At 41.2% G+C, this 71,130-nt stretch overlaps 4 protein-coding genes and 1 pseudogene across 7 annotated transcripts in view; 3 read left to right on the top strand and 2 right to left on the bottom strand.

Moving 5' to 3' along the window:
* Positions 1–3,645, bottom strand: part of LOC120023379 (kelch domain-containing protein 1-like) — a 3,843-nt gene extending 198 nt beyond the window's left edge. Inside the window, exons 1-13 of the mRNA XM_038967381.1 lie at positions 3,538–3,645; positions 3,272–3,342; positions 2,535–2,652; positions 2,292–2,404; positions 2,030–2,114; positions 1,838–1,921; positions 1,601–1,681; positions 1,350–1,408; positions 1,116–1,225; positions 938–1,010; positions 635–719; positions 331–383; positions 1–54 (exon numbers count right to left, since the gene is read on the bottom strand). The exon at positions 1–54 is cut by the window's left edge and continues 198 nt beyond it. Of these exons, the coding sequence (XP_038823309.1) occupies positions 1–54; positions 331–383; positions 635–719; positions 938–1,010; positions 1,116–1,225; positions 1,350–1,408; positions 1,601–1,681; positions 1,838–1,921; positions 2,030–2,114; positions 2,292–2,404; positions 2,535–2,652; positions 3,272–3,342; positions 3,538–3,645 (1,094 nt within the window). The remainder of the gene's footprint in view (positions 55–330; positions 384–634; positions 720–937; positions 1,011–1,115; positions 1,226–1,349; positions 1,409–1,600; positions 1,682–1,837; positions 1,922–2,029; positions 2,115–2,291; positions 2,405–2,534; positions 2,653–3,271; positions 3,343–3,537) is intronic.
* Positions 3,646–4,663: 1,018 nt separating this feature from the next.
* On the top strand, positions 4,664–12,231 carry LOC120023378 (annotated as a pseudogene).
* Positions 12,232–17,560: 5,329 nt separating this feature from the next.
* Positions 17,561–29,268, top strand: LOC120023609 (kelch domain-containing protein 2-like). 2 transcript variants are annotated; one of them, XM_038967652.1, is made up of 14 exons: positions 17,561–17,648; positions 20,999–21,241; positions 21,550–21,629; positions 23,265–23,382; positions 25,090–25,202; positions 25,422–25,503; positions 25,767–25,850; positions 25,963–26,043; positions 26,196–26,254; positions 26,397–26,506; positions 26,597–26,669; positions 26,773–26,860; positions 26,993–27,045; positions 27,220–29,268. In XM_038967652.1, the coding sequence occupies exons 2-14, from the start codon at positions 21,005–21,007 to the stop codon at positions 27,341–27,343; spliced, it is 1,302 nt and encodes a 433-aa protein (XP_038823580.1). In that variant the 5' UTR covers positions 17,561–17,648; positions 20,999–21,004; the 3' UTR covers positions 27,344–29,268. The 2 variants fall into 2 exon arrangements, with proteins under 2 accessions (XP_038823580.1, XP_038823579.1); XM_038967651.1 differs by having other exon boundaries at positions 17,561–17,652.
* On the bottom strand, positions 27,655–54,862 carry LOC120023608 (nuclear export mediator factor Nemf-like). Its single transcript, XM_038967650.1, has 32 exons — positions 54,706–54,862; positions 54,218–54,286; positions 53,960–54,062; positions 53,742–53,867; positions 53,413–53,564; positions 48,950–49,017; positions 48,727–48,816; positions 48,524–48,597; positions 48,360–48,427; positions 48,121–48,196; positions 47,814–47,954; positions 44,337–44,545; positions 42,003–42,179; positions 41,784–41,847; positions 41,601–41,689; positions 41,238–41,341; positions 40,912–40,974; positions 39,025–39,137; positions 38,869–38,926; positions 38,711–38,769; positions 38,469–38,589; positions 38,117–38,378; positions 34,624–34,663; positions 32,844–32,899; positions 32,598–32,748; positions 32,344–32,421; positions 31,926–32,117; positions 30,406–30,444; positions 30,151–30,257; positions 29,892–29,935; positions 28,843–28,922; positions 27,655–28,042 (listed from the first exon to the last, which is right to left on the bottom strand). The coding sequence occupies exons 1-32, from the start codon at positions 54,762–54,764 to the stop codon at positions 27,965–27,967; spliced, it is 3,210 nt and encodes a 1,069-aa protein (XP_038823578.1). The 5' UTR covers positions 54,765–54,862; the 3' UTR covers positions 27,655–27,964.
* A 133-nt stretch (positions 54,863–54,995) lies between these two features.
* Positions 54,996–63,604, top strand: LOC120023695 (MAPK/MAK/MRK overlapping kinase-like). Of its 3 annotated transcripts, none has more exons than XM_038967750.1 (12): positions 54,996–55,300; positions 56,118–56,232; positions 56,567–56,656; positions 56,756–56,826; positions 56,953–57,031; positions 57,164–57,212; positions 57,330–57,508; positions 57,735–57,836; positions 57,958–58,131; positions 58,262–58,385; positions 58,608–58,799; positions 62,003–63,604. In XM_038967750.1, exons 1-12 carry the CDS (start codon positions 55,132–55,134, stop codon positions 62,078–62,080), a joined length of 1,422 nt encoding a protein of 473 aa, XP_038823678.1. In that variant the 5' UTR covers positions 54,996–55,131; the 3' UTR covers positions 62,081–63,604. The 3 variants fall into 3 exon arrangements, with proteins under 3 accessions (XP_038823678.1, XP_038823680.1, XP_038823679.1); XM_038967751.1 differs by lacking the exon at positions 54,996–55,300 and adding an exon at positions 55,670–55,956; XM_038967752.1 differs by lacking the exon at positions 56,118–56,232.
* Positions 63,605–71,130: the final 7,526 nt, after the last annotated feature.

Here is a 71,130-nt window from a genome sequence, read left to right as displayed (position 1 = left end):
TTTTCAAGCATCTTGCAGTTCTTCACATTCTTGGCTATGTAATCCTCACATATCCTGTGAGACATTTAAAAAAAAAACGTTTTAAGTATACGGTAGGCTAAGAGGGCATTGCATGCATTTGGTAGTTGTAGCTTACTATACTAAACTGTCACTGTGTTATAGCATCTATGTAATAGCAAAATAATACATTGCATTAACTATTTGTATGGGGACCATTCTGTATATAGAATATTTTTTTTTTTATTATCAGTCAACATGATTTCCAAAATATCAGTGTCTTCTAGCTGAGACAGATTCTCCCTCACTGAATTATCATAATTGATTAGTTACCGAAAGAGTGGGTAGGGCTGGATCTGGAAAACAAGTGCATCATTGCAGTGACCCTGAAGAAAGGTGATAACGAAACAGTACCATAACAGCTCATTGTAAACATGTCTTCCATAATTCATGATACGTGTTCCATAATTCATCAATGATCTGCTTATGAATTTTAATAATTTAACATTAACATAATACCAAGCAATTTCCTTCCTGTCACAACTGGTAAAATCATCCAATGTGAATGATTAGGGAAGTTCCTTGAGTGGTTTCCATAGAATCAGATTGATTCTAAGGTGGTTTCCATTATACTTACTGTGTCTACTAGAAGGATGTAGTTGCAACTACCCCCAAACACAATGACATCAGAGTCTTTCCCTTGGCATGCTGTGTGCCACAACCTGAGGGTGGAAAATAAATAAAGGGTCAGATCATAGAATTACATATAAAGTGAATTAAAGGATCTCTATGGGTCAGACAATGTGCTTACAGTTTTATCATTTGCACATTTTAGGTACATTCCTCAGACTTTTAGATTGGAACATGTAATGCTATCCAATACCAGTTTAGTAATTTAGCTTGATTTAAACATGACACAAACAACTTGAACATGCACTACCTTGGTTTGTTCATGTATGGATGCTCAAACTCTCTCCATGTCTTCGTCCCAACATCAAATACCCAGCCATCGCCTGGAGAGATATCATTTATTTTTTAGAAAAGCGAATGCCATGTTTCCGTGGACCTTATTAAGGTACAGAGGTAGGATTTTGAATCTGTACAGGTAAATGACTTACTCATTGGTTTGCAGTCTATACTCAGTCCTCCAAATAGAAACAAACTGCTGTCAGATATTGCAGTGAGGGTATGCCACGACCTTCCCACTGGCACATTGGATGCTGGTACTCTAGAAAAGCCATTTTGAAAGAACAGTTAAAAAAATTAAATCGAGCGTGTTGTGATAACAGTATAGAACAGGAAAGTAACCATTTTAAGTTGAGCATTTGAAAGAGTGAACAGGCAATGCGTACATTTCAGACCATGTCCATGATTCTAGATCTAGACAATAAATGTCACTTGTCCTGGTTTCCTGAAAGTGAAAGAAAAATGATGATCTTCTTTCAAACCAAATCAAAAAAACTTGAGTTAAGTAGGTATATTTAAACTTGTATGTACAATAAAAGATGTAATCCCACAAATCTTATTAGCAATACACTTTAGGGTTTTTGTGTCTGTGTTTCAATGCAACCATGGAGAGGAGTTAAAATTAATAATTTCTCACCCTTATTCTGCCCCCACATACATATCCTTTGTGGCAAAGTGTTACACTGGCATGGGCAGCTCTGGGGTCAGGTGCACAACCCTGTAGACAGTAGATATCCACAAATAAAGTATAATATGTGCCTTGTATGTTCCATTCCTCAAAACATGTGATGTCATAGCACATTCTTAAGTTTTTGTTTATTGTATATGATATGTCTTTTTTAAATAAATAAACACGTTCAATGTATTGTCTTACACTGGTATGTGGTTCACTCCAACTGGCCGATGTTGGGTCAAACATATGGACTTCATTGTTCCATCCCCAATAGATGTCATCCACCTACAGAGCACAGTATTACTAATTCATATAATAAAGTTAAAATAGTTAATAGTACTAGAAAATGTATTTATACCTTTGGCTATAATTGCACCCATAAGCCAAAATTACCCATGATGCCTCATCCATAAGGAAGCTTCTGTTGTTATTGATGTCATCAAGTTGCTTATGACCATATCCACCAAAGTAGATGAGCCTACAGAATAACCAAAACATATCCCAATCACAAGGGTTTCGTTTTACAGGGTAGCTGTGCACCCCCAACGATTTTTTAGATCACCACCAATAGTAAAGTGGCAAGGTTCGATTTATAAATCTTCCCAATTAGGGCAGTACTGTAATGGCATTGTTTTGTTTTTTAAAGAATGCTTGCCTGCCATTGAAAACCCAGCAAGAGAGCTTATCTCTGGGTGTGGGAGGGGAGCCACTCTTATGGTTAACTTTCCTCCAAGTATATTTTCCATCCAGAAGATTGACACAGTAAAGCTGAAAACAGACCATTTCAGCACGTAAATGTAAACAAAACAATGTAAGGCTTAGTAAGCTATTGAGGATTTTCACACATCCGTGCAAATGTACTGTACATTAGGGGGCTTTTTCTATTGATTGGGTTTACCTGGTTGGTCTGGCCATTGTCATCGCATCCCCCAAATATGTACATGTCTCCATTCAGAGAGCAGCCACAGGTGCCTGACATGGGGGGCGGGACCTCTCCTGACATCCTGCACATTTCCCTTCAGAATGGAGAAGAAACAAACAAAACAGGGAAATGTAAGTTGCAGGGCGCAAAATTCACAAAAAGCATAGAGTACAGATATAAACACAAACCACTGACCAATAAACTTCTAGCAACTATGTAACAACATTGTAAATAACATGTAACAACCTCTAATGCAGAGCTCCATAATTATGAAATGTAGTGTTTACATCTCTCAAATGTTTCCCACTTGGCACAGACGTCAGCTCAACATCTAGTTTTGATTTACATTTGGTTGATATGAATTCAACATGAAATAAATAAATAAATAACCCTGTCATTGGATTTAGACGTTGGGTGAAAAAATTACAAAATTCCCTGACGTCGATGCGTTTTTGCAAATCCAATCAGTTTTCCACATTGATTCAATGTCATCACATAGATTTTTTTTGTTGTTGAAATGAAATGATTCAACTTTTGCACTGAACCAACCCACTGGGCAAAAACAGGTTAAGTAAATTGTTGCGTGGTTGTTTTTTGATGGGTAGACTGTAGTAGAATATTCGAAATCAAGCTTAGTTCTCATAAGATATCAACTTCTCCATTCATGATCTTAGAAATGTGTTACGTTGTTAAAATTCCATTCATATTCTTACCATACACCTCTTTCTAAGTCATATAACCAGATTTCATCATTAGGTAGGAAAACTTCATCATCAGCAATTGACTGCAGAAAACAAGTAACATAGAATAGTAATTTGGCATCAATCAACATATTGCATAATCCTTGAATATTATTTCACGACCCAAATAGCATGTTGGTGAAATGCAAAACATAAATGAAAGATAACACTATCCACTGGCAATGCTTGTCAAGACAGTTGCAGCCAGGTAGGCTTTCTGTTTGACAGTTTCTGCTTACCACGTAGCCTCCCCACACGTACAGGACATTTCTCTCAATTAGAGCCGTATGACCGCTTCGCTCACGGGCTACAAGCTCTGAACAGTGCTTTTCAATTGCAGAATCCATGAATGCTAATAAGGAAAAATAAAATAGGATACGTTGCTACGTTGAAACAAATATCACTGTGTCAGGACATTATAGTATCGTTGAAGAAATCTGCTCAGAGATCCGGGTTGCTAATTTTTGTCAACACAGCGAAGAGAAGAGCATGGTAATTGAAAAATTACAATTGGTCGCGTCCTGTCGTCTCAAGATGTTTTTAATCAAGTGCAACAGCTTTGAGAGAAAACACGTTTTTCTTGCCCTGATAAGCTTCAGGCAGGTTGTCCCAAATCAACCTAATGGTTGTTTTATTCTGTATTCGTTCTACACTGATGTGTTGTAAATATGAGAATACTATTGAGATATGATGAATAAACACATGGAGGATAATAAATTAATACATTTTCAAGTAATAATTTATATACTTACATGTCTGTGAATACGGGGTGTTTTAACAACATCAGCTGACTTCAAACAGTAAATCTCGGCATAATCGTGATTTGTACTATCTGGGATCCTTGGGACGTCCCTACCTAAACCCTAACTTAATATCGGCAATCAGCATTAAAAACAATAAAGGCGTTCCCACCCATGGTTCGGTAAAAAGCCTAGGGATGGGGCTGGAGAAATGTAATCACTCTCAAATTAATAGACAGAGCTATGGGTGCAAGGATTGACCCTCCATGATATATAAACATTATAGTTTAATCATGTTTTGAGGCTATATAGTGTTTGCTTACATTTTCTTTGTTTAAAAACACATTTATAAGTTATCTTTTTCAAGAATCAATGGATACATATCATTAATATGGATGTAAATTCATGTAGCAACTGCTGACTGCCCCTTTAACCTTTACCCTACCAATTTACGTTTCAACTTCAATGGGGACGTCCCAAGGATTCCGGATTGCAAAGACTGCAGACTAAAAATAAACTTGTGTAGAATTTTTGCTTTGGAGGAAGTGACGAAACATGTAGCCTATAGGCGGAAGTTAAGATTTAGCACCAAGTGTTTGATAGTTGAAGGAAGATTGGATTGAAAATGAAGGTTCGCAAAGTCAAGACGAAAGTATCTGCTGGCTTCAAGATGCGGGGACTTATGCTTCGACCGTATGTTATTGTTTGTCAATCATGTTGTTCTTGACATTTGTTTACAGTAAATGTAATGGCTGCATTGCTAGTTAGTAGCCAAATTGGTCTGGTGTGTCAGTGTCATACCAAGAAGCTATGCTAGCCCAGACTCGACGGCAGGATAAAGTAACTAGGGTCAGTTGAACTCGCCAAGGGGGCTACATTTTTTTGTGTTCTTGCATTGCAATTATATCGAATTCTGCGCCTTTCATTTACAATAATACTAACTAAATGCTGAAAGTAGTACGCCTACTCATTCAATGTTTTTTTTCTTTTTTCTTTTTCCTACATTGTAGAATGAGAGTGAAGACATCTAAACAATGAAATAACACATATGGAATCATGTAATAAATCATAATAAACAACGTTCAAATGCTGAGACTCCGAGATCATTGAGTTATTTTGGAATCTGTAGTCTGTCTGTTGCGACGTATCAGAACAATGGACAGCCCCCTACAGCAGTGCGGTTTCGATGGGCAATTACCCTATCACAAGCAGCCTATGTGAATGCAGCCGTACACACAGCTGCCTTACCACAATAATGCTAACTAAATGCTGAAAGTAGTAGGCTAGTTATTTATGCATTCAAACAAAAACTGTATAGCAGTTTGGCTTAGAATACCGACAACTGCGAACAGAACAGCGGTACAAAGTAGTAAGCCTAGTAAACAAAATATCACCTCGATAAAGGCATGACACCATCTATATGAGCCATGCTAAGCTGTTTTGCCAAATAAAATGGGGCGTCGTTTGGGTTTTTGCGTTGGAATTAAATTGAATTCTGCTTATCACGCTATACCACAAACATAAAAGTTTTTAAAAAATGCATTTGACCAAGAAGTGACAAGTTCAATGGCAAACAATCTTGCGGCGCTCTATCAGCACAATGGACAGCGCTCTACACAATAAAGCAAGATTTTGATAAAACCAACCAGCTAGATTGTTTCAATCTTACCTTTTCAAAAGAGTTCCAGCTTCCTTGATGCTCTGTGGAATTTCCGGAATAAGTGATCATTCTATTCTCCCCGAATCTTGTAAGATCCCCCTCAAATGCCAGTTGTATTAGTTGAGCTTTCTTCTGGTGAAAATGAATGAATTCTCGCATGTAGCTGTGGACGCCCCAAAGTCAGTCCATGTTTCAGTGCAGAAAGTACAGTCGTTATAGTGGAGAGAGGCCCAGAGAATCGTTACAGGATAACAAGTGGGGTCCATTTGTTCTCATTGGAGCTAGAGTGGGCGATTTCAGGCTGCAAAAACTGCAGCTCGACACTAAACTCAGCTTCCATCAAATCTTTTTTTTTGCTTAGATCCAGGAGTTGCTTTACATCTAGAAAGTAATGGCTCTCTGGGTCAATGACACACAGGGCCTCCACCAGTTGGCAGTTGCCTTTGAATTGTTCTGACATTTCACCAATGACCGCATCCAACGTGCTGAGGAACAGTCTTTTACACTCAGTCTCTTTTCCTCTGTCCTGCTGTACTGTCCAGTGGATATATTTTCACATCCAGTAGGAACCTTGGTCCAGTATATCTTCAGTGTGTGCCAAGATTCTCAGATTTCTTTTAACTATTTCCCCAGTGACAATCTCACATGAGCGCTATGATTTAATTTTGAATATCGTGTTAAGTATGGTGCTAAACACCTTGGTAGGTTCCTCGTCTTTTTGGAGAGTATATTTCATCATAGACAGAAAAAGTCCACTGCTCCCCTCCCATCTTGATTCTTATCGCGTCCAATGTCCCCCTCAGTGGTTGCTGGTTTGAAACAAGGAACTCAATAATCACAATCGCCGACAAATACATGCGATTTCTTGCCAGCTGCCGATCATTAACAAGTGTTTAAAGTGACACCGATGGTCCCAATAGCACTTCAAACTATTTTTTATTTCCACAGTGCAGTGCATTTCAAATGCTCTTAGCTTGATGCGTGTCTAGCAAATCCTTTGGTACTATCAATATCATTCTTCCAGTTAGAATACCCAGCTTGTCTGCGTTAGCAAAACAGCACTTTCGACATGGGAAAACAAAATGCAGCATCTGCAGTAACCGAGTATAGCCACTCTCTTCCTATGAACCAGTTGTTATTAAAGGATTCTACGCTAACCTGGGCTGGCTTCTCTGTTCCAAGATCATCAGGAACAGTCGGGGGTGGAGGCGGCTGTGGAGCCATTATGGCAGCACTTGTGGAAGGGTGGGTAGGCTCTGTACATGGAGCTAGCTGCAGCTCGGGAGCATCATCGCTGTTGGGCTTGGCGGCGGCCTCGGTGGTTTGATGCAGCTGCTCATCGCTCTCTTTCTCCTTTGTTTGGGTACTTGGGCGAAGCCAAATTCTGATATCCATCGTGGCAGATTAGTTGGGTCGAGCTAGCTAAATACACTAACGCTAATAACGTTTTATACCTAAGAGTGAAGCAGCTTCAACGGAAAACGTTTAAATCAAATATTACAGGAGGAGGCGTATCACGTTATTCACTTAGTCAACGACAGAGATGAAAGGCATTTTTTCCCCGGCTTTTTATGTAAACCCAACGGAGTCACACTTTCCATAGCCCCCCAGCTGCAACCTGGTCTCAGAGCATTTTGTATTATTCTGTAAGTAAATCCGAGATACTCCATTTAGTATAATATGTTACGTTCGTATGGTATGTATTAATTTGAGAATGTCCATCATCCATTTTTGTATATGTTACGAATTACAATTTGTGTGATTTGTTACGAATTTGCAAAATGTACAATATGTGTTTGCCTTAACGCTGCAATATGTAACTTTTTGGGCGACCTGACCAAATTCACAAATAAATGTTGAGTTATAGATCTGGCATTCTCAATGAAAGCAAGTCTAATAAGCAGTAGATCTGTTCTATGTGCACTATTTCTATGAGTCCCGCTCTTAAATTTTGTTTTTGCTTCTTTTACTTTCGGTTTTGTACACCAGCTTCAAACAGCTGAAAATATATATTTTTGGTTATGGAAAATATGTTTCACAGCGGTTTAGATTGTGCAGAGAATCATTGTACTATAACTGTTTGTTTTTACAAACTGAAATTATGCGAGCTATTCTTATTTTAGCAACCAGGAAATGGCAGTAGCGATTTCTGCATATTTAGCACCTTTTAAGTAATTTTCTGTCTTATGTAACCAAACTTAACATATGATACTAATCTATATTGACTATGTTACGTCTAGTCTGTAAATAAAGGTTAAATAAATAAATAAAGACCAGGCTGCTTACACACACATCGTGCCCTGTCTATTGTGCTGACACAGAGGAGCGGAGATACAGATTTGTTTGGGGCGCCAAACTCTAACTCAATAATTTTTGAACTTTTTTGCTTTTTTTTATATAGGGACATAAAACTAAAACTGAGGCGGCTAAAGTTTTTAAACTGAGGGGGGCTAAGTCCCCTTTAGCCCCCTCGTGGCACAGGGCCCGAGCTAGCCTTTGATCATGACTCTCAGTTCCATTATATTACACATACAGTACCAGTCCAAAGTTTGGACACGCCTACTCATTTAAGGTTTTCTATTTATTTTTTATTTTCTACATTGTAGAATGAGAGTGAAGACATCTAAACTATGAAATAACACATATGGAATCATGTAGTAACCAAAACAGTGTTAAACAGATCTAAATATATTTGAGATTCAAAGTAGCCACCCTTTGCCTTGACAGCTTTACACACTCTTGGCATTCTCTCAACCAGCTTCATGAGGTAGTCACCTGGAATGCATTTCAATTAACAGGTGTGCCTTGTTAAATAGTGGAAATCTGTCCTTTGGTCTAGTGTGCAAATTTTAGATTTTTGGTTCCAACCGCCTTGTCTTTGTGAGATGCAAAGTAGGTGAGCGGATGATCTCCGCATGTATGGTTCCCACTGTGAAACATGAAGGAGGATGTGTGATGGTGCTTTGCTGGTGACACTGTCAGTGATTTATTTAGAATTCAAGGCACACTTAACTAGCATAAACACATAAATCACTGACACTGTCACCAGCAAAGCACCATCACGCGACCTCCTCCATGCTTCACGGTGGGAACCACACATGCGGAGATCATCCGTTCACCTACTCTGCGTCTCACAAAGACAAGGCGGTTGGAACCAAAAATCTCAAATTTGGACTCATCAGACCAAAGGACAGATTTCCACCGGTCTAATGTCCATTGATTGTGTTTCTTGGCCCAAGCAAGTCTCTTCTTCTTATTGGTGTCCTTTTAGTAGTGGTTTCTTTGCAGCAATTTGACCACAAAGGCCTGATTTCACGCAGTCTCCTCTGAACAGTTGATGTTGAGATGTGTCTGTTACTTGAACTCTGTGAAGTATTTATTTGGGATGCAATTTCTGAGGCTGGTAACTCTAATGAACTTATCCTCTGCAGCAGAGGTAACTCTGGATCTTATGTTCCTGTGGCACGATCTTACGTTCCTGTTACTCCAAAGCTTCCCACAGTTGTGTCAAGTTGGCTGGATATCCTTTGGGTGGTGGACCACTATGGTGTCATGAGGACTCATGACAGCCAGTTTCATCATAGTGCTTAATGGTTTTTGCGACTGCGCTTGAAGAAACTTTCAAAGTTCTTGACATTTTCCGGATTAACTGACCTTCAAGTCTAAAAGTAATGATGGACTGTCGTTTCTCTTTGCTTATTTGAGCTGTTCTTGCCATAATATGGACTTGGTCTTTTACCAAATAGGGGTATCTTCTGTATACCAACCCTACCTTGTCACAACGCAGCTGATTGGCTCAAACGCATTAAGAAGGAAAGAAATTCCACAAATTAACTTTTAACAAGGCACACCTGTTAATTGAAATGCATTGCAGGTGACTACCTCATGAAGCTGGTTGAGAGAATGCCAAGTGTGTGCAAAGCTGTCATCAAGGCAAAGGGTGGCTACTTTGATGAATCTCAAATGTAAAATATATTTTGATTTGTTTAACACTGTTTTGGTTACTAGATGATTCCATATGTGTTATTTCATAGTCTTGATGTCTTCACTATTATTCTACAATGTAGAAAATAGTACAAATAAATAAAAACCCTTGAATGAGTAGGTGTCAAATCTTTTGACTGGTACTGTATATGTGTGTGTACACACACACACACAGAGTGTACAAAACATTAAGGACACCTGCTCTTTCAATTAAATAGACTGACCAGGTGAATCCAGGTGAAAGCTATGATCCCTTATTGATGTCACTTGTTAAATCCAGTAGATCCGTGTAGATGAAGGGGAGGAGACAGGTTAAATAAGTATTTTTAAGCCTTGAGACAATTGAGACATGGATTGTGTATGTGTGCCATTTCGAGGGTGAATGGGCAAGACAAAATATTTAACTGCCTTTGAATGGGGTATGGTAGTAGGTGCCAGGTGCACTGGTTTGTGTCAAGAATTACAATGCTGCTGGGTTTTTCACACTCAACAGTTTCCCTCTTGTGTGTATCAAGAATGGTCCACCACCCAAAGGATATCCAGCCAACTTGACACAACTGTGGGAAGCTTTGGAGTCAACATGGGCCAGCATCCCTGTGGGACACCTTGTAAAGTCCATGCCCTGACAAATTGAGGCTGTTTTGAGGGAAAATTTTGCAACTCAATATTAGGAAGGTGTCCTTAATGTTTTGTACACCCAGTGTTTATGGGGGGAATGATGTATGGCAGTCAGATGTTTTAGTTACGATTACAGCTGTCTGATGGGTGTTAATGGCTAGATAGGTAATGTTAAGCGTGGCACACATAAACCTTTACTTTGCGATACTTCCTCAATTCCCGACATGGAAGACAAAACGTCTTCTAAACTTCCATGTCTAGTTGTTGGGGGTTTGTTGGAATGTAGAAGTAATCCAACAGTGTGTACGCGGTCATCTTGTCTATTTTAAATCTTCTCTCATTGATCGAGATGGGTGAGTGTCATGACATGTAGCACTTTGGGGTGGACATCCACCTGTCTCAATGAATGAGAGAAGATTTGAAATAGACAAGATGGCGGCATACACATTGTTGGATTACTTCATGCAGCAAAAAAGTATATATTTTTTAACAGAGCATCAAACGAACTCCCTGCATCTAGACATGGCAGTTTAGAAGAATTGTTGTCTTCCAAGTTGGAATTGAGGAAGGATCACCAAGTAAAGGTTGGTTGAAAATTCAATGTGCTACTCTTAACATTACCTACCTAATAACGCCGATCAGCCAGCTGGAACAGTAATAATGGTCTGACTAGGCATATATATGTGTTGTTGTCCTCCAATGAAGCCTGCAGGTACACGGTGGAGGTGTTAGAGTCTGTCAATGAGCTGGAACTGGATGTCATCATCGAGCGAGTCTTGGACGCTGTGGAGAAGCAGCCATGTAAGTCTTTGATCACAACCACTAACGTAATGTACACAATTCTCAATACAGTCAGTTGTGAATTATGTCAATGATGTACTCCTCTTTTCTCCTGGACGGTGACCTCCAGTATGATTGAGCTGGCTGTGGTGGAGACTGCTGTGCAGGACTCCAGCCAGTCGTGATGAAACCATGTAAGTTGAGCAAAGTGTCATTCTCACAAGAACCAATTTCACATACATTCACTTGTCATCCCCGCATATTTTCCTTGTCAATGTGAAATCTAATTATTTTCAGAGATAACGTCTTCAACATCATTGGCGCTTTTGATGTGCCAAGATATATCTACAGTACAGAGAGGAAGAAGTTTGTACCGTAAGTATAAATGTGTAGGTTGACTTCAAGTCTGCATGGGTCATGGTCCTATGGTCCAAATATTATACCAAATACACTCTAGAATAAATGTTCTTTCTAATGAAATCACCATATCAAGACATCCCTCAGTGAAGCTGTTGTTTGTTCTTCCCCCAGCCTTACCATGACCACCCACTCTGCTCCAAGTCTCTGTGGCTCAGCGAGGGACAAGGCAGAGCTCTTCAGGGAACGCTACACACTCCTACAGCAGGTCAGTTCACTCCATATTTTTGGCCTTTGAATGAATCCTATATTGCTGGTCTTGTATATTTCAGCTGTAAAAAAAAAAGTCCCCTGACACACTGCTCTCTGTGAAGTAGTTGTAAGAGAATGTGTTCCAAATCCACTTGCCAGATAAATGAAAAGTAAGTACATGATAATGACATGTGTACCATGATCCACATTGACACTTAGCCCATTTCTGTAGCGTACACATCGGCATGAGCTCTTCACCCCACCTGTAATAGGGACCGGGCCGCTGCAGAAGGAAGCAGGAACACATTTCAGGTAATGACTCTGTTATAACTTAAGACACACTTTACGTGTTAAATCGATTTTAAATAAGCTAGGAGGACATTTTCCAGACATTCCTCAAGTGTTGTGAATGGATTGCCCTGATCTTGATCTGTGCTTGTTTTCAGCTTAAGACTGTTGAAGCACTTTTAGGTAGTACGGCTAAGCTACGAGAGGTCATTGTCTTGGGGATGGTCACACAGCTTAAAGAGGTGAGCAGCTAAAATCATGTTAAGGACTTTGAATTGGAATCTTTTTCTTTTTCAGCGGCAGGGACTGGGAGACTAGTCAGGATCGAGGGAAAGATGAACGGAGCAAAGTACAGACAGATCCTTGATGAAAACCTGCTCCAGAGCGCTCAGGACCTCAGACTGAGTCGAAGATTCACCTTCCAACAGGACAACGACCCTAGGCACATAGCCAAGACAATGCAGGAGTGGCTTCGGGACATGTCTCTGAATGTCCTTGAGTGGCCCAGCCACAGCCTTGACTTGAACCCAATCGAACATCTCTGGAGAGATCTGAAAATAGCTGTGCAGCGACGCTCCCCATCCAACCTGACAGAGCTTGAGGATCTGCAGAGAAGAATGGGAGAAACTCCCCAAATATAGGTGTGCCATCGAACCAGGGACTGGAATCGAACCAAGGACTGTAGTGACGCCACTTGCAGTGCTTTTGACCGCTGTGCCACTCGGGAGCCAATTATGAGGTATTGTCTGTAGATGGATGAGGGGAAAAAATCTATTTACTCCATTTTAGAACAAGGCTGTAACGTAACAAAGTGTGTAAAAAGTCAAGGGGTCTGAATACTTTCCAAATGCACTCTAGACACACACACACACACACAATCAGAGCACGGCGTATGTTTGTTGTTGAAACCTGTCGAACGCTGAAACCTGAACTGAAGACCTCAGGTTTAAAAGCTGACAGTGTTTGTATATACTTTAATTTTATTTTGAATCCTGTGGCTCTGTTGGGCTAAATTGCTGTGAGTGCTGCTATCTGTCCCGGGATCCTGCCAGATTCCGTATAGGGGGAGAGACGCGAAAGCTCAGCTAGCCTAGCTGACTCGGCGGTCTCAAATGGAGGCCTCCATTGAACGTTTCCAACGTTGCAGGAGCTGCATTTACTTTGCTTTGTTCCGGGGAAATGTTGACTTTCAATGTAATAACTGCTTGCTTGCAGAGGACTACAAGAGTGAAGTAGCTACTCTTAGCAAGCAAGTAGCAAACCTACATAAGCTACTAGGGAACCCACGCCCACCTACTTTTTATTTTTCTTCCACACCAGTAGCTGGACACCGCTCTGGTCTGGTGGAAGTTTCACCGCCGTGTCCGCTCTCCACAGCCGACTGGCCGGTGCTAGGCAAGGTTCTATCCCTGAAGGGGTCTCCCCCTTCCCTGGAGAACGGAGCTGATCTCGACCCAACCAACCAGCCATGGAGGTATGTCACTCGCCGTGGAAGTCGAAGAAGGCGTCCTCTGGCAACGGGGGGTCTCCATGGAGATGTTGAGCCTGGAACTGACACAGACCAGAAACAGCTTTGTCGCCCTGGATCCAGAGGTTCCGGGTGCCTTCGTCCGTGGTGGCTTCCCAATCAAGATCGGATCCGGAGGTACCTGCGTCTTTGTCCTCGGCTCTGTCTCCCTCTCCGGTGGCTTCTACCTCGGGTTCACCAGACCGTGAGGCTGCCTGAGAGACCGGCCCATTCAACATTGGTGAGAAATGGTGAGAAACATCTCGGTCCCCATGCCAAAAACCCTGTGCTACCCTGGAGCACGAGTACAGGACATAACAAGGCTGCTTCCGACTGTTCTACCACAGATGCCGGGAGCTGACACTGTCGTAGTCCATGTGGGGTCAAACGACATCAGGAGGGCTAGCTCGGGAAACATTTGAAAATGGATTTTAAAGAACTGATTTTAGCATTAAAAGACTCCAAAAAACGGCCAATAATTTCAGGTCCAGTACCATCGTTGGGCCGCGGGTGTGAAACGCATTTCAAGTCTGCGTTGAAACAATGACTGGTAAATGATCCAAGACCAGCTCAGTTAATCCCTACCATTGTGACAATGAGTCGCCATAATGCTGCATCAAATGTACATGATCTTAGGGGCATTGGCAAACACAATGTAAGTAATTTAATTTATGTACCCCTAATTGCACCGAATACATCTGTTTATCCTACAGCTATTGTAAGCAGTAATCATGAGCCTATAAAGCAGAGTTACACTGTTAGCACTGAGGCGGTGTGCAATAGTAGGAAGACCACTTTATGCAGCTCACCCTGCACTATCAGCTCCAATGTAAATAACATGAGTAAGTCTACCTCTGATAAGCTTCCCAGTAAAGCATTAAAAACAATCAAGCAACCCAGAAAAGTGCTAAAGAATAGCCCATATTAACATATGTAGCCTAAGAAACAAGGTCCATGAAGTCAATAACGTGCTTGTAACAGATGACATTCATATTCTGACTATCTCTGAAACTCACTTAGATAATACCTTTAATGGTACAGTGGTAGCAATACATGGTTATAACATCTACCGAAAAGACAGAAATGCCAACAGAGGCGGTGTTGCTGTCTATATTCAGAACCACATTCCTGTAAAGCTTAGAGACGATCTAGTGTTAAATACTGTATATGGCTACAGGTTCATCTGCCTCACCTAAAGCCCATTCTTGTGGGAAGCTGCTATAGACCACCAAGTGCTAACAGTCAGTATCTGGATAATATGTGTGAAATGCTTGATAATGTATGTGATATCAACAGTGAAGAAGTATATTTTCTGGGGGATTTAAATATTGACTGGCCATCATCAAGCTGCCCACTCAGGAAAAAAAATTAGTTAGGTAACATAGATAAATATACTTTCGGCAGTTGCATTTTCCTTTCTCCTCTAGGGAAAAGTCACTTGGGGCCCAGAGAGGGGAGAGGTCAGGCTTGTCTTTTACATGTCTGGTAATAGGCAGAATATCAGAAAGGGAGAAGTCAGATTTGAACATTGTCTTCATAATGAATATATCTGTGAAACCATGTGAAGGGCTCCACTATGTCTGTATGCCAGTCATACCCTCCTTTTCCCATTGGGGGGAGGAGTATGGCAGTGTCTGGAACCATTATACCACCCCTCTGATGTTGAACTTATCTTTCATAGTATATGACCTAGAGGTTCACTCCCCTTAGTGAATTTCTCCAGGAGTGGGGAGAAGAGGGGGTGTATTTGAGATGGGAGTATCTAGAATTGACAATTGATATATGCCATTGGATGAGGTAATGTTTTGGTACTAAGAAGTACCAAGAACGAGATTAGAACCTCGTCTTAGAGAGCAAACTGAACGATAATGTATAGCTAATGCTATCTGGCTATGGGATACTCCTCTCTCTCAACTAAAAGTCTTTCTTTGTGAACTGTTCCTGAGATCTGTGGTTTGTCATGTAAGTTGAGAGGGGTGTATCTTGGCTATAAAAGATACTAAGAATTGTTTTGTAAGCACTCTCGGAGAATTCATTTATAGACACTGAATTGATCTGAGAGTCAAAGGGCTATGGTGAAGCTCATATAATTAAAGATGGACTTTAAAATATAACTCTGACTTGTGTGTGGTTTGTAAACATAACTCATTTAGTAATACAGGAAATTACCACGACAAGTCGTTGAAAGTTCTTGCAGATGCAATCTATGAATACCTCAGCATCCACAACAGGTAAACTCTGAGCGAGATAAACCACTTGGTTGGCATGAAAGTCGGATATTCCAGGGAATAGTTTTAACAGTACTACATTGTTATATGACTTGCATCCAAGGGTGACAAACTTTTGGAAATATTCACCATGCTGCATTGAGGTCTGGTCAGAAATTCTACAGGTAATAGTTTTTCTCAGTTGTTGGTTTACTTTCCTGATTTGAATCGATCCTTTCAACTGCAGTAGTCGCTTTGTGTTTGTCCCCGGTCCTGAAGATCCTGGTCCCAGCACAATCCTACCCAGGTGAGAGTGTAAAAACTGAGACAAGTTATTCCTCTGTTGTATTGCTCATGATTTGACTATAATCCTCTGATGTTTCAATGTTTCTCAATAGACACTTTCTATAGGTTTTTTTTCTGTTCTGTACTAACCATGAGGTACTCTACTTTATATAAATGCTTATGTCCTCAGGCCCCGTTGGCAGACCACATCACTGAGGAGTTCAGACAGAGGGTGCCATTCTCTGTGTTCACTACAAACCCATGCAGGTGACTGAAATATTATAGTTGCTTGATTTGTTAACTTTTCCATAATTTGTTTCTCGTCTTGAACTTTATTAGCAAAGATCTTATGATTTTTTTTTCACATAATAGCTAATATGTAGCATTGTCAAATACATTTGTCTGCATAAGGCTACATTTGCTCATTATAGCATTTTACCAATCTTGTTTTCACAGGTTACTAGATGGCTTGTTGTCTTTGTTTTGCCTCTGCAGTGGCATTTTGTAAATGTCATCTTTGACGTATAACAACATGTGAATCTACTTTTCCTGTGTCAGAATCCAGTACTGCAGCCAGGAGATTGTTGTCATTTGAGAAGACCTGGTGAACAAAATGTGTAGAAATTGTGTCCGGCTGCCTAGCAGCAATCTCCGCATTCCAAACCATGTGAGATTTAGCTCCTCAGTTATGACACAGTCAACCTCTACTACTACTGCCTATAGTATCTAACTTGGCTACTAACCATGGCCTGTATTCACAAAGCATTTCAGAGAAGGGGTGCTGATCTAGGATTGCCCCCCCCCCCCCCCGTCCATATAATTGGACAAACGTATTTTGTCCAGATTATTTCTAGGTTCACTGCTATCTTCCTCTGTTCTTCAGAAATACAATTAATCAAAATAAGACCACTCCTGGTCACTGACAGACCACTTTTCCCAGCGCATTCTTCAAAATTTGGCACCTCAAACAGGTCTCCCACATATGCATCCCAACAAGAAGAGATTCATTATCATTCATACATGTATCCTCCACTCCAATTCCAGTTTTCAATACTACTGTTGTCCATTCAGAACATTCGTCTTCACCAACGTTGCTCGACACGCTGCTTGATTCGAACTCATCATCCACTTCCATCTTTCCCTGACAGCATGTCCCAGCAGCCTTTGCCTTCCTCCATTTCTAAAAGGGACATGTCTTCTTAAAGGGATAGCCCACCAAAATGACAATGGCAGCCATCTTAGATTTGACAGTGAAAATAATGCAGTCAGAACTGGCAGATACATAATATAACAGCATTAAAATGAAAATACACAAAGGTTTAACCTTGCAAAGTTTTTAAAACTTTAAACCAGATGTCATTATATGTCTATCACCTCACACTACCTTTTGTATCATGGAGAATAAAGGTTCACATTCCTTGAATTGTCAACTTTGTTCTTTTTCACTTGACTGGTGAATGTTTGACAATAAAATCATATTTTTATTACGCTTCTATCCTGGCTACTATCCTTCTTGCACAAATGAAATTATATTGACCCCATAAAGATGGCGGAAATGAGATGTTCTTGGCTGCTTCCGGTCAGGCTTCAACTAAATGTTGCACAGTAATCACTGGACAAAAACAACGCATTACGCTGAAGTCTAAAGCAGACGTCGGTCATTTGAAGTCCTGTACGTAAGTGACATTTTTGCAAGGTTGAATCTGTCCCTTTTCAATGTTTTATGCATTAAACGCAGTTAAATTGGATGATATGGCAAACTAGCTAGCACGTTCATGTCAGCTGTTTCTGCAAGCTTTCTAATGCGTTAGCTAGCTAGGCTACGTTGATTATCAATCAATATGTTTAAAACGATGCTAACTGCAAACTAGTCTTACGAGCTACGTATTTATATTATGTTAATGATAGCATGAAAACTAACGTGTCTTGCGTTCCCATGTAAACAAACCATCCTCCACGGTGCAAAAAGTTGTCAGGTGTTTAAGTGTTTTTGTGATCTGGCACAGTACACAGTTGGTACACAGTACTTGCAGGTTCATACTAGTTAACAGGCAATAACAATCCAAGTATTACCCAGTAACAGCTATATATTACCAAAACAATTATGTATACACATTTATTTAACTAGGCAAGTCAGTTAAGAACACATTCTTATTTACAATGATGGCCAAACCCGGACGACGCTGGGCCAATTGTGCGCCTATCTATGGGACCCCCAATCATGGCCGGATGTGATACAGCCTGGATTTGTTGGCCAGTTTTAGGTACACCACACAGTTTACGAAAATAGTTCGCTCCCACAGACAGTGAGTCAGGTGGCCGTGGCTTGCTATATAGAGCAGGCATTGTTACTGTTCGATTAAACGTTGGAATAGGCAAAACGAGTGACCTAAGCAATGTATGATCGTTGGTACCAGGCACGACGGATCCAGTATCTCGGAAACAGCCGCCCTCCTGGGCTTTTCATGCAGGTCGAGGTCACTTTGAGTCAAAATGCAAGCAGATATCTACCTCTCAGATTTATTTAAACATGACTTAAAAAAGTAAGCCTATGCCACATTAACCAATTAAAACAATATATATGGGGGATTGGAAATGATGCCGACAATTACATTGTTGGAAGCTACAATTTATCTGCAATATTAAAGCTGAGCTACACCCTTAAAAAACAAAAAACGTTAACCAATTAAAAGTTCTGTAGCAATGTTTGTGCATATTGTCTATGCCTGAATTGCCCTGCCAATGTTCTTCTCAGACCATTTTCAAATTACATAAAAAAATGTAGGTATATGATCACACTGGTAATTATTTTTTTTTTGTATAACTTGTGAGGCACAGCTGAGTGTCTTTTTACTGGACTGATGGCCTGCATCTGATGGTCAGTCTGAGGGGAGGGAGCAGCGGTGTGGCTGCCACTCACCATCCCTGCGCACACCTTCTTCCACTGAGAAAAGGGGACACAGTCTTCCAGCTGATTGCGAAACTCAAGTCACGCATTATTTCTGCCTCATGCGCCAATTAACATTACTCATATGACCAGAGAAAGTTAAATATTCCTCTATTAAAATAGACAAGCTGCGAATAATAACAACGCAAGCTTATTGGAACACTTTGCTATACTCATTCATTGCAGCTGCAGTGCTGGTTGTAGCGTGAGCGGAAGTAGGGAGAATGCACATTTTATGGCTTTATAAAAGTGTTGAACAAAGTGTTGACAGTGCTGAATAACAACCTAAACATGAACTTACTCATAAAAACAGCTCTTTGCTGTATTCGTTGAGTTCTAGTAATGCTTTTGAAATCTCAGTATCAACTTTGCCAGGCGTTTGAGGCTTCTTTTTACAGTTTATGCCTCGAGGAAACTGCAGATGTGTTGATCTGAGCTATGATTGGCCAGCAGTAGGCCTATGGCTGCACTTGACTGGGCAGGCAGAGTTCTACCTTCAGACATGAAATGGTTCAAAATGGGAACACTTTGCCTTGTAGGGCTGCTGAATCAAGTGCGCCAACGGTACGAAATGTTTGGTGATCGACTAGGAATGCCTTGAAGATTGACCAGTTGGTGACCACAGGTCTAGGGTTTCCCAAGAATGGGCGACAAACAAAAAAACATCCAGTTAGCGGTAGTGCTGTGGGTGAAGGAGAATTGCAAAAATCGTGCAAGCTAACAGGCGGGCCACAAACAGACAAATAATGGCACAGTACAACAGTGGTGTGTAGAACAACATCTCAGAATGCACAACTTGTCGAGCATTGTCACGGTTTGGCTATTGCAGTAGCAGACCACGCTGGGTTCCACTCCTATCAGCTAAAAACAATAATAATTTGGGCTGTTCTGGAGGCAAATGGGGGTCCAACCCGGTACTATACTGAACAAAAATAAATGTAACATGCAACAATTTCATAGATTTTACTGAGTTAGTTCATATAAGGAATTCAGTCAATTGAAATCAATTAATTAGGCCCTATCTATGGATTTCACATGACTGGCAATACAAATATGCATCTGTTGGTCACAGATACCAGAAAAAAAGTCAGTATCTGGTGTGATACTGACTATGGGGGCCTCATTCAGCTCGACACACATCTCCTTTGCATAGAGTTGATCAGGCTGTTGATTGTGGCCTGTGGAATGTTGTCCCACTCCTCCTCAATGGCTGTGCGAAGTTGCTGGATATTGGCAGGAATTGAAACACGCTGTCGGACATGTCTATCCAGAGCATTCCAAACATGCTCATTGGGGGACAGGTCTGAGTATGCAGGCTGTGGAAGCATTGGGACATTTTCAGCTTCCAGGAATTGTGTACAGATCCTTGAGATATCATGCTGAAAAAATTAGGTGATGGAGGCGAATGAATGGCACGACAATGGGCCTCAGAATCTTGTCACGTTATCTCTGTGCATTCAAATTGACATAGATAAAAAGCGAATTGTGTTCATAGTCCGTAGCTTATGCCTTCCCATACCATAACCCCACCACCACCATGGGGCACACTGTTCACAACATTTACATCAGCAAACCACTCGCCCACACAATTCCATACACGTGGTCTGCGGTTGTGAGGCCGGTTGGATGTATTGCCAAATTCTCTAAACCAAAGTTTGAGTGAAATTAATGTAACGATTGAGAAATGGTGCACTTGTGTAATGATCTTGCTGTTTTAATCAGCTTCTTGATATGCCATCCCTATCAGGTGGATGGATTATCTTGGCAAAGGAGAAATGCTCACTAACAGGGATGTAAACACATTTGTGCACACAATTTGAGGGAAATACGCTTTTTGTGCATATGGGACATTTCTGGGATGTCGTATTTCAGCTCATGAAACCAACCCCTAACGTGTTCATATTTTTGTTCAGTGTAGATGAGTGTACCTAATAAACTGGTGTGTGTAGTTGAGCTAGCTGCTTATAGCCCCATGTTGGGGATGGGAATTCTTAACTACAGTAAATGTCTATCGCTCCAATAACCCTCAAAATCCTTGTGCATGCAAAACTATGTAGCCCTCTTCTCCCATCCAGGTGATCATGGCAGAAATGGAGGACAATGCTGACCGCTTGCCTGTTGAGGAGGAAGACGAGGAGTCCGAGAGAGATGAAGAGGAGAGAGAATTTGACTGGGTGGGGGATGAGGCTGATGAACTCGATGAGGATGCAGTTCTTCTGGACACTGAAGAGCCCTTTGAGTTGGACCAGCCAGCTGAGCGCAGTGGCCACATAGCAGTGGTGGATGGCCACTGCATGTATGTTTGGGGAGGATATAAGGTAAGCAAGTATGACTGACAGACAGACATTTGGAATTTGCTGTCAGATGAACAGTAATATTTATTAAGACCTTTGTTTAGATGTTAGTTTATAGTGTATCTAAATAATAGAATTCTGAACTATACCATTCCAATCAGTCTTTAACCATAATTTTTACTGGGAGATTTGGCATCAACTTTGACCTTCCTAAACATTTTGTATGGAGTTTTACTGTGTTATCTATTACCAGGGAAAGTGTGACATGGGTCAAGTGGACTAAAACAGTGTCAAGATTCCATTGACTTCCCTCTTGTTTGTCTTCTAACTAGAATTCCCAGACCACTGGCTTCATTGACTTATACTTGCCAAGGAATGAAATCTGGATATACAACATGGAGACAGAACAATGGTAATAAGGATTTTAACTTAATTTTGTTTGTAGTTGTGTCTAGCTGTGAAATCTAGGTTGTCACAAATCAAATGGCACCCTATTCCCTATATAGTGCACAACTTTTGACCAGACCTTATACAGTGCCTTCAGAAAGTATTCATATCACTTGACTTATTCAACATTTTGTTGTTACAGCCTGAATACAAAATGGATTCGACTAAAACTCAATACCCAATAATGACAAAGCGAACACGTTTTTAGAAACTTTAGCAAATTTATTGAAAATTAAATACAGATATCTAATTTATATAAGTATTCACACCCCTGAGTCAATGCATGTTAGAATCACCTTTGACAGCGACTACAGCTATGAGTCTTTCTGGGTAAGTCTTAAGAGCTTTGCACACCTGGATTGTACAATATTTGCCAACTATTATTTAACAAATTCTTCAAGCTTTGTGAAGTTGGTTGTTGATCATTACTAGACAGCCATTTAAGTCTTGCCATAGATTTCCCAGCCAATTTTAAATCAAAGCTATAACTAAGCCACTCAGGAACATTCAATGTCGTCTTGGTAAGTGACTCCAGAGAATATTTGGCCTTGTGTTTTAGGGTATAGTCCTGCTGAAAGGTGAATTTGTCTCCCAGTATCGGTTGGAAGACAGACTGAACCAGGTTTTCCTCAAGGATTTTGCCTGTGCTATTCTGTTTATTTTTATCTTAAATTCTGGAATCCTTGCCGATGACAAGCATACCCATAACATGATGCAGCCACCACGCTTGAAAATGAAGCGTGGTACTCAGTGATGTTGTGTAGGATTTGCCACAAACATATCTTTGTATTCAGGACTTTCATTTCGGGCTGTTTTACTTTAGTGCCTTATTGCAAACATGATGCATATTTTTGGAATATTTATATTCTGTACAGGCTTCCTTCTTTTCACTCAGTCAATTAGGTTATAGTATTGTGGAGTAGCTACAATGTTGTTGATCCATCCTCCGTTTTCTCCTATCACAGCTATTGAAGTCACCATTGACCTCATAGTGAAATCCCTAGTTTCCTTCATCTCCGGCAGGAAGGACGCCAGTATCTTTGTAGTGACTGGGTGTATTGATACACCATCAAAAGTGTAATTAATAATTTCACCATGCTCAAAGGGATATTCAATATCTGTTATTTTTTTACCCATCTACCTATAGGTTGCCGTCTTTGTGAGGTATTGGAAAACCTCCCAGGTCTTTTGTGTTTGAAATGTACTGCTCAACTGAGGGACCTTACAGATAATTGTATGTGTGGGGTAGCAATGAGGTAGTCATTAAAAAAAATAATGTTAAACACTATTATTGTACACAGTGTCCATGCAACTTATGACTTGTTAAGCACATTTTTACTCCTGAACTTATTTAGGCTTGCAATAACAAACAAGTTGACTACTTATTGACTCAAGGCAATTCAGCTTTATTTTTTTTAAATTAATTTGTAATTTTTTTTGAAAAACATTCCACTTTGACATTATGGGGTATTGTGTGTAGGCCAATGCCACAAAAACTAAATGTAATCCATTTTAAATTCAGGCTACAACACAACAAAATGTGGTAAAAGTCAAGGGGTGTGAATACTTTGAAGGCACTGTATCTACTGTCTATTTGCAGGAAGAAGCAGATGGCGGGGGGTAACCTTCATGCCGCCATGTCTGGCAGCTGTGGAGTGTGTGTGGACGGCGTCCTCTATCTGTTTGGAGGCCACCATGCCAGAGGAAATACTAACCGGGTGTGTGTGTGTGTGCGTGTTGTCTTGTATAATTTCGGCACACAGAACCAAATTTCTCGTGCACGCTGGCCAACTGCTGTGTTTGCAGTAGTATTCTAGGGGCAAAGGATTTGAAGTCTACACCCCTCCCTTTCTGCCAAAGCCGTTCCCAGCCCCCCCCCTTTCCAGAAACTGGAAATATTTTGTGCTGCATGCTACCAACATGGAGGTATCTTTCGATGCAACTATTTCACATGTAAGCAGTGATGATTAGAGAATTACAGAATTTTCCATTTAAAATCCCTGCCCCCACTTTAAAGCAACAATCCCAGTAGAAACAATAACAAAGCGGCTCCCCAACCCTGATTTGGTAAACAGCTGAGGGATGGTCTGGAAAAATGTAAGCACTCTCAAATTCATAGAGAGAGCTATGAATGCAAGGACTGACCATCCATGATATCAAAATGATAGTTTTAACCCTGGTTTGATGCTATATAGTGTTTGTTTACAAACATTGGAGTAAACAAGCTTTTATTTTGGTTTCTGATGGGGTACGAGAGTTGAACTAAATTCATGAGGCATTTATAAGTTCTGAAAGAATCAATGGGGTACATATCATTAATTTATTAAGTCCACAAATGGATGTAGCAACTGCTGATTGCTCCTTTAAGCACCATGGCAGGATATATGCATTTATCCTTATCTCACCTCAGAAGCCTGTTTGCCAACAGTCTTAAAGGCCCAATGCAGCCATATTTATATCGATGTCAAATAATTTCTGGGTAACTATTAAGTACCTTACTGTAATTTTTTCATTAAAACTGACAATCGCTTGATAGCAAAAAAAATATTTCTCAAGCAAGAATTTTGCAAGGACTGTGGCTGAGTGTGGAGGGGAAAACAATACTAGCTGTTATTGGGATACAGGTTTGGAGATGTTTGTTATTAATCAATTTATGGCCTGGTGATATCACCAGGAAAGCCAAAACTCCTTCCCATGCAAACAGGCTGATTAGATGGCCCTATGTAGATTGTATTTTCCACTATAACACTTTTTTTTACAGTAACCAGGTTTCCGGCCAACAGTAAAGTAATGAAGTAAAACATGTAATGACCAGCATAATGGAAACAAACATTTTCTTCCCAAATGTCGACAACTAAATGCGCTAGGTAGGATCTTTTTGCGTTTGTAAAATGTATTTTGAAAGAAATGTCGGTGGAAATGCGCAAGTATTGATATAACATATCAAAGTAAACTTGGAGTCACGTGATGACATGTCCTCCCACTACAACTCGTCAGGAAAGCATGCAGTTTATTAGGCTACAGATGAACTTCGCAGAGTGGTGAAAGTGCAAGGTGATGAGCTTGATGCTCCTTTCCAATAAATATTGAGGTTCTTATTCTGGTGACATCTTAATCGATGCTTGGCTGCCATTTGACAAATACAAAAATCTCGATCGATGAGATTAATAATAATCTCATCATGTAGGCTATATTTTCGCTCAAGCTAACAGTGTGCTGTTAAAGCTGTTGTCTGGAGAGCAATGCCAGTGGGCACCCGCAAAAAACATTTTGCGATGGAAGCCCATTTAACTTTTAATCGCTACATTTGTTGTACAATGACACAAAACACAGGAGAACAGAATTTTGACTGCACTGGGCCTTTAAAATGTTAATGTTTGTTACAAGAGACTAGTCTTATTCCATTTATACCGTCTGCCCTTCAGGTCTTTCGGCTCCCTCTCCGAACACCTCTCCTCTGCTGGGAGGAGATGAAGGATCTTAAGGGCCTGGCCCCGTCCTGCAAGGACAAACTGGGCTGCTGGGTTCACAAGAATAGGTGAGTTGGTCTATTGGCAGGCAGTGTATTTATATAATAGGTCTTATAGTTGCTCCATCTCATTACCTCTAAAGCAGCGTTTACCAAGTTATGGGGTCGCAAGAGAAATTCTACACAGAAGATCATACAAAATTGACTGATGATCTTCTGAACTTCCCAATACCTTTGATGCATTTGTCACTTCAAACCATTTCTCCATTAACTGCTGGCTATTCACAGGCTAGTATTCTTCGGGGGCTACGGATATATGGCACAAGGAGCTCACAGAGGGACATTTGAATACGATGAAACTTCATTCATGGTATGGTCAATTAATTGCACAACCCTTGAAACATTCAGCTGCTTTTAACATCAGTATGAAAATGGTCTGTTAAGTGTATCTGTCTGCAGCAAAGGGAGTTGTCAATGATAGTAAAGTTCTTGGTCGTGTTAATTAGGCACCAAACATATTTTTTTTTTACTGAAACGGGGATGGACAACCAATAAGAAATGCACATTTTTGTTCCGTAGTTAAATGTTTGCATGCCCTAATGAAAACAACCCCTTCTCTGTGTGGTGTAATAGGGAGATAATCCGGGGCGGGGCTGGAACAACCACATTCACATCCTGGACCTGGAGATGTCCACCTGGAGCCAGCCAGTCACCAAGGTAATAGCATTCCCTTAAATCATGTCACAGCTTTCTGTGTTGGAAGCCATTTTGCACATCCGTTTCAATGGGAGCTCCAGTCTCACCTCTCCATTCCCCCTTTTTATTGAAGGGTAATGCCCCATCTCCCCGGGCAGCACATGCCTGTGCCAAGGTGGGCAACCGAGGCTATGTGTTTGGGGGGCGTTACAGGGTAAGTAGGAATGTTCTGAAAAGAGATTACTGTCACACTGTCTAATGTGAAATGGTATCACTGGCCTGTAGATACAGATGTTGACTTCTATGACTTATTACATAAAGGATCTTGTATTCTAAATGTTTGATGCTTTGTCTCTTTTACAACAGGATTACCGCCTGAACGACTTGTACTACATCAACATGGATTCCTGGGAGTGGCATGAAATGTATGAGATGGGGTCCTCATCCAAAATGTCTTAGCATTAAAATCCTTTTTTTAATGGGAGGATGATGTGCTCTAACCCATGGATGTACCTCTGTTCACCTTTATGGGACAAACCCTTTACCCCGGTCCTATCTCCTCTACAGGAGTGTTCCTCAGCAGGGTCCTGTGGGACGCTCATGGCACTCCCTCACCCCCGTGTCACCTGATCACATCTTCCTGTTCGGAGGCTTCACAACATATAGAGAGACACTGAGTGAGTGAAGAATACTTCCTTGTCCATTTTCCTTGAGTCCATGGCATGACCAAATGTTTTTATTCCTCCATCCATTTGTAATATATACAGGTGACGCTTGGCTGTACTGCATCAGCAAGAACGAGTGGCAGCAGTACAAGCACAATCATACACAGAGCCCCAGGTAATATCCCAAGAGAAACCAATTAGTGGTAATGAATAGGAGCTGCTTGTGTGTGTGTCCTTAGTCATGTGAGTCAAGTGATTTTCCTGTTTTTTTGTGTCAGGCTCTGGCACACGGCCTGTTCCGGTTCTGATGGGGAGGTGTTTGTGTTTGGCGGTTGTGCCAATAACCTGCTGTCCCATCAGCGAGCAGTGAGTACAGTGAGACCACACCTTCTTGGTGTCTGGCACAAGTGTCACATAAATTAGAACTAAAAACTGATTGATAACCAGGTTTACTACAAAGTATGGTTTGAATAAAGGTATGTCAATTGCCTTTAACAGGCTCACAGCAAAGAGTTGCTGGTGTTCACGGTTCAACCCAAGTCACTTGTCTGGTGAGTAGAGAAACAACCCTGAACCCAGACACAAAAACATGGCCCTAACTACTGGGAGTTAGTAGTCAGTCCGTTTTCTTCTGTTTGGTGTCTAATGAACACGTCAGCTCTGATACATCTCCTAGTCAATGAAAAACTTGCTTAAGTGGTGCCTGATTGTCCCCCCCTCTCTAGGTTCTGTATGGAAGCAGCATTGCAGCACAGAGAGTTACTGGCTGCGTCATGGGACTGCCTGCCTAAACACCTGCTACACAGTCTCAAACAGAGGATGGGAGGCATCAACGCACTGGGGTCATGAGGCATATACCACCACATTCTATGGGATGCCGGGGTGTGTGTGTGGACAGCCATGGCCTTGGTGCTAGCTGAACAAAGAGGATGGCTCAACCCATCTTGTCACGAGTGGAATTAATTTAGTGAAAAAAAACGTAGGCTTTTGATGGGAGTGGGTTTGGCCAATCAGCAAGCATGGCAACATTCATTATCCTTACGTGTGAATTTGTCATGCCAGTGTTCAAAAATGTATATTTTTTTAAAGTGAAAGTACCATGTTCAGTCCTGCTGGAAAGGTCTTATTCCTTTGACCATGTTAGTCAGAAGAGGCTCGTGTAGTATTTTGTCTGTTTTTAATCAGGTAATAATACCAGTTGCACTGAAGTTACCACAAAAAGTTACTCATTTTGTATTATTTGCACAAGTTTCATTATAAAAACCTTAATTTTGAATCAAGAAAAAATAAATGTCCGATTTTGTTCTGACATTTTGCATTGCTTTCCCCCTCCATCATATCGAAGAAAGTAAAGATCCAGGAAAATGAATGCGTCGGTGCACAAGCTTTTCCTGTCATCCAAGTCCTATTAAGGGTGGGGTTAACTCATTGTTTTGTGAAGAAAGCCCATGTCGACTAAATTGTATAGGTCTATTTCTTCTTGGCTGCCATTAGGTTAGGTGCTGATACTTTAACTTTGCCTGGGATGTTTCTTGATAAATCTGTATCCTGAAATGAGAAAAGGATGGTTGTTGTTTTGTGCTAAGGTGCTTACATATTCCAGAATGTCAAATTGATTATATATATGTGTAAATGGCAGGTTAGACATCTTTCAGCAAAATCACTTGTAGTATTTGGACGCTCCAAAAACATCCGTTTAGAAATGGCAAAGCTCTCAGTATAGTGATGCAAGTCTTAAGATGTTGTACGCAATGTTATATTCCCTTTTGGCGACTCTAAATTTCCCTGTCCAGCTGTTCAATTCTCTGTGTAGCCTGCTGCTAGTTAAATGCCAAAGTAAAGGAATCACCAACTTAGTCATCATAGGGCGTTGGCCACCACGAGCCGCTTCTATGCCCCTTGGCATAGATTCTACAACTGTCTGTAAATATACTTTGTATTCCTCATTTACTCAGATGTTGTGGATAAAGTTTGGAATGACACAATTTCATGTGTCATTCCAACATCTAAAGACCTGCATCGCTTTGCTGTTTCTAAAAGGACGTATTTGGAGCCTGTGTTCATATTTTTCGGAAGTGATTAGCTGTTTGGGGTTTCTCAAAAATGTGAAATCACAAAAGATTTGTCTGGACCGGCATGTTATAGAAATAACTCAAGGGCACACTGACCTAGTTGGCTCGCGAGTTCGAACCAGCAACCTTTTGGTTACTGGTCAAACACTAGGCTTACCTGCCGTTCAGTAGTCTCAAAATGGGTGAGGTACTATCTGAACTCTGTCCAATAAAAATAACTTGTTTTCCTACAGTGCACCCTAATGAACAAGATACAGGTATGTGGATCCGCCTTACCTTGACACTGCGAAACAGGTCCTTCTCTCTGGTCGAAGCCTCCCTGGCCTTCATGAAGCTGAATACTGCAGTGCGGGCAGCTGGGAGGACAAAATATAGATAGATACAGAATTTCCTAGGATCCAGCCATATCATTTATAATACTAGATAAGAGATGAAGACCTGCACACTGTCAAAAAAAGTAACAAATCCATTTAAGCCTCAGTTTTGGATTTATTCCTTTTTTTGTTACTGTGCGGGTCTCTACCTCTTCCAGTATTCTTATTGACTCCTATGCACCTGGAACAGACACTATTCAGTAGTAAGGACCTTAAAAGACGCAAGTGCTGAGCGATTAGTGCTTTTTGAGGTTGTTTTGGTTTATAAAAAAAATCATACAGATCTGTTTTGAACGCTGAAACAATTAATAAAAGTCCCATGAAGGTATTGACTGCTCATTACTGCTTCTCACTTATGGACCATAATTTATTCACTTTAATAAAATACTTCAGTTGTGTATTACTTTTTATTTAATTCCAAGTCATCATCATCTCTATAGAGCTGCTGCATAATACAATCACAATTTTGTTGTTTTTCAAAGTAAATAAGGCATACTTTTATGACTGCTGAATACCAACAATCACTTAAATCATGTATTTTCAGGTAGAGACACCTCGTGAAGCAACAGCTGCTCTCTATATCCCCTCAAGATTGTGCATTCTTCTGCCTCTTCAAAGCAGGCATAAAAGAAACCAACCAGACAAGTAGATGCGCAATTGATTGTGGTCATAGGAGTTAATTACTACGTTTTATGCACTTAACTATGTAGAATTCTGACCTGTTGGAAACTACAACTCCCTCACACAGTTCAGGTTGGATCTGATTTATTTCTAGAGAAACAGCAATGTGCTGATTGAGCTCACGGGAAAAAAAACTAACGAAATGGAATTCAAATAAATTGAAACAACGTCGGACCAATTAGTTGTTTAAAAAACGAAATTTTGGTTAATCGCTCAGCACTAGCAGACGCCCTCTTATCATTTATAACACGTTAACTGCTCTGATATTACCTTTTCCTTTCTTCTGGGTCCCTGGTGTCAACTTCACCTTGTGCCTATTGGGAAACACTGTTGTTTAGCTAACTTTGAAAACATAGCCAGGTCCCATTTCCTAAGGCAAATGGAAGCAGAATAAGTATATCCTAATATGGGTAAATGGATTAATTAACATTGGTGTTAGGTTGGCTTCGATGGAATGGTAGGAGGATTTGGTCTTTCAATGGTAACTTTACATAGATATTATAAAACTAGGTAGATATGTTGTCCTTACTTGTAGTTGGAGAGGGCAGTGTAGGGGGCACAGACTGGCACAGCGAACAGCAACACATCCTCTGGGTGGGGTTGGCCCGTCAGAGAATTCAGCAGTTTCTCTGCTTCCTAGGGAAGTCAATGGAGAGACACAATAAGACAAGGATGTTGGCACTGCAACAAAGGATTTCATTATTTTATCCCCTTTTTTCATAATTAAAATATATTTATACCTAGCCAGGTTTGAACAGTAATACAGTAATCTCGAAGAACCCACCTCTGCTCCAGGGTTGTCTTGGTCCTGTTCATCTCCTTCCTGCAACAGAAATAAATAGTCTTTCTCCCTTTTTCTTCAATCACCTTTGTTTCAGTTCTTAGATCAAGCAAACATGGATTCAGAGGCCCTATTCAAATACTCTTAAGATGCATTCTTCCTTCCTTAAAGTAATCACTGATCTGACAAATGGATTGATGATTGGTGCCAGTTTTCCATGGCATTGCTTTCACCAATTATGTCATGTTAGATCAGTTGCTACGTTTCCATTAACTTGTCCAGCGATTTTTTTTCTCGACATTTAGCCAGTTTGCATGGAAAATAGATGTGACAATTGCCTTTAAGACTTTCCAGTCTTAACAGTCTTATGTTGACAAAAACAGCTGGACATAATGACGTCAAAACAAAAAAGAAAGCACTTTTTCACAAAAACCTAGTGTCGAATAGAAATAAAGTGTTTCCATGATACATTTAGGCAGCCTGTATGCTTTCCAGTCCGCAAAAGCCAGCATGGATAGAATGCAAGAATTTACTAATATTTCTCATGTGCCATCATAACACCACACACCGTGCCATGGTGAAACTTGCACTCCTGTATATCTGAAATAATTGGATGGTGAAACTTGCATCCAGCCAACCAGAAAAGCAAGGCGAAGTAATTCAAGCATTCTTGAATGTCAAGACAATCCTTGTCCTTAAATTTGTGGAGAAATGTAGATTTAGAAAGCAGTAGGCATTTAGAATTAAATGTGGAGTGAAGCTTTGTAATTGCGTGATATCACGTGCCATGCGTACCTTCAAAAATTATTTAACAATCATCATTATTCAAAAAACACCGTTTCCATCATCATTTGTTGCAATAAAAGAGTTTGACAAAAGCCAAATCCACCCGTCGAACAGGTAAAAATGAAAAAAAGATAAACATGAAGTGTTGGTCCCATGAGCGGAAATATTCCATACACACAAAAATATTATTTCTCACAAATTTGTTTATATCCCTGTTAGTGAGCATTTCTCCTTCTATGAACTGTAACTCAGTAAAATCGTTGCGTGTTTAAATATTTTTTCAGTATTGATCTTTAGAACATTTCTATTATACTTTTGTACTATTTCTATTATACTATTTGGGCGGCAGGTAGCCTAGTGGTTAGAGTGTTGGACTAGTAACCGAAAGGTTGCAAGATAGAATGACTGAGCTGACAAGGTAAAACTCTGTCGTTCTGCCCCTGAACAAGGCAGTTAACCCACTGTTCCTAAGCCGTCACTGAAAATAAGAATTTGTTCTTAACTGACTTGCCTAGTTAAATAAAGGTTAAAAAAAAAAAAAAATTGGGGGACATTATTTTTGTCTAATAAACCTCAGGTCAATGGAAACCTGCCCAGTGATTACTTTGAGGAAGGAATCATTCATTTTAAGAGTATTTGCGTGTTCCCTGGAGAGAGAAAAACAAAAACCTTTCTGATGATTGTTGCACTTTCGGACACTGAACAGACATGGAGCAGTTTGACTTGTTTTTTTTTACCTTGTCATCCTGTTCAGGTGCTGCTCCCTCCTCCCCAGCCAGACCCTCCGCTTCCCCTTCTGGTTTCTTTAAGATGACCTCCTGAGGACGAGGTCTCTGGGCTTGCTTCTGAGGTGCTTTTCTCAACACCTCGTCTTTGCCCTTCCCCTTCTTGCCCTTCTTAGGCTTCTCTTCCTTAGTGGAGCCAGCAGACTGCAGACGGAAAAGGTTTGGGATTTCAATAAATTCCTGTACTGTACTGCTTTATTGGAAACATTTATTGGTAACCAGTTACCAGCCATAAAAAAACTCCCTTTCATTCAATGTGTTTTTATAAATTCTTTGGTATACAGATATGTTCTTATCATTAATTTGTGTTCCAGTTTATAATCCAGACATTTCAACAGTATGAGGGAAAGTTCAACATCATACTCCTCACCCCCAACAATTTCATCATCAGCTCCCGATCCTCTTCGTCTTGGTCTTTGTACTTCTCTTTTATTTTCTTCAGCTTGTTCTGGATTTCAACAACAGCATAGATGAAAAGCTTGACTTTCAATGGCAGTTTATTCTAACTAATGCCACCACGAAGACAGCAAAGCTGACAATAACCTTAGCCTGCACTAGATCCAATCTCCGGTCCAATTGGACTACAACTAATTTAGTTAATTTAAAACTTTGAAAATGTCTCACCTTTTGATGTCTCTTAAGAGGTTGCTGAGAGGCTCCTCCCCCTCCTTCGCTCTTGGTTTTCTGATTGGCTGCGGAGGCACCATGCGTCTCCTCGATCTTTCCCTCTTCTTCCTGAGTTTCAGAAAGATCCTGTTTCCCCTTCTTCTCCTCCCTTTGGACAAGAAGAAAGCAGCAAAACAAAACCATTGCATTCATGCATTAATGTTAGACACGAGGGAAGGTTACATTGCTATGTATTTAGCTTACCTTCTTTGCTTGGCTGTAATGTGTTTCCCCCCCTCTTTTTGCGCCTCCACATCAACCTAATGAAGAATAAATTGTACATACAGTTGAAGTCAGAAGTTTACATACACCTTAGCCAAATACATTTAAACTTAGTTTCACAATTCCTGACATATAATCCTGGTAAAAATTCCCCGTTTTAGGTCAGTTAGGATCACCACTTTATTTTAAGAATGTGAAACGTAAGAATAATAGTAGAGAGAATGATTTATTTCAGCTTTTATTTCTTTCATCACATTCCCAGTGGGTCAAAAGTTTACATACACTCAATTAGTATTTGGTAGCATTGCCTTCAAATTGTTTAACTTGGATCAAACGTGTCGGGTGGCCTTCTACAAGCTTCCCACAATAAGTTGGGTGAATTTTGGCCCATTCCTCCTGACAAAGCTGGTGTAACTGAGTCAGGTTTGTAGGCCTCCTCGCTCGCACACACTTTTTAAGTTCTGCCCACCCATTTTCTATAGGGTTGACGTCAGGGCTTTGTGATGGCTACTCCAATACCTTGACTTTGTTGTCCTTAAGCCATTTTGCCACAACATTGGAAGTATGCTTGGGGTCATTGTCCATTTGGAAGACCCATTTGCAACCAAGTTTTAACTTCCTGACTGATGTCTTGAGATGTTGCTTCAATATATCGACATAATTTTCCGTCCTCATGATGCCATCTATTTTGTGAAGTGCACCAGTCCCTCCTGCAGCAAAGCACCCCCACAACATGATGCTGCCACCCCCGTGTTCCACGGTTGGGATGGTGTTCTTCGGCTTGCAAGCCTCCCCCTTTTTCCTCCAAACATAACGATGGTCCTTATGACAAAGAGTTCTATTTTTGTTTCATCAGACCAGAGGACATTTCTCCAAAAAGTACGATCTTTGTCTCCATGTGCAGTTCCAAACCGTAGTCTGGCTTTTTTATGGCGGGTTTGGAGCAGTGGCTTCTTCCTTGCTGAGCGGCCTTTCAGGTTATGTCGATATAGGACTTGTTTTACTGTTGATATAGATACTTTTGTACCCGTTTCCTCCAGCATCTTCACAAGGTCCTTTGCTGTTGTTCTGGGATTGATTTGCACTTTTCGCACCAAAGTATGTTCAGCTCTAGGAGACAGAACGCATCTCCTTCCTGAGCGGTATGACGGCTGTGTGGTCCCATGGTGTTTATTGTTTGTACAGATGAACGTGGTACCTTCAGGCGTTTGGAAATTGCTCTCAAGGATGAACCAGACTTGTAGAGGTCTACAATTTATTTTATGACTTGACTGATTTCTTTTGATTTTCCCATAATGTCAAGCAAAGAGGCACGGAGTTTGAAGGTAGGCCTTGAAATACATCTACAGGTACACCTCAAATTGACTCAAATTATGTCAATTAGCCTATCAGAAGCTTATAAATCCATGACATCGTTTTCTGGAATTTTTCAAGCTGTTTAAAGCCACAGTCAACTTAGTGTATGTAAACTTCTGACCCACTGGAATTGTGATACAGTGAAATAAGCTTACTTGTGTCATGCACAAAGTAGATGTCCTAACCGACTTGCCAAAACTATAGTTTGTTAACAAGAAATTTGTGGAGTAGTTGAAAAAGGAGTTTTAATGACTCCAACCTAAGTGTATGTAAACTTCCGACTTCAACTGTATGATATTACGTTTACAAAATAAAAACCTATACTATAAAACATCAATTATTTTATTGCATAATGAAACCAGATTAATGCAAGCAGTCAGAAGTTCACCGATCACAATGGCTTTACCTGAATGGACACCTTTTTGAAACCAGCACTTTGGGTTTCCCTGGAGAGAGAAACAAACAGAAACCTTTCTGATGACTGTTGCACTTTCGGACACTGAACAGACCTGGGTCAAATAGACATGTCAAATACTTGAGCTGCACTTTATTCTGCCATCGTATCTTACGGCAAAAAAAGAGCTTCTGGATATCAGGACAGCGATCACTCACCTCGTATTAGACAAATATTTTTTCTTCAACAAGGAGGATGCACAGGATGTACTTCAGACACCCAACAAGTCCCAAATCTCTGTCATTGGCAAGAGAAAGAGACGCAGGTATAGAGGACACAGGGCGGGTTGCCTCGTAAGGATCCGCTGATGGCGTTTGGGAAATCTGCCCTTACTATCAATATTACTTGCCAACGTACAATCATTGGACAATAAATTAGATGAGGTACGGTCACGAATATCCTACCAACAGGACATCAAAAATTGTAATATCTTATGTTTCACCGAATTGTGGCGGCTAGATAGAACAACACACCCCGGTAAGATTTGTATATTTGTAAAAAAACAGCTGGTGCACGAAATCTAACCCAGAGGCGGCGCTCCTAGTGGCCGAGGACTTCAATGCAGGGAAACTTAAATCAGTTTTACCTAATTTCTATCAGCATGTTAAATGTGCAACCAGAGGGGAAAAAATTATAGGTAACCTTTACTCCACACACAGAGACGCGTACAAAGCTCTCCCTCGCCCTATATTTAGCAAATCTGTTCATAATTATATCCTCCTGATTCCTGCTTACAAGTAAAAATTTAAGCAGGAAGCACCAGTGACTCGGTCTAAACTACAGGACTGTTTTGCTAGCACAGGACTGGAATATGTTCCGGGATTCTTCCGATGGCATTGAGGAGTACACCACATCAGTCACTGGCTTTATCAATAAGTGCATCGAGGACGTCGTTCCCACAGTGACTGTACATACATAACCCAACCAGAAGCCATGGATTACAGGCAACATTCGCACTGAGCTAAAGGGTAGAGCTGCCGCTTTCAAGGTGCGGGACTAACCCGGAAGCTTATAAGAAATCCTGTTATGCTCTCCGACGAACCATCAAACAGGCAAAGCGCCAATACATGACTAAGATTGAATCGTACTACATTGGCTCCGACGCTCGTCGGATGTGGCAGGGCCTGCAAACTATTACAGTCACAAAGGGAAGCACAGCCACGAGCTGCCCAGTGACATGAGCCTACCAAACGAGCTAAATCGTTGTCGGTGATCAGGCCTACCACTGTTGTGTCGTCTGTAAACTTGATGGTGCTGTAGTCGTGCCTGGCCATGCAGTCGCTTCGAGGCAAGCAACACCGAGGCATGCATGAGAGAATCAGCTGTTCCGGACGACTGTGTGATCACGCTTTCCGTAGCCGATGTGAGAAAGACCGTTTTTATAATTTACCAGTCATTGTTTCAACGCAGCCTTGAAATGCGTGGAGAGTTCAGGAGCCAAGATGATTTGGATGGACTCAGTCATTCCTGTAGAGTATCTTCTGTTTCCAGAAGGTGTCAAAGTTATCAATAAAAGTGACTACAGCAGAGCTACAGTAGTATTTTAGTGTAATGCCAGCAGTCTGCTGGCCCAACGATGGTACTGGACCTGAAATTATTGGCCGTTTTTGAGTCTTTTAATGCTAAAATCAGTTCTTTAAAATCAATTTTTGCTAAAATCAGTTCTTTAAAATCAATTTTTCAAACGTTCCAAGCTAGCCCTCCTGATGTCATTTGACCCCACATGGACTACGACAGTGTCATGTGGGAAAAAGTAGGTGGGCGTGGGTTCCCCAGTAGCTTATGTAGGTTTGCTACTTGCTTGCTAAGTGTAGCTACTTCGCTTCTGTAGTCCTTCGCAAGCAAGCAGTTGCTACATTGAAAGTCAACGCGGTCCACATTGTCCCGGAACAAAGCAAAGTAAACGCAGCTCCTGCAACATTGGAAACATTCAATAGCGGCCTCCATTTGAGACCGCCGAGCCAGCTAGGCTAGCTGGGCTTTCGCGTCTCTCCCCCTATACAGAATCTGTCAAGATCCCAGGACAGATAGCAGCGCTCAAAGCAATTTAGCCCAACAGAGCCACAGGATTCAAAATAAAAGTATATAAAAACACTTGTCAGCTTTTAAACCAAGGTCTTTAGTTCAGGCTTCAGTGTTCGACAGGTTTCAGTTTCGGCGGTCGACAACAACAAACGTACGTCGCGCTCTGATGACATTCACAAGGGTTTAGGCTTTAATACATGAAGGTCAGTCAATGCGGAAAAAGTCAAGACCTTTTAAAGTGCAGTCCTAAAAACCATCAAGCGCTCTGATGAAACTGACTCTCATGGGGATCACCACAGGAAAGGAAGGCCCAGAGTTCTCTCTGCTGCAGATAAGTTCATTAGAGTTAACGGCACCAAATTTATGCATCACAGAGTTCAAGTAACATACAAATCTCAACATCAACTGTTCAGAGGAGACTGTGTGAATCAGGCCTTCATGGTCGAATTGCTGCAAAGAAACCACTACTAAAGGACACCAATAATAAGAAGAGACTTGCTTGGGTCAAGAAACATGAGCAATGGACATCAGACCAGTGGAAATCTCTCCTTTGGTCTGAGGAGTCCAAATTTGAGATTTTTGGTGCCAACTGCCGTGTCTTTGTGAGACGCTGAGTAGGTGAACAGATGATCTCCGCATGTGTGGTTCCCACCATGAAGCATGGAGGAGGTGTGATGGTGCTTTGCTGGTGACTCTGTGATTTATTTAGAATTCAAGGCACACTTACTCCAGAAATACGCCATCCCCATCTGGTTTGCGCATAGTGGAACTATAATTTGTTTTTCAACAGAACAATAACCGAAAACACACCTCCAGGCTGTGTAAGGGCTATTTGACCAAGAAGGAGAGTGATGGAGTGCTGCATCAGATGACCTGGCCTCCACAATCACCTGACCTCAACCCAATTGAGATGGTTTAGGAGGAGTGGGACCGCAGAGTGAAGGAAAAGCAGCCAACAACTGCTCAGCATATGTGGGAACTCCTTCAAGACTGTTGGAAAGAGCATTCCAGGTGAAGCTGGTTGAGAGAATGCAAGAGTGTGCAACGCTGTCATCAAGGCAAAGGGTGGGTACTTTGAAGAATCTTAAATATATTTTGATTTGTTGAACACTTTTTTTGGTTACTACATGATTCCATATGTGTTATTTCATAGTGTTGATGTCTTCACTAGTATTATACAATGTAGAAAATAGTCTAAATAAAGAAAAATCCTTGAATGAGTAGGCGTCCCCAAACGTTTGACTGGTACTGTATCTCTAAACTATTTCACCTACATATTTGACCTAGGTCTACTGCTCTAGACACTAGCCTTTACTCAATTCAAAAGGTAATAGTTGGTATTCAAATACAGTGGAATAACATATTAACATGACCGGCACACATACAATGGCGACATACAGTAGCAGCAGCATAATATTACCTGGTGGACTGCAAGTGGGACAGGGAGATGGTGGTGTCTGGAAAACTGAACTCTGCACTCTCCCCATCACTCTTCACCTTGAGCCCCTCCACCTCATCCTCCTCTGCTTCCTCCTTCATGTCATCCAGTTCTTTAGCATCTCCATCCTCCTTATGTTCAGCCTCTGCCCCTTCGGTGGCTTTCTCTACTTTTACCTCCACTCCATTCTTCTTTCCATCTCCTCCTCCGTCTTCCCCCTCTCCCTCGTTGCTACTGTCATCCCCTGGGAAAACATACGTATGGTACATAAATGCAACAACCAGTAGATTCACATACAGGTGTGTGTGTGTCTGTGGCTCTTGAAGTCCTGTACCTATAAGCTCCTCCCCATCCTCTAGTAGCTCTGCTGTGCTGGACGTCACATCCGAAATGTCCTCGTCAATGGTCTTGACCTTCCTCTCACCCCGGTGTCTGAATACACACTGCTCATCTACCTGTGGACACAAGACTGGACTGTTGAGCCAAGATAGGGTTTACCAACTGACTCCTCAAAAGGAAGTCAGATATATTTTAAGACTATGACAGAGCAAACACGTTTCAAACATTAGCTTTTACCTTGAAGAGAAAGCTGAAACCCATCATTAAATAAGAGGGCGGCATAAAGTTCTTCTTTCCTGTGAAAATAGGAATGCGGTTTTAGCTGTCGATAATCCAAAACTACATAATTGACACATAACCACCATGTGGTGGCTACTGGGAAGATGTTGGCATACCTCGGATCATGAAACTTCCAGTGGTCAGGTATTCTCCAGTGGGGGCCGACTTAGTCACCTAGACAGAGAGAGATGAGAAGAGTTATAATTGGAGCAGCTCTGACTATACCCTGATCTAACCATCCAATCCTGCAGCAGGCTCCCAGGAGAACTCACCTGGTGGTGGTGCACCCACCATGCGCTGGTGATGACCTTGGCGTCCCAGGCTGCACTGTAGCACACGGCCATGGTGCCCGCCTCGGTCAAGGTGCGTGGAGGAATGGGCACACCTAGAGGGAAGAGATAGAAGTGTCACAATACACCCCATTAAAATACATGGAGAGTTCACAGATGATTGTCAACACTTAAGCTTGAATTCAAGTCGGGTAGTTATAACTAGAATTTGGGCTAAGATGGGTTATTCACTTTAAGTTGCATGAACATACAGTACTAGTCAAAAGTTTGGACACACCTACTCATTCAATTGTTTTTCTTTATTTTTACTATTTTCTACATTGTAGAATAATAGTGAAGACATCACAACTATGAAAGAACATATGGAATCATGTAGTAACCAAAAAAGTTGGTTACAAATCAAAATATATTTTATATTCTTCAAAGCACTGTTCCTAGGCCGTCATTTTATTTAAGAATTTGCTCTTAACTGACTTGCCTAGCTAAATAAAGGTTAAATAAAACATTTAAACATTTAAGTAGCCACCCTTTGCCTTGATGACAGCTTTGCACACTTTTGGTATTCTCTCAACCAACTTCATGAGGAATGCTTTTCCAACAGTCTTGAAGGAGTTCCCACATATGCTGAGCACTTGTTGGCTGCTTTTCCTTCACTCTGCGGTCCGACTCATCCCAAACCATCTCAATTGGGTTGAGGACGGGTGATTGTGGAGGCCAGGTCATCTGATGCAGCACTCCATCACTCTCCTTCTTTGTCAAATAGCCCTTACACAGCCTGGCGGTGTGTTGAGTGATTGTCCTGTTGAAAAACAAATGGTAGTCCCTATCTGGTTTGTGCTTAGTGGATAGTGTATCGCAGCAGAATGCTGTGGTAGCCATGTTGGTTAAGTGTGCCTTGAATTCTAAATAAATAACAGAGTCACCAGCAAAGCACCCTCACACCTCCTCCATGCTTCACATGTGGTTCACACATGCGGAAATCATCCATTCACCTACTCTGTCTCACAAAGACACTGTGGTTGGAACCAAAAATTTCAAATTTGGACTCAGACCTAAGGAGTGATTTCCACCGGTCTAATATCCATTGCTCATGTTTCTTGGCCCAAGCAAGTCTCTTCTTCCATGAAGGCCTGATTCACGCAGTCACCTCTGAACAGTTGATGTTGAGATGTGTCGGAAGAATTTATTTGGGCTGCAATTTCTGAGGCTGATAACTCTAATGAACTTATCCTCTGCAGCAAAGGTAACTCTGGGTCTTCCTTTCCTGTGGCGGTCCTCATGAGAGACAGTTTCATCATAGCGCTTGATGGTTTTTAGGACTGCACTTGAAGAAACTGTCAAAGTTCTTGAAATGTTCCGGATTGACTGACCTTCAAGTCTTAAAGTAATGACGGACCGTTGTTTCTCTTTGCTTATTTGAGCTGTTCTTGCCATAATATGGACTTGGTCTTTTACCAAATAGGGCTATGTTCTGTATACCACCCCTACCTTGTCACAACACAAATGATTGGCTCAAACGCATTAAGAAGGAAATAAATTCCACAAATTAACTTTTACGAAGGCACACCTCATGAAGCTGGTTGAAAGAATGCCAAGAGTGTGCAAAGCTGTCATCAAGGCAAAGGTTGGCTACTTTGAAGAATATCAAATATAAAATATATTTTGATTTGTTTAATCCTTTTTTGGTTACTACATGAAACTATTATTCTACAATGTAGAAAATAGTATAATTAATGAAAAACCCTGTAATGAGTAGGCGTGCCCAAACTTTTGATTGGTACTGTATATTAAAGAGAGATTCCAGAGGATAAGAGAGCATCATTTGACTGAACAACAGTGTGCTGATCACAGAACTAGGCCAGCTCTTACCAGATGGGTTCTTGATGACACAACTAGTAGCTCCATGGAGGTCAGCGTGAACGTAGATATCCCCTGATAAGAGACACCAACAGAGGATGAGATTTTCACACGGGTAGAGAGATAGTATGGATATTGGAACAGAGTCTAACTACAATGAAGCAATGTATTGTGAATGCATTCTATGTGGAACATGTGGGACAGTGGAACATAGCGTGTTGTGTGTACCAAACTAGCATACGTTCAAGTCTGAAACAATGTATTGGGCATGTATTCGATGCTGGTATGGACATTGGATGTTGCAAGGCAGGACTATAATAAGTGTATTCCACTCTTACCAGCCCTCAAGTAGCGCTTAACGATAATTTCATTCTGTTGCTGGTCACGTCCGGCGATGATGAGGTAATTTTCTGAGCTGATGAACCACAGGAACTTCTCAAACCTGACAGAGCACAACGATACATAATTTGTCACATACTGAAAAGATAGAGAAAGTAATTGCCCAGAAGAATATGAATTTGTCACAAACCTGACACAAACAAAGGTGGAGAGAACTTTGCGCTCATTTAATCACTTCTTACAGGTGTTACATTAGCTGGACATGGCTGCATTAGTTCAGATTTGTCAATGACTGTTCATCTCTCTACACGTGGCAAGTTTTCAGAGGGTGAATGCAGCTTCAGTTAGGTTGAGTGTCTTACCAGTAGACTTTCCTGGCCTTCTGAATGGTCGTAACCGTTTGGACCTCTTTAAGGGTTTGCTTGGTCTTCTTCTCAGCAGATTTGAAAGCCTTGAATTAAATTAAAAAGGGGGAAAATGTTACAAATATATGAACTGATCACAAACACAATCGACAGGGAATGTCATGCATGTGGCACCATCACCTTCTGGGCTGCCTCCACGGTTTTCTGCTCTTTCTTAGCAGCGGTTCGCTTGTGGTCGTAGTATCTGGAAAGAAAGGAGATAAACGTTTGGGTTCGTCAGCTTGATATCTAAAACCACATCTGGCCATACTGTTCAAAGCATAGAGATAAAACATAACTGTTCTATTTAAATTTTGCAGTTCAAAGAATACATTAAGCCAGGGAGAGTGGAGAGCCTACTTTTTGGCATTGGCGTAAGCTGACAAGCTGAGGTCCACATCCACCAGCATGGGCTGGTCCTTCTTGGGCTTGCCCTTCTGACCCTTGTCTTTGTTCTTGTTCTTCTTCCCCTTTTTCTCTTCAGCCACCTCGGCTACATCTTCCTCCTCTACTTCCTCTGGGACAATGTATGGGTTCCTGAAAGGGGAAACAACAGGGTCGTTTTCAGTAGGGGGCTGTCTTGTTAGACTTCAGTGCAGCTTTTGACAATATTGATCATAGTCTGCTGCTGGAAAAACGTATGTGTTATGGCTTTACACCCCCTTTTATAATGTGGATAAAGAGCTACTTGTCTAACAGAACACAGAGGGTGTTCTTTAATGGAGGAATATCAAATATAATCCAGTCAGATTCAGGAATTCCCCAGGGTAGCTGTTTAGGCCCCTTGCTTTTTTCAATTTTTTACTAATGACACGCCACTGACTGAGTAAAGCCAGAGTTTCTATGTATGCGGATGACTCAACACTATACACGTCAGCTACTACAGCGACTGAAATGACTGCAACACTCAACAAAGAGCTGCAGTTAGTTTCAGAGTGGGTGGCAAGGAATAAGTTAGCCCTAAATATTTCTAAAACTAAAAGCATTGTATTTGGAACAAAACACTCACTAAACCCAACTAAATCTTGTAATAAATAATGCAGAAATTGAGCTAGTTGAGATGACAAAACTGCTTGGAGTAACACTAGATTGTAAACTGTCATGGTCAAAACATATTGATGCAGTAGTAACTAAGATGGGGAGAAGTCTGTCTATAATAATGTGATGCTCTGCCTTCTTAACAACACTATCAACAAGGCAGGTCCTACAGGCCCTAGTTTTGTCGCACCTTAACTACTGTTCAGTCGTGTGGTCAGGTGCCACAAAAAAGGACTTGCAATTGCAATTGGCTCAGAACAGGGCAGCATGGCTGGCCCTTGGATGTACACAGAGAGCTAATATTAATAATATGCATGTCAATCTGTCCAGGCTGAAAGTGGAGGAGAGATTGACTTCATCACTACTTTTATTTAAGAGAGGTTGAATGCACCGAGCTGTCTGTCTAAACTACTGGCACACAGCTTGGACACCCATGTAGATAGACTGTAGATGATTTCACATTGATATCACAGTAACAGGGGTTTAGAAACCATCACACCTACTCCATACCAGCTCCCTCTATAGTGCACTATTTAGGCTCTGGGTCAAAGGGTGTGCACTATATATCCCCTCAAGACATGCCACAAGAGGTCTCTTCACAGTCCCCAAGTCCAGAACAGACTATGGGATGCACACAGTATTACATGGAACTCTATTCCACATCAAGTAATTGACACAAACAGTAAAATTAGATTTAAAAAACAGATTAAAAAAACACCTTATGGAACAGTGGGGACTGTGAAGCAACACAAACATTGGCACAGACACATGCATACACACACATACGATAACATACGCACTTAACATACACATGGATTTAGTACTGTAGATATGTGGTAGTGGTGGAGTAGGGGCCTGAAGGGACACAGTGTGTTGTGAAATCTGTGAATGTATTGTAATGTTTGAAAAATGTATAAACTGCCTTAATTTTGCTGTATCTCAGGAAGAGTAGCTGCTAATAATAAATACTAATATAAAACTGAAGAAAACAGCCTAATACAGGGAGGTACTTTTTGAACTTGTCCAATAAGAAATGTACGTTTTTGTTGTCCGTTGCAAAACACTGTGCTACGGTAGGCCCTAATGAGCATGACCCTGTTCTTTCTGTTCAGCATCCATCTATTTAATTGGCTAGAGGGCAGATAAAGGTGGGTTAGTGGTTGATTCATAGTATTTGGAGTACCCATTTCATGCTCTTGTTCGAATCCAAACTGTTCTGTGCTGGATACAATATCACATTTTTCCTTTCGAGCAGGATTCTTGGTAACACTGTTAATACAAGGCTTTATAAATGCATACATATGACACCTACAGTAAAGAGCTCGGTCCCCCTTACATATTGTTCAGCTTATTCAGACAGTTTGAAAGATGGGACACAGTGATAGGGGGGAGCATCAAGGACGTGGGATTCAAATCCTAGACGCTGTGGGCGATATATGCTGGGAAACTGCAACGCCACGCTCCCACACCTTTCCAGCAAGATTGCAGCAGCATAGGATGGATGCGTAACCAGGTTAGCTTAGTACAGCTCAGCTCAGTTGTAGTGTTAAAGGGCAGTAGTCAAGTTTAACCGAACCAAAGACAGTTCAATTCAATATGACTTTATCAATCCCTGAGGGGCAATTAGAAATGTATCCATTTTGGGCATCAACTCACTTTAAAAGCATTGTGATGTGGTTGGTCTGCAGCTTCAGCTCCTTGATGGCGCAGGCCACTGGGTCTCCGGCAGCCTGGGCCTCCTTGACGATCAGCCCTATCTCGGCCCAGTCCACCTGGTTGGCCAGGGCGCTCCGCACCACCTGCAGAGCCCTCTCCACTATGGGCAAGTTCATCTCCACCAGCTCGCCCCTAAGCCTGTCTACCTCCTGCAACAAACGTTAGCATTAGCACTCCTTTAGCATTCGCATAACTGAGTAGAAGCTATTTATTTCAAAAGTCTTTCCGTTTTAAATTAAAATCACTTCTTGAATTGACCATCTTCATTTCAAATTAACCCTGGTACGGACACACATGCTTCCCATCATAACTAGATAACACACAGAAGGTGTTAAACTACATGTCTTGGCAGAGCCACCTCTCCTCCTTCAATGAGATTACCTGTGATTAGGTTATGTACATTAGTGTTGCCTACACACAGATGCTGGGATAAGGTGCTGCCAACACCAGTTGACTATGTTCCAAAAGTAGTGCACTATACAGGGAATAGGTTGCCATTTGCGACACAGAGTAGTCTCACCTCTATGAAATTATGGAAATCCATGCATGTCACCTGCTGACAGTAACAAGGTTTGTGACTGCCGATCGATCAGGTGATCAACCCAATCACCCCATTACGGATCAGATCAATATGTAAACCACAGCCGGGGAGCTACATATTCCTCAGCTACATAGGCGGATTTCCAAATGCCACCCTATCCCTTATAAAGTGCACTACTTTTGAACATATCCCTATGGCTAGGTACACTTTATAGGGAATAGTGTGCCATTTGGGACACATCCATAAAGTGGGTCATCATGGAGGACAATCCTCCCATCATTACCCTCCACACAGCCTATCAGTCATCCTTCATTCCAGCCATAACCTGACTGTTTATTAGACAGGTAGTATGGAGAGAGCGAGGGGGAGAGAGAACCTGTGTACCTGTTTGTGTTTGTTTTGAGTTGTGGGTATTTTTGAGTTGTTTGGGGTGATTAGCAGGACCAAGGGCCATGCATTTAGAGAAAGGCGAACTTTTAGAATTTTGAATATTGTTCTAATTCTAGACATTCAGTTACATAACATTGTTTAAATATTCCCCATGTAATGTTAATTGGGAGCTAACATGACTGCCATACAATGTTGTAGTGTCATGTAAATGCATCATAATGTTCATTCTAGACATTCAATTTTATAGTATATTTTAAATATTCCCCATGTAATGTAAATTGGGAGCTAACGTGGCTGCCATAGAATGTTGAAGTGTCATGTAAACGCATCATAATGCAAAAACCGCATTGGCCCAACTCTAAATACATGGCTCTGGCCGGACCCATTAGCACTCCTTTTGGTCTGACCATTTGTTTTCACTGTGGTGATCAGACCCGAGTTCAAATATCATTGGTTATCTTTCAAATACTTTGAGTGCTTGATTGAGACTGCCTGTTGATGGTTCAGGTTTACTCCATTGGTTCCATTGAGCAAGGAAGGCTAAATCAAGAGCAGTTTAAGTATCTGAAAGAAAACAAATACTAGTTGAACCCAGGGCAGTGTTCGAATACCCATACTAACATACTGTATACTACATACTTAATGAGTATATATTACATAAAATGTTCTATTAGTTAATTTTAGTATACTGTAAACGAATGGTATCGTTTCAGTTGAGCGTACTAGAGCGTCGCCTGTCTACCGGAAGTTGATGCTGTTGCTATGCAACCTCTTGCTAGCATAACAAATGACTAGCTAAACATTTTACGATTTCGGGTGTGTTCGTAAATTCAAATCTGCAGTGCCAGAGTGTGCTCTGGGCATTCGTAAATCCAGAGCGTTGTCAGATTGTAAATTCAGAGCGTTTCACTCTCGGAGCGTTCAGAGCCGACACTGGACGCTCTTGACGAGGAGTAGGGCTGATCTGAGCGTTCAACGGCAGTCAAGCACCCAAGCTAACTGGCTAACGTTGGCTAGCTACTTCCAGACACAAATGAGAGAACACCTCACTCTGACCATTTTACTCGCCATCACAGAGCTGGTTAGGCTGTTTTCATGTTATCCAGAGCGTTGGTGACTAACTGTGCAGCTGGCAACAATTTATTACTCTTTTTTTTTTTGCAAACATTTACTGACACCGGCCATATTCAAATGGTGCGCGAGACTAATTAACAAAGTCTATTGAAAAGCAAAACGACTACACCACTTATCTAAGAATGACGTGAATAATCAAGTCAATAAAACGTTGGCTAGTTAGCAGATAGTTAATATACTGCCTGGCGAGCTCGATGTATTAGTATCCAACTAACGTTAGGTAACTAGCTAACATACCGATACATAGTGCTGTAATGCTTTGCGGTTCGTAAGGATAGCGTAGCTAACAAATTGTCAGCCAACATAACGTGTAACGTAACTTATTTGAAATGTCATTACATTGCTCAACATTAACATTTGTCATTAGTTAGTTCAATGAATTTGAATTCGCTCTCGTCGGACTTCGGCTGCATAGTTTCTGTCATTTTCTCCAAATCTGAAAACGTTGTGAAGCCACGCCCATTTTCTGAAGATTTGCATTACGGGCCCTAAAAGTACGGAAATGGTAAATTTGGCAAATTTAGTACGACATCCGGAAACTTTTGGCATACTAACTATATCCATACTATGACCAATAAGCATACTACATACACAGTTGAAGTCGGAAGTTTACATACACCTTAGCCAAATACATTTAAACTCAGTTTTTCACAATTCCTGACATTTATTCCGAGTAAGAAGTCCATGTTTTACGTCAGTTAGGATCACCACTTTATTTTAAGAATGTGAAATGTCAGAATAATAGTAGAGAGATTGATTTATTTCATCTGTACAAACTATTGTTTGTACAAACTATTGTTTGTACAGATGAACGTGGTACCTTCAGGCGTTTGCTCCCAAGAATGAACCAGACTTGTGGTCTTTTTTCTGTGGTCTTGGCTGATTTCTTTTGAAGGCACTAGGTTTGAAGATAGGCCTTGAAATTCATCCACAGGTACACCTCCAATTGACTCAAATTATGTCAATTCGCCTATCAAAAGCTTCTAAAGCCATGACATCATTTTCTGGAATTTTCCAAGCTGTGGTACGGTCAACTTAGTGTATGTAAACTTCTGACCCACTGGAATTGTGATACAGTGAAATAATCTGTCTGTAAACAATTGTTGGAAAGCTTACTTGTGTCATGCACAAAGTAGATGTCCTAACTGACTTGCCAAAACTATAGTTGGTTTACAAGAAATTTGTTGAGTGGTTGAAAAAACTACTTTTAATGACTCCAACCTAAGTGTATGTAAACTTCCGACTTCAACTGCACTCAATTCACGTCAAAAATAGTACAGTTAGTGCGGTTAGTATGAGTATTCAAACACAGCTCAGTTCTGGTGGTGATGAGAGAGTTCTTCAGTATTGACCTGAAGTTGGTGCAGTGCCTCCAGCCTCTGCACGTGGTCCCTCTTGACATTGTCCAGCTTTTTCAGAGCCTGTTTCTCCTGCTGCAGGGCCTTCACGTCAATCCTCTGACTCTCCATCTTGGAGTAGAATTCGTCCACTGCCTAAGCGCAGAGGAGCAAGACTTACTTTAGTGATCTCATACCTTAGTCTTATGAAAATACCAATATAGTTTTGGTACAGTAGGTACGTATGGGAAACAATGACATTTTCCCAACATATGCATAGGGTAAATAAACAGATATAAAGGACATATATTCTAAAATTCACCTTGTCAAACGTATCAAACTCAACATAGTGGCTATTTGCATGTTGGGCAAAGAGGAAGGGATGGAATTCCTCATATCTGTAAAAGAAGACAATGTTGGAGATTTGAGCATATCTCACCAACCAAGCAAACAAAAACCTCCATAATGCTTCTGGTGAGACGTAATGCTGATCTTACCAGTAACTGAACTTTGAGACATAATATCATAAGCACAGAATGAGAGTCAAATAAAATAACTTACGTGAGCAATTCTTCAGGTTTCTCTGGGGCTAAACTTGGTTTCTTCTCACATTTTTGGATGATGTAGCCCTGCAACGAAACAAGGGAGACAGTTTTCTATAATTTCGCTATGACAAATGGATCTGATGTATGAATGAATGTTCTCAATAAAGACGTGAGACCTACCTTTCCATCGAAGCTTGCCGTTTTCTCCATATAATCTTCTGCCATTTGCAGGGCATCGAGGATTTTGGGTGCATCTACAGACAACAATTAAGCCTATTACATCCAGAATATCACAATTCTGATGATCATTGTTTGAATAATATATACCAGCAGCACATCTTTGTAATCTGCCAACGGCTACAGCTGGTCTAAAAGAAACGTACCTCGTGCAGCATCAAACTGGCTGTCCACTTTGATGAACCCGGGGAGTCCCACTTCCATCAGACAGTGCTCTATGAGAGTAGCCCCATATGCTGAAAGAGCAGATAGATAACATTAGAAGTTAAGTCTGCTGTTTACAATAATAACATTGTGTAAAACATTTATTTTTAAACTAAACCTGGATGAGCAATGGATGGAGCCACTGAGGAGATGAAGACTACTTACGAAGGTGGGGATTGAGGACCCTTTTCACCTGTTCTCCATTCGTGGCCTTCAACAGGACTTCAGTGAGTCTACATGAAAAACAAACCAACACATATGATTATTTCTTCAATGAACTCTTGGGCCTAACTAGGGTTGCAAAAGTCCGGTAAACTTTCCCAAAATAACCAAGTTTTCCAGAAATCCTGGCTGGATGATTGCGAAACTCCTGCTTATTGAAATCAAATTTTATTGGTCACAACGCCGAATACAACAGGTGTAGACTTTACAATGAAATGGTTTCTTACAAGCCCATTCCCAACAGTGCAGAGCTAAAAAGTAAGAAATATTTGCTAAATTAAAAAAAGGAAGTAGTAACAAAAACAATAGCGAGGCTATATACAAGGAGTACCAGTAACAGGTCAATGTGCAGGGGTACAAGGTAGTTGAGGTAATTGAGCCAATACAGTACATACATGTGGGCAGTGGTGGAAAAAGTACCCAATTGTCATAATTGAGTAAAAGTAAAGATACCTTAATAGAATAATACTCAAGTAAAAGTCATGCAGTACAATACTACTTGAGTAAAAGTATTCGGTTTAAAATATACTTAAGAGTCAAAAGTGTAATTGATAGAATATACTTAAGTATCAAAAGTTAAAGTAAAAATCATTTCAAATTCCTTATATTAAGCAAACCAGACAGCAACATTTTCTTTTTATGGATAGTGTAAGTCGCTCTGGATAATTTGTAAGTCGCTCTGGATAAGAGCTCTGGATAAGAGGGTCTGCTAAATGACTTAAATGTAAATGTAGTGAGTCTGCCAGATCAGTGGCAGTAGAGATGAACAGAGAGGATATTTTGATAAGTGCGTGAATTGGACCATTTGTGTCCTGCTAAGCATTCTAAATGTAACAAGTACTTTTGGGTGTCAGGGAAAATGTATGGAGTAAAAAGTACATTATTTTCTTTAGGAATGTAGTGAAGTAAAAGTTATCAAAAATATAAACAGTAAAGTACAGATACCCCAAAGTATTTTTTACTTAAGTACTTTACACAACTGCATATGGGTAAAAGTGACTAGGCAATCAGGATATATAATAAACAGAGTAGAAGCAGCGTATGTAAAGTGTGTCTGTGGCATCAATGTGTGTGTGTGTGTTGGAGTGTCAGTGTAGTATGTGAGTGTGTGGGTAGAATCTAGTGAATATAGCTTGGGGGTATAGGCTGCTCAAGTGCCTTCTGGTCAGAGACTTGTCGCCCCGGTACTGCTTGCAATGCGGTAGCAGAGAGAACAGACTATGACTTGGGTGGCTGGAGTCTGACACTTTTTTGGGCCTTCCTCTGACACCGCCTGGTATAGAAGTCCTGGATGGCAGGGAGTTCGGCCCCAGTGATGTACTGTGTTGTACGCACTACCCTCTGTAGTGCTTTGAAGCCACCGGACGGCGATATTGGCACTCCCTAGAAGGAGCAGTCCTCCATAGTAATGAATGGAATTCTACAGTATTTCAATTCAATTTTAAGGAGATAATTACACATATTCAAGTATTTTTGTTGTTGTAGTGGGGATATTAGCATAACTTTAAGGGAAATGTTATATATTTTCTCATGTTTATTTTTATGTTTAGCTGACATAATACAATTTAAAAAGTAAGCATTAAGGTGTCTCTAATAGAATACATGGGACAAAAACAAATGTAGACAATAATAAAGGCATTTCTATAGCTTCAAAAACATTTTGCAATGGTGGGGGAATGCCAAGATGGAGGCGTGGTGGTTTCAAAACAGTTCCCCTTGTCAGATTATACACACACAACCAGTCAAAAGTTCAGACACCTACTCATTCAAGGGTTATTCTCTATTTGTACTATTTTCTACATTGTAAAATAATAGTGAAGACATCAAAACTATGTAGTGACCACAAAAGTGTTAAACAAATCAAAATATATTTTATATATTTGAGATTCTTCAAAGTAGCCACCCTTTGCCTTGATGACAGCTTTGCACACTTTTGGTATTCTCTCAACCAACTTCATGAGGAATGCTTTTCCAACAGTCTTGAAGGAGTTCCCACATATGCTGAGCACTTGTTGGCTGCTTTTCCTTCACTCCGCAGTCCAACTCATCCCAAACCATCTCAATTGGGTTGAGGTCGGGTGATTGTGGAGGCCAGGTCATCTGATGCAGCACTCCATCACTCTCCTTTTTGGTCAAATAGCCCTTACACAGCCTGGAGGTGTGTTGGGTCATTGTCCTGTTGAAAAACAAATGATAGTGCCACTAAGCCCTAACCAGATGGATGGCGTATCGGTGCAGAATGCTGTGGTAGCCATGTTGGTTGTGTGTGACTTGAACTCTAAATCACAGACAGTGTCACCAGCAAAGCACCCCCCACCATCACACCACCTCCTCCATGCTTCACGGTGAGAACCACACATGTGGAGTTCATCCGTTCACCTACTCTGCATCTAACAAAAGAAACGGCAGTTGGCACCAAAAATCTCCAATTTGGACTTGCTCGTGCATTGCTCGTGTTTCTTGGCCCAAGCAAGTCTCTTCTTCTTTTGTGTGTCCTTTAGTAGTGGTTTCTTTGCAGCAATTCGACCATGAAGGCTTGACTTTGAACAGTTGATGTTGAGATGTGTCTGTTACTTGAACTCTGTGAAGCATTTATTTGGGCTGCAATCTGAGGTGCAGTTAATAAATGAATTTATCCTCTGCAGCAGAGGTAACTCTGGGTCTCCTTTTCTGTGGCGGTCCTCATGAGAGCCAGTTTCATCATAGCGCTTGATGGTTTTTGGGACTGCACTTTCAAAGTTCTTGAAATTTTCCGGATTGACTGACCATGTTTTAAAGTAATGATGGACTGTCATTTCTCTTTGCTTATTTGAGATGTTCTTGCCATAATATGGACTTGGTCTTTTACCAAATAGGGCTATCTTCTGTATACCACCCCTACCATGTCACAACACAACTGATTGGCTCAAACGCATTCACGAAATAAGTTCCACAAATTAACTTAACAAGGCACACCTGTTAATTGAAATGCATTCCAGGTAACTACCTCATGAAGCTGGTTGAGAGAATGCCAAGAGTGTGCAAAACTGTCATCAAGGCAAAGGGTGGATACTTTGAAGAATCTCAAATATATTATGATTTGTTTGCTTTTTTGGTTACTACATGATTCCATATGTGTTACAGTAATCCCTCGTTTATCGCGGGGGTTACGTTCCGAAAATGACCCGCGATAAGTGAAATCCGCGAAATAGAAAACTTTTTTTTTTTTTTACAATTAGCAACTATTACATGTATACAAATACAGTGACTCACGTGTAGGCCGTTTCACTGCTCTTCAGACTGGGCCGCTGCATCCTGACTGCGCTCTGCAGTGTTCTCTTCTTCTGAAGCCCGCGGTGCAGGTGTGTTTGTTCGGGAGAAGAACATAGTGATAGGCAGCTGTTGTCGCTCTTTTTTCTTCTTTGCAAAAAGATCCTTGTACACCGACATGCCACCATCGATTACGTTGGAGAACTGTAATGAACGGCTCATCAAAGGGTCCCATTCCTCAGCTACTCGCTTAAGTTCAGTGGCCATTCGCACCATGGTTGCTAAGCGACCAAGCGTTAGTCCTTCCTCCTCATCTCTCGTGTCCTCTTCTCCCTCTTCTCTTTCATCGTCGCTTTGTGGCTTTGTCATTTCTGCCAGCTCTGCATCGGTCAGCGGCTGTGCGTCTCCATCAATCAGGGCGTTTATGTCATCCGGACTCATGTCATTAGATGGAGAGATAGATAGGTAGCATAGGTAGAGAGATAGGTAGCATCTTCCGCCGTTTGGGCCCATCCGCAGGTGCTTTTGTCGGTCCAGGCCGTTTCGTCGACATTATGGGTTTAGGAGATGTTCGAAATTACAAGATAATTTGGCCAACTTAATGTAAATTTGCCAAGCTGTTTTATGTACGTACACATAACTGCACGAGACGACAAAATGATAGCACAATTCGTAGCATGTTTTGATACAAGAAGCGGGAGTGAGTTTTTAGCGAATCAGAATGCAGAGCACAATGCACAAAAAAAAAAAAAAAATGCATTATGAAAATCCGCGAAATAGCGAATCCGCGATAAGTGAACCGCGAAGTGGCGAGGGATCACTGTATTTCATAGTTTTGATGTCTTCACCATTATTCGTCAATGTATAAAACAGTAAAAATAAAGAAAAACCCTTGAAAGGGTAGGTGTGTCCAAACTTTTGACTGGTACTGTCTGTATGTATGTATGTATATAATATATATATATATAATTGAATACAATGCTCAGTTCACTAAACATCTTGTGACAAATCCCTCTACTTTTCACCGAATTCATCTGCAAATATTTACATATTTTCCCAATCTTTTGCACGCATTGGCCCCGTGATTCATCCTAACCCACTCTCCCCCCATGATTCATTCATCCTACCCCACTATCTGCCTCCAGGGGCTGTCTTACCTCTCCATGCTGATGAGGGGCTCTGGGGGCCTGGCGTTCTCCACAGGGTACCTCTCCCTCACCGCTATCTTCACATCTTCCTCTCCCTCTGCTGTGCGGAAGCGCAGCAGGTTCAGAATGGTGTACTCGTGGTCCGCCAGGATAATGTTACCCTTCACATACACAGGGGGTGCACATTACATTGCATTCAACACGACGATCATAAAGAGAACCGCATGGATTATCTAATATCATTGCTAAATATGAAACGAGTACTGTATTCTAGAGTTGAGGAGTATAATGAAAACGTCAGACTCGGAGAGAGGAAAAAGGGAATGGTCATTTCTCACCCTGTCATAGAGTTCCACTATCAGATGGTAAGCAGCCTCATCTGAGCCAAACTGGATGTCAACAATCCTGTCAACCCCAAGCTGCTTCACCTGTGTTAGTCGTCTTGACTTGAGATGCTTTCGACACTGTGGGGAAGAGTGATCATACAGTGAGTTACCAAGACATTCATCATTGCTTGACAAGTGAATGGACAACTGAAAAAACAACTTATCCTCACTTTCATGGCAAAGCCAGAGGGCATCATATTTTTGGGCCATTCAAAGTCTGTAGAATGAATGCGGAGTCCAGATTCAACCAGTAGAATAGATTTGGTGTCAGGCCTGAAAACAAACAAAAACGTTTTCAATTCTAACCTTGAACACCAGTCATCCCTAGGACTACGTGTACATGGCAAGTTCTGTAAACAAACATCATGGCAACAACATGGATGGTTGCTGTAGCTTGGTACCACTGACAGGCAGCAGATATTACTTACTTTTGCAACCGGATGAGATAGGTCTTGGTGTCGATGTCATACACGTTGTTTACGCGCATACCAAGGTAACTGTGATAACATAACAAGTTAAGTTAGTGTCATGATGACGTTATTCATAAGTCCCAATCATATTTTGTTAGCTAGCTATCCATTTAGCTAGATATCTGTGTAGTTAACGTCTGTCAAGTTTAGCGAATGCCCGTGGACCTAAACCCATTGTTGACAGTAGTTATTTAGTTAGCTAGTTACTCAATGGCCGTGTTCGAGAACGTCAAAACCGTGATGTTTCGTGGGTAAATTGTGACTGATCTTGCTACAAATAATAATGCGTCGTTATTTATGACGCAAGGTGATTTGAAGATCAGTCAGTCGCCTGAAATGTCGAACAAGCCAAATCTCTCTTTTAACGTCGACATTTGCTACAGTAACTAGTTAGCTAGCTAGCCAACATTAGCACGTTTCATGATGCATGAACCAGACTAACTTACTTAGCATTTATCTCAGCAATAACCGCTCTGATATCCACGGTATTGAATCTTGTTTTCATGGTGAAAATTAGTAGTTTGTATTCGTTGTCCGAAACATTTACACTGCAGACAAGGAGAGCAGCACACAGCAACGAAACACGCTGGCTTTTACAGCACGCATGCGCGGTCTAGATTTGTACGGAATCCTGTTTGAATCAAAAATACCACGCGAGCATGGACTCTCGCGCACACAAACACGCTTGTGCACGTGCATGCGCAGACATTTGACGAAAATTCTTTACATTACGCAATGATGAATTTTGTTGGTTGACGCTGCCAGGTGATGGTCACCCGCTGCTACTTGGGAGTGTTTCAAGATACAAATTAACGGTAGATTTGGGGCATTGTTGTACTAAATGCGTTCTCTTCGTCAGCTATCGTATAATTATGTATTACACAAATTGGCTTGTTGGTGTGAAAAATAGAGCATGCATTCGCAAAGCAAACAAAACGCATAGTATCGACTGGAAAAGCTTCATGGACATATATAACAATACAACGTCGTACAATCGAAATAGATCTGAGCTCATTTTAAGCAAGCTTCTTTGGAAAAAAGGTGAGATCAATACTTCGCAAAATGGCATTCAAACGAACAACATGTTTACATGAACATGCTCCACGTTATAGGAAATATATGTTTTGTTCATTTTTTTGGTAAGCTATGTTGCATTTGGCTCCATCTCTCTGCTCGAGCGACTGATGTGTGCAGACCTTTTGTAATAGAGCAAAAACACAATTGTTATACTATTTGCAGAATAAAGGCATTTGGACGTCCATAACAGTAAAAGTGTGCATACATCATTGAGTGTGAGTCCAATGTCAGAAATAGATAGCCAGCCAATGTAACGAGACACGTTTCTTGTTTCAAATCATCCACCTTTTAGGTCAGAGTTGAGGGTGAGGCGTGCCTGGTTACCAAGGTGACGGCCCAGCTAACATGGCTAGCTAGTAGTAGAGATTAGAAATGTCTTCATTAGGCTAGGCTAGAGACCAGCAAGGCGTATTTTCCCCCAAGCCTTTCAATCTTGGAGTTAGCTAGCTAAAATGCATGCCACAACACCACAGATAGAACAATGAGATTAGTTATACAAATCTTTGACAACAATGTGTCATGAAAATATCGCTATGTGTTATTTATATATTGGACTAACGTTAGCTAGTAACGTTATGGATAATTTACTTCTATGCAGTGTACACTCTGAAGAATGGATAGTAAGTTGATCGAATTGTTTGCCTGTACTAACGGTACTAGTAGTTAACGTTAGCTAGCTAGCTACTAACGTTAGGAAACTAGTACAGTACGCTAGCGTTAGCTAGATACAGCTACTGTAGATAGCTGCATGTTTTTTCTCAACTCCTTTGTTGTTATGCAGATTACAAGATAATCAAGAAAATTGGAGAAGGGACATTTTCAGAAGTGGTGAAGGCTCAAAGCCTGAAAGATGGGAAATATTATGCTTGTAAAACGATGAAGCAGTCACTCAGCAGGTAATTATCATGTGTGTTGCCCATAAGTATATAATGGTTCTGCCTGCTGCTTGCCTTCAGGTGCATGGCATCCTCTTTGTACGTGGACCCTTGCCTTGAAACTCGAGCCAGCAGCATGACACCCCTACCTTATCCTACTGGGTGTCAACCATTGATGTGTATATTGGTTTCAACATACTCTGACCAAGTGAGGTCAGCGAGGGACAACGTGGCTTTAAGTTTTGTGGCAAGAATTTTTAAGCCTGCATCTTTGAAAATGAGTCATGAGACATGTTCTCTACAATAGAAAGATTAAGTTACACGTAATAAACGTGTTTTGTTTTTTGTTGCTCAGCCTGGAACAGGCCAACAACCTGCGAGAAGTCCAGGCCATGAAGAAACTGAACCCTCACCCCAACATCATTCAGCTGCATGAATTGATATTGTGAGTACAATGTTTGTCACAGTCGTTTTCATTGTATGTGTGAGGCCTGAACTGAATTATAACAGGATAATTTTGTCTGATTCATTCAATGTGTTACAGTGACAAAGAATCAGGGACCCTGTCCTTGGTATGTGAGCTGATGGAGATGAACATCTATGAGTACATACGAGGTCAGACACACAGGGAAACTGCTACTGTGAATGACATGAAACCTTTACCATAACTGTAACTACAGTACATCAAAGACTATTTCTCATTCTGTTATCTTGTGTATTGCTAACTTGTCTCACTTGCAGGGAGGCAACAACCTTTGCCAGAAAGTAAAATCAGACACTACATGTATCAACTTTGCAAGTCACTCGATCACATGCATAGGTAAGAATGAAATATGGATGGGAGCTTGTCCAATAATGCTTTTTAGTTTACATTTCTTACGGGGGGGTTAAGGGTAATTGTTTTGCTTCCCCTAAAAGTTAACAGTTTTACTCTTTTGTTACCTTCGTACAGCAATGGGATCTTCCACCGTGATGTTAAGCCAGAGAACATTCTAATCAAAGTAAGTTAAAAAAACCTGATGATGCTGAAAACCTTGCCTGCTAATTTGTAAATAAGAACTGTTACTGTTACGTTATTTACCATATGTTGCCCATGACTTTGTTGGTTGCTTCCATAGCATGATGTGCTCAAACTAGGAGACTTTGGCTCATGCAGGAGTTTGCACTCCAAGCCCCCCTACACAGAGTACATCTCCACCCGCTGGTACAGAGCCCCAGAGTGCCTCCTTACAGACGGCTATTACTCACACAAGATGGACATGTGGAGTGTAGGATGTGTTTTCTACGAGATCATCAGGTACCTTGTCATTGGCTGTGACCGAATTCTCAAACTACATACTGCTTATGTACTTTCCATCCTTGCATACCCAAAAAGCTGACTAAATAGGATGTAGTATTATAATTAGGTTATAGCCTTAGTGATATATGTATTCCTCTATGGTCAAAGCCAGACATTCATGAACACATACTGTTGTGTAAGTAGCCTTGATGGCATCACAGATTATCATGTTTTTATATTTCAGTCTCAGCCCTCTGTTTCCGGGTACCAACGAGTTGGATCAGGTGACCAAGATCCATGATGTTTTGGGTACACCTGACAGCAGTCTTCTTCAAAAATTCAGGCAGTACGTTTCTTACTTTGGCTGCGTTATATACGTTTCTCATGTAATGGAGACCAATGCCTTCACAGTATGTTCAATGGAAACCATTGTCCTTAGTGACATTGTTGTACATTATTGTTGACAGGTCTAGGGCGATGCGTTTTGACTTCCCTCCACGGAAGGGCAGTGGGATCTCTCGGCTCATCCCAAACTGTTCTGCGCCCAGTCTGTCATTGCTCTACCAGATGCTGGCCTACGACCCAGAGGAGCGCATTGGCTCACGAGCGGCGCTACAACACGCCTATTTTAGAGAGCTACGGTAAGCACGCACTGTACTGGATAGAAAATACAGACATACTGTACTGTGCCTTAAAATTGTAGTGTGTAAGATACATTTTTCATATGGTAAATGCTATCTTCCCTCCTGTCCTCTTTGGTTCTTGTCTCAGGCTGGCAGAGAGGAGAGCTGATAGTCTGCACAGGGCCATTGGGACTGTAGAGGGAGGACAGAGCAGTGGGACCCCCAACTCTGTGGATCACGTGTGGCGCATGGCCAGACAGGGCAGGAGGCAGGTAAGAGATGGCCACATCGCTTAAAAATAGGTCCAAAAGGTTGACCCTACATCAGATTTTATAAGTAATGAAAACCCCATTACAAAGATTAGGATAACATGTAATAATAGGCTACATACTGGAAAAAGTACCAAATATTCCATAATTGCGATGCACTTTGCCCTGCTATGATGCCCTGCTAGGAAGTCTCTCATGATGGCCTAATATTATTTTGTTTTGCAGCACAACATAAAGCATGTTGCCGAGCCTCGGATCAGACGCAACGCCCAACATTATCCAGTGGAATTACCAAAGCTCAATGTGGTAGTGCCTGCACCCCAGATCACCTACCCTGGTACAGCTCTTACCATCACTCACCGTGGGTCCCCCCTTCCAGTCATCACGTCAAAAAAGTGCCACTTGCGGTTGGCTAAGGTAAACACACTCCATTACGGTGTACATTTTAGAACATCCCTACGGCTACTCCCTATTTTAAGACATCCCTAAGGCTACTCCCTACGACAAAAGTCCTGTACGGACATTACTTTATTGCACATCATATAAAGCAGTGGTCTCCAAACAGTCGATCGCTATTGACTGGTCGATCTCCAAGGCATTCTATTTTTTGAATTCGTCTTGCGGTATGTGCACCCGATTCAGCTGTCCTGTGCGCCGGGTGGACAACGTGTTCCCATTTTATTTGTCAGAAGGTACAAATTCTGCCTTCCCGGGGGTAGCACTATATGCCCACCGCTGGCCAATCAGATGGCTCAGATTACCGTGTCTGCAGTAATGTAGCAGGCATAAAAGAAAGTCCCGTGTGGCTCAGTTGGTAGAGTATGACGCTTGCAACGCCGGGGTTGTGGGTTCAATTCCCATGGCGGACCAGTATGGGGGGGGAAAGTATTAAAATGTATGCATTTACATTTACATTTAAGTCATTTAGCAGACGCTCTTATCCAGAGCGACTTACAAATTGGTGCATTCACCTTATGATATCCAGTGGAACAACCACTTTACAATAGTGCATCTAACTCTTTTAAGGGGGGGGGGGGTTAGAAGGATTACTTTATCCTATCCTAGGTATTCCTTAAAGAGGTGGGGTTTCAGGTGTCTCCGGAAGGTGGTGATTGACTCCGCTGACCTGGCGTCGTGAGGGAGTTTGTTCCACCATTGGGGTGCCAGAGCAGCGAACAGTTTTGACTGGGCTGAGCGGGAACTGTACTTCCTCAGAGGTAGGGAGGCGAGCAGGCCAGAGGTGGATGAACGCAGTGCCCTTGTTTGGGTGTAGGGCCTGATCAGAGCCTGAAGGTACGGAGGTGCCGTTCCCCTCACAGCTCCGTAGGCAAGCACCATGGTCTTGTAGCGGATGCGAGCTTCAACTGGAAGCCAGTGGAGAGAGCGGAGGAGCGGGGTGACGTGAGAGAACTTGGGAAAGTTGAACACCAGACGGGCTGCGGCGTTCTGGATGAGTTGTAGGGGTTTAATGGCACAGGCAGGGAGCCCAGCCAACAGCGAGTTGCAGTAATCCAGACGGGAGATGACAAGTGCCTGGATTAGGACCTGCGCCGCTTCCTGCGTGAGGCAGGGTCGTACTCTGCGAATGTTGTAGAGCATGAACCTACAGGAACGGGTCACCGCCTTGATGTTAGTTGAGAACGACAGGGTGTTGTCCAGGATCACGCCAAGGTTCTTAGCACTCTGGGAGGAGGACACAATGGAGTTGTCAACCGTGATGGCGAGATCATGGAACGGGCAGTCCTTCCCCGGGAGGAAGAGCAGCTCCGTCTTGCCGAGGTTCAGCTTGAGGTGGTGATCCGTCATCCACACTGATATGTCTGCCAGACATGCAGAGATGCGATTCACCACCTGGTTATCAGAGGGGTATGCACTCACTACTGTAAGTCGCTCTGGATAAGAGCGGCTGCTAAATGACTAAAATGTAAAAAATGAAAGCTACAGCGAAATTGATACTGTGAGATTTCTAAACTTTTAAAACCATGACTAGAGAGAGACTGTCAACAACTTACAGCAGAGTTGCTGTTTTTATGAGTGAGTTCATGTTTGTTTTTACTCTGCACTGTCAACACTTTCTATTCAACACTTATAAGCCATAAAATGTGCGTTCTCCCTACTTCCACTCACGCTACAACCAGCACTGCAGCGGCAATGAATGAGTAGGAAAGTGTATCGATAAGCTTGGGTCTTTTTTTAGATTGAGGAATATTTCACTTTCTCTGGTCATAGGAGTAACAACATGAATTTGTGCATGAGGTAGAAATAATGCGGTGCAAATTGAGTTTCGCCATCAGCTGGAAGACGGTGTCCCTTTTTGGTCAGTGTCAGCGGAGGAAAGGGAGAGCAGAGGGACGTTGAGGCGGACCCTCAGTCTGCTGCCCTCTCCCTCCGCTGAGACTGACCATCAGATGCAGGCTCCTTCAGCCCAGTAAAATTTAAAGAAGCTAACTATTTAAATGTATGCTCACTCAGCTGTGCCTCACAAGTAATACAACAACTAATCGGTTACTGGTGTGATCATACTACATCAAATGAAATGGTTTTTTTTAATGGTCTGAGAAGAACAATACATTCATTGGCAAGTCAAGCAAAGCCAATACGAGGTGATATAGTTTTGGGCCTATAGCCTACTGCACAAACCTCATTGCTACAGAACTGTTTTTAATAGGGTAATGTTGCATTTTTAGTTGTTAAAAAAATCAGAACAGTAGATCTCAGCTTGCACTTCGACACAAAGTGTACTCAAAAGGTTGGTGACCACTGATTATTTATTTTTTATTTTGCCTTTATTTAACCAGATAGGCCAGTTGAGAACAAGTTCTCATTTACAACTGCGACCTGGCCAAGATAAAGCAAAGCAGTGCGACAAAAACAACAACACAGAGTTACAAATGGGATAAACAAACATACAGTCAATAACGCAATAGAAAAATCTGTATACAGTGTGTCCAAATGAAGTAAGGTGGTAAGGCAATAAATAGGCCAATAGTGGCGAAGTAATTACAATTGAGCAATTTACACTGGAGTGATATGTGCAGATGAGGGTGTGCAAGTAGAAATACTGGTGTGCAAAAGAGCAGAAAAACAAAAATGGGGATGAGGTAGGTAGGTAGGTAGTTGGTTGGTTGGGCTATTTACAGATGGGCTGTGTACAGCTGCAGCGATCGGTAAGCTGCTCTGATAGCTGACGCTTAAAGTTAGTGAGGGAGATATGTCTCCAAGTTCTGTGATTTTTGCAATTCGTTCCAGTCATTGGCAGCAGAGAACTGGAAGGAAAGGCAGCCAAACGAGGTGTTGGCTTTGTGGGATGTATACCTGCTGGAGCGTGTGCTACGGGTGGGTGTTGCTATGGTGACCAGTGAGCTGAGATAAGGTGGAGCTAAAGGAAGACCACCCTAATGTCAGAACATGTGAGGCTGTAAGTTTCAAGCGTCTCTGAAGAAGTGCTGCTCTAGGATCAGGTCCGCCCTGTCCATGTAATGTTATGCATTATGATCTAAAAGGCAACACTTATCCTAGATCAACACTCCTACTCTGAGACCCTTGATGCATACAGTATCAGGACTCACCCATGTGTTGTTCATATTTCTGTTAATAACCTTAGTCTCTTTTCCCAACAGCCAAGGGATGAGTCCTACTGCTCTGCTTTCAAGACCTACTACATGCCTCCTTTGGACAGGAAACGTGGTGGCTGCTGAGAGCCCCAATTCTTAAGAACTGTTGCTGTTTAACAGAACATACCTGTAGCTACTGTACATACTCTAATCTGCTTTGTTTGAAATGTTTTAGACAATATTGTTTGAACAAAGCTATTCAGCTTCTGTAAAGCCTGCCACTTTCTGGTGAGAAGTGCAACCAGGGTGTTTGACAAAGGAATATCACATAGCAATAATTACCAGGGTTAATTTGTACACGTCATAATTCCTGCAGATGAAATACAACATGATCCCCAAAGTATATTTAACTCTGTCATCAGTGTTAGCTTAATGAGATATTGCCTATTAACCATTATTTACCCAGCCATTTCCTAACTAAATTAGGTGTCATGTTAACAGCTGTTGATAAGTTTACTCAAAATGTAGCTAATGACTGTACTCGCATGCAACGCAGAAATTCAAGGATGAGCTCTGATATATTTTATCAAGTGATGAAAGAGCCAGCATTAGTTCATTGATTCAGCACAGTGTAGTGTATGCTAGTGCTTGATAAAATTAGATTTTGGGAAATTCACTTTTTTGCTCACAGAGCATATCTTTATAATAAAATCAAAGTTGCAGATTTCCTAGGCCACTGTGACTTCCAAAGCAAGTGTCATGTGCATGACAATAATTACAAAAGAAACTCCTTAAACTCTCAGAATGTGCTTTAGTATCACCCCTTTTACAAAAGATCTGTAGAATATACTACTGCATTGCCAAAGGAGTATAAAATGTAACTGTATTTTGTAACAAGTTCTGTGAATGTTTTTCTCTTTTTTAATGATGTCATATTACATAAGATTTTCCAAAGCTGTGACAGATTTTTGAGAGAGGTACACTACACAACCAACATTTTGTGGACACCTGCTCGTCGAAATTCTCATTCCAAAATCAAGGGCATTAATATGGAGTTGGTCCCCCCTTTGCTGCTATAAACATCCTCCACTCTTTTGGGAAGGCTTTCCACTAGATGTTGGAACATTGCTGCAGTGACTTGCTTCCACAGCCACAAGATGTTGGGCAATTCATCGCAAATGTGTTCTATGGAGATGAGGTCAGGGGTCTGTGCAGGCCCGTTTAAGTTCTTCGCCACCGATCTCGACAAACCATCTGTATGGACATAGTCGGCGTTCCAATGGCGGCAAGCTTTACAACACTCCAGCCAACGCATGGTGATCTTAGGCTTGGGTGCGGCTGCTGGACCATGGAAACCCATTTCATGAAGCTCCCGACGAACAGTTCTTGTGCTGACGTTTCTTCCATAGGCAGTTTGGAACTCTGTAGTCGGTGTTACAACCGAGGACACAGAACGGTGGTCCCATTCGGTGAGCTTGTGTGGCTGAGCCATTGTTGATCCTAGATGTTTCCACTTCACAATAACAGCACTTACAGTTGACCGGGGCAGGTCTAGCAGCGCAGATCTTTGACCAACTGACTTGCTGGAAAGGTGGCATCCTATGACGGTACAACGTTGAAAGTCACTGAACTCTTCAGTAAGGCCAATCTACTGCCAATATTTGTCTATGGAGATTGCATGACTGTGCTCGATTTTATACACCTGTCAGCAACAGGTGTGGCTGAAATAGCTGAAATCCACAAGTTAGAAGGGGTGTCCACATACTTTTGTATATAAAGTGTATATACATTGCCTTCAGAAAGTATTCACACCCCTTTACTTTTACCACATTTTGTTGCGTTACAGCCCGAATACAAAAAAAATAAAATGTAGATTTGTCACTGGTCTACACACAGTACTCCATAATGTCAAAGTGGAATAATGTTTTTTGAAATTTTAACAAATTAATAAAAAAATTAGCTGAAATGTCTTGAGTCAATAAGTATTCAACCCCTTTGTTGTGGCAAGCCTAAAGAAGTTCAGGAGTAAACATTTGCTTAACAAGTCATATAAGTTGCATGGACTCACTGTGTGCAATAATAGTGTTTAACATGTTATTTTTATGACTACCTCATCTCTGTACCCCACATGTACAATTATCTGTAAGTTCTCTCAGTTGATCAGTGAATTTCATCTACAGATTCAACCACAAAGACCAGGGAGGTTTTCCAATGCCTTGCAAAGAAGGGCACCCATTGGTAGATGGCTAAAAAAAAAGCACACATTGAATATTCCTTTGAGGATGAAGTTATTAATTACACTTTGAATGGTGTATCAATACACCCAGTCGCTACAAAGATACAGGCGTCATTCCTAACTCAGTTGCCTGAGAGGAAGAAAAATACAATAAAAAAATGTGGCAAAACAAACTTTTTGTCCAGAATACAAAGTGTTATGTTTGAGGAAAATCCAATACAACACATACAATTGAAGTTGGAAATTTACATACACTTACGTTGGAGTCATTAAAACTTGTTTTTCAACCACTCTACAAATTTCTTGTAAACAAACTATAGTTTTGGCAAGTTGGTTAGGACATCTACTTTGTGCATGACACAAGTAAGCTTTCCAACAATTGTTTACAGACAGATTATTTCACTGCATCACAATTCCAGTGGGTCAGAAGTTTACATACACTAAGATGACAGTGCCTTTAAAGAGCTTGGAAAATTCCAGAAAATGTCATGGCTTTAGGAGCTTCTGATAAACTAATTTACATAATTTGAGTCAATTGGAGGTGTACCTGTGGCTGTATTTCATGGCCTACCTTCAAACTCAGTGCCTCTTTGCTTGACATCATGGGAATATCTAAAGAAATCAGCCAAGAACTCAGAAAAAAAGTTGTAGACCTTCACAAGTCTGGTTCATCCTTGGGAGCAAATGCCTGAAGGTACCACGCTCATCTGTACAAACAATAGTACGCAAGTATAAACACCATGGGCAACACAGCCGTCATACCACTCAGGAAGGAGACGCGTTCTGTCTCCTAGAGATGAACATACTTTGGTGCGAAAAGTGCAAATCAATCCCAGAACAACAGCAAAGGACCTTGTGAAGATGCTGGAAGAAACAGGTACAAAAGTATCTATATCCACAGTAAAGCGAGTCCTATATCAACATAACCTGAAAGGCTACTCAGCAAGGAAGAATCCACTGCTCCAAAACTGCTATAAAAAAGCTAGACTACGGTTTGCAACTGCACATGGGGACAAAGATCGTACTTTTTGGAGAAATGTCCTCTGGTCTGATGAAACAAAAATAGAACTGTTTGGCCATAATGACCATTGTTATGTTTGGAGGAAAAAGGGGGGGCTTGCAAGCCGAAGAACACCATCCCAACCGTGAAGCACGGGGGTGGCAGCATCATGTTGTGGGGGTGCTTTGCTGCAGGAGGGACTGGTGCACTTCACAAAATAGATGGCATCACGAGGTAGGAAAATTATGTGGATATATTGAAGCAACATCTCAAGACATCAGTCAGGAAGTTAAAGATTGGTCACAAATGGCTCTTCCAAATGAACAATGACCCCAAGCATACTTCCAAAGTTGTGGCAAAATGGCTTAAGGACAACAAGGTCAAGGTATTGGAGTGGCCATCACAAAGCTCTGACCTCAATCCTATAGAAAATTTGTGGGCAGAACTCAAAAAGCGTGTGCGTGCAAAGAGGCCTACAAACCTGACCCAGTTACACCAGCTCTGTCAGGAGGAATGGGCCAGAATTCACCCAACTTATTGTGGGAAGCTTGTGGAAGGCTACCCAAAACGTTTGACCCAAGTTAAACAATTTGAAGGCAATGCTACCAAATACTAATTGAGTGTATGTAAACTTCTGACCCACTGGGAATGTGAAAAGCTAGTAAAAGCTGAAATAAATCACTCTCTCTACTATTATTCTGACATTTCACATTCTTAAAATAAAGTGGTGATCCTAACTGACCTAAGACAGGGATTTTTTACTAGGATTAAATGTCAGGAATTGTGAAAAACTGAGTTTAAATGTATTTGGCTTCGGTGTATATAAACTTCTGACTTCAACTGTAACTGAGTACCACTCCATATTTTCAAGCATAGTGGTGGCTGCATCATGTTATGGATATGCTTGTAATCGTTAAGGACTGGGACATTTTTCAGGACAAAAAAAACGGAATGAAGCTAAGCACAGGCAAAAACCTGGTTCAGTCTGCTTTCCACCAGACACTGGGAAGTTAATTTACCTTTCAGCAGGACAATAACCTAAAATACAAGGCCAAATATACACTGGAGCTGCTTACCAAGAAGACAGAGTTGCTTACCAATGTTCCTGAGTGTCCGAGTCACAGTTTTGACTTAAATCTACGGCAAGACCTTAAAATGGTTGTTTAGCAATGATCAACAACCAATTTGATAGCTTGAAGAATTTTGAAAAGAATAAAGGGCAAATGTTATAAAATGAAGGTGTGGAAAGCTCACAGCTATAATCGCTGCCAAATGTGCTTCTACAAAGTACTGACTCACAGGTGTGAGTACTTATGTAAATTAGATATTTCTGTATTTAATTTGCAAACACTTCTAAAAACACTTTCACTTTGTCATTATAGCGTATTGTGTGTAGATGAGTGAGAAACAAAATCAGTTTAACCCATTTTGAGTTCAGGCTGTAACAAAATGTGGAATAAGTCAAGGGGAACCAATACTTTCTGAAGGCACTGTAAATGCAATGCATATTGTATATACTGTATGTACATATGTGTCCCAGCACTTACAATAATGTATGGGAACAAGCAAAGTGAAAGTGTGTTTCATGTTTATCTTACCTTTGACACAAATGTTAAATCTTTCACCAAGCACTTATAAAAATCTATCTGCACAAACAAATATCAGTAACAATACAAGTGTAATAGAATCATTTACTTTTTTTGAATGAAGAAGTGTGAAATGTAAAATGCTAACCACATTAATAAAAAAATACATTCACCCACCATCCATTCCTTTTCAGGTTAGCATGGCATTAACAATGATTGGTAGTCATAAAACAAATAACATGAAAACTTTGAATAGGTGTCACAGAGAAAAAGGTCCCATTGTTTTATCTTCAAACCTACTTGTTCCTAGTGGCACATAGAGTAGCGTTGCTGTTGATAAGAGCTTCATAATATTTGCAGTTGACAGCTCCTTTGTCTGACTTCTGCACATTTTGTGATTCCTTTTGGTGTTTCCTTCCTGGAGATTAGCGCATTTAATATGTTAAATTTCCTACATCAAAACACACTACATGACCAAAAGTATGTGGACACCTACTCGGACATCTCATTCCAATATCATAGGCATTAATATGGAGTTGGTCCCCCCTTTGCTGCTATAACAGCCTCCGCTCTTCTGGGAAGGATTTCCACTAGATGTTGGAATATTGCTGTGGGGACTTGCTTCCATTCAGCCACAAAAGCATTAGTGAGGTCGGCACTGATGTAGAGCGATTAGGCCTGGCTCGCAGTCGGCGTTCCAATTCATCCCAAAGGTGTTCGATGGAGTTGAGGTCAGGGCTCTGTGCAGGCTAGTCAAGTTTTTCCACACCAATTTCGAAAAAACATCTGTATGGACCTTGCTTTGCGCACGGGGCGTTGTCATGCTGAAACAGGAAAGGGCCTTCCACAAACTGTTGCAACAAAGTTGGAAGCACAGAATCGTCTAGAATGTCATTGTATGCTCGGTGTGTTAAGATTTCCCTTCACTGGAACTAAGGGGCCGAGCCCGAACTATGAAAAATAGCCCCAGACCATTATTCCTCATCCACAAAACTTTACAGTTGGCACTATGCATTCGGGCAGGTAGCGTTCTGCTGGCATCCGCTAAAACCAGATCTGTCTGTCGGACTGCCAGATGGTGAAGCTTGATTCATCACTCCAGAGAATGTATTTCCACTGCTCCAGAGTCCAATGGCGGCGGGCTTTACATCACTCCAGCCGACGCTTGGCATTGCACATGGTGATCTTAGGCTTGTGTGTGGCTGCTCGGCCATGGAAAACCATTTCATGAAGCTCCCAAAGAACAGTTCTAGTGCTGACGTTGCTTCCAGAGGCAGTTTGGAACTCGGACAGACGATTTTTACACACTACGCGCTTCAGAGGTCCCGTTCTGTGAGCTTGTGTGGCCTACCACTTCACAGCAACAGCACTTACAGTTGACCGGGGCAGCTCTAGCAGGGCAGAAATGTTATACACCGGTCAGCAACGGGTGTGGCTGAAATAGAGGGATTCAGTCATTTCTGAAGGGGTGTCCACATACTTTTGTATATATAGTGTACATCTGGCTGTAAAAACCTGCATATTCAAGATTATTTTAATATTAGTATACATTTTTTCTACTTTTGAAATATCCCTAATTCCTTAAATGATCAAACTTCCACTAGAGTAATGATCATTTGCTTTTGCCCCAATCAAATCACTTAAATATTATTATTAGTATTGGATAGAAAACACTCTAAAGTTTCTAAAACTGTTTGAATTAAGTCTGTGAGATTAACAGAACTCATATGGCAGGCAAAAACCTGAGAAGTTCCACTTCCTGTTTGTATTTTTTCTGGGGGTGCCATATTTTCAACCAAGCTCTTATTCAAAATACAGAGACATATGGATGAGTTTTCACTTCCTACGGCTTCCACTAGATGTCAGCAGTCAACAGAACTAAGTCTGATGACTCTAATGTGAAGGGGGGTCGAAGGAGACAGAATTTAGTATGAGGTCCCATGAGGTGACCATGCATTCAACACGCGCATTCACGTGAGAGGCAGCTCCGTTCCATCTCTCAATTGAAGTCGATTTAATTCTCCGGTTGGAACGTTATTCAAGATGTATGTTAACTACATTCTAAAGATTGATTCAGTACATCGTTTGCCATGTTTCTACTGACTGTAACGGAACGTTTGGACATTTCGTCACGTTATAGTGGTCGCACTTTGAGACTTTGGTTAGGGTTTTGGTAAACAATTCGAAAGTAGCTAATTTGACATAAATAACGGACATGAACGAACAAATCAAGCATTTATTGTGGACCTGGGATTCCTAGGACTGCATTCTGATGAATTCCTCAAAGGTAAGGAAACATTTATCATGTATTTTCTGATTTCTGTTGAGTCCAACATGGTGGCTAATTTGGCTAATCACCTGAGCTCCGTCTCAGATTATTGCATGGTTTATATTTCCGTAAAGTTTTTTTGAAATCTGACACAGCGGTTGCATTAAGGAGAGGTATATCTATAATTCCATGTGTATATATGTATTATCATCTATATTTATGATGAGTATTTCTGTTGAAACGATGTGGCTATGCAAAGTCACTTGATGTTTTTGCAACTAGTGAATCTAGTCGCCTCAATGTAAACTCAGATTTTTTGATATAAATATGAATTTAATCAAACAAAACATGCATGTATTGTGTAACATGAAGTCCTATGAGTGTCATCTGATGAAAATAATCGAAGGTTAGTGATTCATTTGATCTCTATTCTGGTTTTTGTGAAGCTATCTTTAGCTGGAAAAAATGGCTGTGATTATTGTGGTTTTGTGGTGACCTAACATAATCGTTTGTAGTGCTTTCGCTGAAAAGCCTATTTGAAATCGGACACTTTGGTGGGATTAACGACAAGATTACCTTTAAAATTATATAAGACACATGTATGTCTGAGGAATTTTAATTATGAGATTTCTGTTTTTTGAATTTGGCGCCCTGCACTTTGACTGGCTGTTGTCATATCAATCCCGTTAACGGGACTTCAGCCATAAGAAGATTTATCCACCTGATAGCTGTCAGAGTTCCTCTTGCACCCCGAAAATGTAAAGCCATCTTCCTCTAATAAACTATTTTAAGTGCAAACATTTTCCTCAAAAGATTATGATTGCAGCATCCAGCTTTATAGATTAAGGTTAAGACTGAGGATGTGCATCAAGGCCACCCTCAAACCTCTCCATATTTTGTTCCGTTCGAGTAGTTACAAAACTAATTAAAATCAGTGCAAAGTTCTCAAAAAGGGGACAGTCTACACTGAACAAAAATACAGATATAAAAAAGATAGATAAAAAAAAAAGATTTGACTGGATTACAGTTCATAAAGGAAATCAGTCAATTGAAGAAGAAAAAAATAATGCCCTAATCTATGGATTTCATGACTGGCAATACAGATGTGCATCTGATGGTCACAGATATATTTTATGTCTTTTTTTAGTTTAGGGGTGTGGATCCGAAAACAAGTCAGTACTGGTGTGACCACCATTTGCTACTCCTTCACATAGTTGATCAGGCTGTTGAATGTTGTCCCACTCCTCATCAATGGCTGTGGGAAGTTGCTCGATTTTGGCCTGAACTGGAACATGCTGTCGTACACAACGATTCAGAGCATACGAAAATATACTCAATGGGTGACATGTCTGGTATGGAAGAACTTGGACATTTTCAGCTTCCAGGAATTGTGTGCAGATCCTTGCGACATGGAGCCGTGCAATATCATGCTGAAAAATTAGATGATGGCGGCAGATAAATGGCATCGTCACGGTATCTCTGTGGATTCAAATTACCATCGATGAAATGCAATTGTGTTCGTTGACCGTAGCTTATGCCTGCCCATACCCCCACCACGGGGCAAGCTGTTCACAACATTGACATCAGCAAACCGCTCGCCCACACGACACCATACATTTGCCATCTGCCCGGTACAGTTGAAACCAGTATTGATCCGTGAAGAGCACCGAGCTGTCTGTCTAAACTACTGGCACACAGCTCGGACACCCATGTATATGCCACAAGAGGTCTCTTCACAGTCCCCAAGTCCAGAAGAGACTATGGGAGGCACACAGTACTACATAGAGCCATGATCACATGGAACTCTATTCCACATCAAGTAACTGACGCAAGCAGTAAAATTTGATTAAAAAAAAGGATTACAAAACAGATTACAGAACAGCAGGGACTGTGAAGCAACACAAACATTGGCACAGATACATGCATACACACACATAAGATAACGTAGTGTGTTGTGAAATCTGTGAATGTATTGTAATGTTTTAAAATTGTATAAACTGCCTTAATTTTGCTGGACCCAGGAAGAGTAGCTGCTGCTTTGGCAGCAGCTAATGGGGATCCATAATAAATACTTCTCCAGTGGCCATCGAAAGTGAGCATTTT

Source organism: Salvelinus namaycush, chromosome 28 (assembly GCF_016432855.1).
Source record: "Salvelinus namaycush isolate Seneca chromosome 28, SaNama_1.0, whole genome shotgun sequence".
Taxonomy (NCBI): Eukaryota; Metazoa; Chordata; class Actinopteri; order Salmoniformes; family Salmonidae; genus Salvelinus; species Salvelinus namaycush.
The sequence above is the reverse complement of the archived record's forward strand: the minus strand, read 5'-3'. Positions and strand labels throughout refer to the sequence as shown.

Excerpts from the sequence above, each read along its gene's own strand:
- LOC120023609 (XM_038967652.1), top strand. The coding sequence starts at position 21,005 with ATGGCAGAAATGGAGGACAATGCTGACCGCTTGCCTGTTGAGGAGGAA. Across the intron at positions 21,242-21,549 it reads ATGTTTGGGGAGGATATAAG|AATTCCCAGACCACTGGCTT; the intron begins GTAAGCAAGTAT and ends TCTTCTAACTAG. Across the intron at positions 26,255-26,396 it reads TCCTGGGAGTGGCATGAAAT|GAGTGTTCCTCAGCAGGGTC; the intron begins GTATGAGATGGG and ends TCTCCTCTACAG.
- LOC120023608 (XM_038967650.1), bottom strand. The coding sequence starts at position 54,764 with ATGAAAACAAGATTCAATACCGTGGATATCAGAGCGGTTATTGCTGAG. Across the intron at positions 38,379-38,468 it reads GGATGGGGAGGAGCTTATAG|GGGATGACAGTAGCAACGAG; the intron begins GTACAGGACTTC and ends ATGTTTTCCCAG. Across the intron at positions 32,422-32,597 it reads CTCTTAAGAGACATCAAAAG|AACAAGCTGAAGAAAATAAA; the intron begins GTGAGACATTTT and ends GTTGAAATCCAG.
- LOC120023695 (XM_038967750.1), top strand. The coding sequence starts at position 55,132 with ATGTATTACACAAATTGGCTTGTTGGTGTGAAAAATAGAGCATGCATT. Across the intron at positions 56,827-56,952 it reads CATCTATGAGTACATACGAG|GGAGGCAACAACCTTTGCCA; the intron begins GTCAGACACACA and ends TCTCACTTGCAG. Across the intron at positions 58,132-58,261 it reads GCCTATTTTAGAGAGCTACG|GCTGGCAGAGAGGAGAGCTG; the intron begins GTAAGCACGCAC and ends TTCTTGTCTCAG.